The sequence below is a fragment of the Apium graveolens genome, chromosome 8, assembly GCF_009905375.1.
Source record: "Apium graveolens cultivar Ventura chromosome 8, ASM990537v1, whole genome shotgun sequence".
Taxonomy (NCBI): domain Eukaryota; kingdom Viridiplantae; phylum Streptophyta; class Magnoliopsida; order Apiales; family Apiaceae; genus Apium; species Apium graveolens.
The window spans coordinates 183,246,295-183,318,383 of NC_133654.1; the positions used below are offsets into that span (position 1 = coordinate 183,246,295).

The 72,089-nt window shown below is 34.0% G+C and overlaps 1 protein-coding gene across 2 annotated transcripts; it reads right to left on the minus strand.

The window, feature by feature from the left end:
• Positions 1–16,197: 16,197 nt before the first annotated feature.
• On the minus strand, positions 16,198–32,791 carry LOC141677140 (DNA-directed RNA polymerases IV and V subunit 2-like). Of its 2 annotated transcripts, none has more exons than XM_074482904.1 (8): positions 32,518–32,791; positions 30,487–30,929; positions 29,978–30,190; positions 27,515–28,392; positions 24,996–25,287; positions 19,074–20,012; positions 17,546–17,817; positions 16,198–17,029 (listed from the first exon to the last, which is right to left on the minus strand). In XM_074482904.1, the coding sequence occupies exons 2-8, from the start codon at positions 30,898–30,900 to the stop codon at positions 16,531–16,533; spliced, it is 3,507 nt and encodes a 1,168-aa protein (XP_074339005.1). In that variant the 5' UTR covers positions 30,901–30,929; positions 32,518–32,791; the 3' UTR covers positions 16,198–16,530. The 2 variants fall into 2 exon arrangements, with proteins under 2 accessions (XP_074339005.1, XP_074339006.1); XM_074482905.1 differs by lacking the exon at positions 32,518–32,791 and adding an exon at positions 31,769–31,915.
• Between the last annotated feature and the right edge of the window lie 39,298 nt (positions 32,792–72,089).

Consider the following 72,089-nt stretch of genomic DNA (forward strand, 5'->3'; position numbering starts at 1 on the left):
TAGAAGTTTTAAAACTTATACTTTCAATGAATATTAAATAACCAAAGATATACTTATACGAAAGTACTATCTTTATTTGAATAATCAAAAGTGAGTATGATTATCGACACATTATTCCTTAATAAAATAAAGAATAATAATTAGTAAATAATCGGAGTCATAAGTCCTCGAATGAATATTCAAATAATAATATTTATTAATAAAATAAACGGAGTCATAAGCCCTCGAATGAATATTCAAAATAATATTCAATAATAAAATAAACGAGGTCATAAGCCCTCGAATGAATATTCAAAATAATGTTCAATAATAAAATAAACGGGGTCATAAGCCCTCGAATGAATATTCAAAATAATATTCATTAATAAAATAAGGTTATCGAATAAACCTTATTTGATTCATAGTTTTAAAAACTATTCATATATATATAAATATATATATATTATACTCGGAAGCATAGACTCCTGGTTTTAGAAAAATGTTCACATTTGGGTCCCTTATACTAAGGGTATATGCAAATTACCGCTTATCTCTAGCATAGGTATTATCAACTGAATCAACAGATATATGTATCAAGAATACGAAACAGGCATGCATATATACCATATCACATGCTACAATATATCGCAAGAATTTGCTAATTAACCATCATGCATCTATCACAAGATAATGCATATACATATGTATACATCACAACAACAGTATAACGGATAGAAAACTTGCCTGAGTGCTCCCGGATAGACTTAAGCTTAGAGTGGGTCCGATAACCTATGAACAACAACATAAGTCGGAATTAAACCCCGGTCGCTTAAGAAACTAGACTTTAACCATTTAGAGTCCTAACGTTCGCTTTCGCGCTTAACGATTCACTTAAGTCGCTAGAGTACCCTCGGCTCCACCATTTTTAATAAATTAACCATTAAGGGTTTTAAGGCGATTCTTTCGCGAGTGTCTTACCAACTGCCTAATACACTTTACATAAATGTTTCCTACTCCAATTAGCCCTTTTAGGTCTTTAACCTATGTTTCAAAGTAAGGAGAGGGGTAATGGTTCGTTCGCGAAACGACGTTACTTAAAATGGTCGTTTCTCCTAAACCGTACATCAGAATCAAACGAACCACATATCAAAACGAAGCTCGTAACATGAACTATCTAATCATGGCAAAAACCTAGCGGTGAGTTCACGGGTCCTAATGTTAAGAACAAAAATAGCCTAAAGTAAATCGGACATTACGACGGCTATGTTTACGCGATTTCCCAAAATTTTACCAAACCAATTCAACACCAAACCATCACCAATCAATCCCAATACAACCATATGACAATATCACTCATCAACCACTTTAAACCATTTAAACCAAGCCCAAATCATACCATGAATCATCAAGAACAACTAGTGCTACTCTTAACTCCCAAAATCAACAAAAACACTTAACAACTAAGATCTCAACATGACAAAATAACTACTACACTTAATCTATCATTCCATCATCATAATCATTTTATACCAAACAACTTAATGCTAATATAATTTAGAGTTATACCTTCCTTGAAGCTTTTAATCAATGAAAGATCCTTGGAATGTCCATGGAAGCCTTGATCTATGCTTAAGCTACCTTGAACTTTCATAAAAATCAAGAAAATCAAAGTTATTTCTTGAAGGTTACTATTCACCATCTTCTTCCGTGATTTATTGGAAGAGATTGTGAAGGAATTAGAAGCTTAAACTTATAGGATATCCATATCTATGTACAAGGAACCTTAGATAATTACCTCACTAATTAACAAGGCTTGGATCTTGAATTTTGAAATTTTCTTCTTTGAAAAAGAAGAAAAGCCGAGAGCTCTTCTTGAAAATGGAAGTGTTTTGTGTTTTTTGATTTGTTTGCTTGGTTGCTAGATTTTGTTTTTGATTAATTACCTTTTTACCCATGAAAAATTGTGTGGTTATTAATCAACCACACCTCCTTCCCTTATGTCATGCTTAGGTCATCATGTGATGTCACCTTGTTACACTTGTCTTCCTCTTGTTGGTGTGATGACATCATCATCCACTAACCCCTTGATTAACTCCTAATTACTTGGCTAATGACCGCTGATCTGTTATGCGGTTCGCTTAACTTTCGTTCTCATTTATCGTTTGAGGGATCATACCCGGGATCTTATTACTTGGGTTCCCTTAACCTTTCTCAATACATTATATTCCTTTTATGATCCTCTCTTATAATCCTTGAATTTAAATCTTTTTAATCATGTTACCTTATACTCAATTCTTTCGGTATCTGGTGGATTTCGGGGAAAAATTAAAGTGTTCGAATTTGGATTCTGACGATCTTTACATACACTTATATCCCATATAAAGTACTAATAAGATCTCAGAATAACAATAGAAGAACCCCTACATAGTGTGGCATGAAAAGTTTTCTTATTCAGCAAAATCACTATTCATAAGGGTTTCAAAAAATTTCCAAAAATTGGGGTTATTATAATATATATATATATATATCAGGTGGATACATTCAAATCCACCAGAAAGTTTTAAAGACTTGTGTTTTTATTACTTTGTGTTTTGATTCATTTTAATTTATCTTTCCACACTTTGCAAATCAAAACACTCACATATATATTTTGAGTTAGAACATTTTATAATTCAGAAAAAGTTTCAAGAATTCCATTCAACCCCCTTCTGTAATTCTTGTTGCATTGTTAGGGACTAACAATTGGCATCAGAGCAAGCTCTTGAAGAACAAAGAGTTTAAAGATCACAACAAACAGTAAGATGAACAAGAAGGATGTTGGAGTCAAGATTCCTTTTCTGGACAAAGATAATTACCATCACTGGAAGGTAAAGATGCATCTTCATTTACTTTCTCAAGATGAGGCCTATGTGGATTGCATAGAGAGAGGCCCACATGTACCAATGAGAGCTTCAACTGGAAATGAGCCATCAGTTCCCAAGACAAGGCATGAATGGTCAGATCCTGGTATTGAACAAGTCAGGAAAGACAAGAAGACCATGAATATTCTGTTCAATGGAGTTGATGGTGACATGTTTGACAACATCATTAGTTACAAAACTGCCAAGAAAGTTTGGGATACAATTCAGATTATCTATGATGGCACTGAACAAGTTAGAGAAAACAAGATGCAGTTACTAATTCAGCAATATGAGCATTTCCACTTTGAAAAAGGTGAAACTCTCACTGATATCTTTAGTAGATTTCAAAAGCTACTAAATGCTCTGAAGCTGCATGGAAGAGTCTACCAAACCAAGGATTCTAACCTCAAATTTCTGAGATCCCTCCCAAAAGAATGGAAACCAATGACAGTCTCCTTGAGAAATTCACAAGAATACAAGGAGTTTACACTAGAGAGACTATATGGAATTCTAAAGACTTATGAGCTTCAAATAAAGCAAGATGAAAGAATGGAGAAAGGGAGAAAGAAAGGAGGATCCATTGCACTGGTTGCTGAGTTAGAGAAAGAGAAGGAGATGAAGATAGAAGTTGTTGAGTCTACTTCAAAGGTCTGTGAAAACAAGGGCAAGGGGCTGGCAGCAGAAAATGAAGATTCTTTGAGCCAAAATGATATGGATAACATTGATGAACATCTAGCATTTCTTTCCAGAAGATTTGCCAAGCTCAAGTTCAAGAAGAACTTTGGAGCAGCTAAGCCAAATAGAAACATGGTGGATAAATCAAAATTCAAATGTTTCAAATATGGCTTGGTAGGGCACTTTGCCTGTGAGTGTAGAAAGTCAGATTCCAGCAAGAAGAAGTTTGAGCCTGTGGATTATAAACAGAAATATTTTGAGTTTCTCAAATAAAAGGAAAGGGCTTTCATTCCACAAGAAAATAACTGGGCAGCAGATGGTCTGGATGAGGATGAGGATGTCAGCTATGTCAATCTAGCCCTAATGGCCAAGTCTGATGAAACAGAGACAAGTTCTTCAAGTAATCAGGTAATCACCACTAACCTTACACATTTATCTAAAGCTGAGTGTAATGATGCAATAAATGACATGTCTACAGAATTATATCATTTGCGTGTTACACTTAAGTCCCTCACTAAGAAAAATGCTAAATAAAAAAAAACAATTTATTTTTAAGTGAGAGAAATAATGTGTTAGAGTCTCAGTTTATTGAATTTGAAAAAATGAGAATTGAGTGTAAGATTGCTAAGGATGAATTAACTGAGTCCTTGAAGAAAGAAGAGATTTTGAAGAAGCAGTTTAAACGAGAACAGGAGGTGATTAAGGCATGGAAAACATCTAGAGATGTTCATGCTCAAATCACCAAAGTTCAAGGTATTGAGTCCTTTTGTGATGCAGCTTGGAAGAAGAATAAGGAGAAGCTGGAATCCAATTTGGTTGAAGGATTGCTAACAGATGTGGACTCGACGGATGATGAGAGCCATCCGTCGGATAACCAAAAGGATTATCCGTCGAGTGACATAAATCCTCATCCGTCGGCTGTAAGCAAACCTGTGAGTAAAGCCAAACTTGCTAAGTTAAATGAAAAATATGGATCAGTTTCCAAAAACTTCATTTCAGGAGAATTTAATCAAGTGAAGAAGGAAAATAATGTAAATATTGGTCATCTGTCTATCAAGCAATTGAATGATAGACTAGAAAAGATTGAGGTTAAAACAGAGGATAAAAGGAAAAATAATAGAAATGGGAAAGTACGGATTAACAAACATAGCAACTACACACCTGATAAATATGCTCCTAGAAAAATCTGTGTTAAGTGTGGTAGTGCTAATCATTTATCTGTTAATTGCAAACTTGCCTTGCCTACTCCTATGTTTGTACCCTCCTCTTTTTTCAACATGAATGCCATGCCTTCTATGCCTATGAATTCTATGACTACACAGAATATGAATGCATAATTTGCTAATATGCCATTTGCACCTAATCCTTATTATGCTGCATTCAGTATGCCTCAAATTCCATTTAGCATGCCCTACTGGAATAACATGTTGCTAATTGCATGCCATATCCTGTTAATCAAAATGTGCATGACAATTCTGTTTTAATGAATGGTTTCAAAGGTCCAACTCAGATGACTAAGGATGAATCTGATATCCCCAAGTCAAATGAGATCAAACCTAAGAAACAGAAGAAGAAAGCTAACAAGGCAGGACCCAAGGAAACTTGGGTACCAAAATCAACTTGATTTAATTTTAATGTGTGCAGGGAAACAGAAAGAATCTATGGTACTTGGATAGTGGTTGTTCAAGATACATGAATGTAGATTCTACCCTGCTCACAGAGTTCAAGGAGAGAGCTGGCCCAAGTATCACTTTTGGAGATAACAGCAAGGGTTATACCGTTGGATATGGCTTGATTTCAAAATACAATGTCATCGTTGAGGAGGTTGCCTTGGTAGATGGTCTCAAGCACAATTTGTTGAGTATCAGCCAGCTTTGTGATAAAGGCAATTCAGTAACCTTCAACTCAGAAGCCTGTGTTGTGACAAACAAAAGGAGCAACAAAGTGGTTCTCACTGGAGTGAGAAAAGAAAATGTGTACCTAGCTGACTTCAACTCATCAAATGCAGAATCTGTTACTTGTCTTCTCAGTAAAGCAAGTCAAGATGAAAGTTAGCTATGGCACAAGAAGCTATCCCATCTAAACTTCAAGACCATGAATGAGCTTGTAAAGAAAGAACTGGTTAGAGGTTTTCCTCAAGTGGAGTTTTTTAAGGATGGACTGTGTGATGCCTGCCAAAAGGGTAAACAAATCAAAGCATCATTCAGAAAGAAGTTTGATTCAATAATTGAAAAACCCTTGCAACTGCTGCACATGGATTTGTTTGGACCAGTCAATATGTTGTCCATCTCTAGAAAAAGATTTTGCCTAGTAATTGTAGATGATTTCTCAAAGTTCTCTTGGACATATTTTCTTAAGTCTAAAGATGAGGCTAGTGAAATCATCATCAATCACATAAGGCAAGTCAACAATCATCCTGATTTCAAAGTTAGGAGAATCAGGAGTGACAATGGAACTGAGTTCAAGAATTCTATCATGAGAGCAATTTGTGAAGAAAATGGGATTCTGCATGAGTTTTCAGCAGCAAGAACTCCACAACAAAATGGAGTAGTAGAAATAAAGAACATATCACTTATTGAAGCTGCAAGGACGATGCTTAAAGAATCTAAGTTACCAACATATTTATAATATGAAGCTATAAATACTGTCTGCTACACTCAGAATATTTCTCTAGTTAATCAAGCAAAATGCATGACTCCTAACCAATTGTTCAAGAACAAGAAATCAACTCTAAATTTTCTTCATGTCTTTGGCTGCAAATTCTATATCTTGAGAAATCAAACTGTTCAGAATGGGAAGTTTGATGCTAAAGCAGATGAAGGAATTTTTGTTGGATATGTTGTTGGTAAAGCCTATAGAGTCTACAATTTGAGAACCAATATTGTTGTGGAATCAATTCATGTTGTGTTTGATGATAAAAAGATTGAAGGACAACAAGATAGAGATTACCATGAGAGCCTTAAATTTGACAATGTGGAGATGGTTAGTGATGACAGTGATGATGAAACTGATCAAGAAACTACAACTAAGGATAGTGCAGAAAAATCTACTACCAATGAAGCACAAAATTCAACATCTGTCGAGTTGCAAAATGCTTCATCCGTCGGGAGACAATCTGCTTTATCCGTCAGGAGACAATCAGCTTCATCCGTCGGTACTCAAAATTCACCATCCGTCGGGTCATCAAAAGAAGCTGAAAGTCAGAATATATCACTTACAGAAAGTTCTCCTTTCTCAAATCAAAGATCCATAAACTCAGGGGGAGTTTCTAATAATCAAAACTCAACCACACATCAAGACAACCATGAGGCCTCTTCATCTAAAGCTAATCTACCTCAACAAAGGAAATGGACAAAGGATCACCCCTTTGAGCTTATCATTGGTGATGTATCTTCTAGAGTTCAAACAAGGAGAGCAACTCAAGAAGAATGTCTATATAGCAGTTTCCTATCTAAGGAAGAACCAAAGAAGGTAGAAGAAGCTTTGTTGGATCCTGATTGGACTTTAGCTATGCAGGAGGAGCTAAATCAATTTGAAAGCAACAAAGTATGGAAACTGGTGCCCAAGCCTAAATGAAAGAATCCAATAGACACCAAATGGGTATTCAGAAACAAGATGGATGAAAATGGCATAATAGTTAGAAACAAAGCTAGATTGGTTGCTAAGGGCTATTGTCAACAAGAAGGAATAGATTTTGATGAAACCTTTGCTCCTGTTGCAAGACTTGAAGCCATCAGAATCTTCTTAGCCTATGCAGCCCATGCCAACTTCAAGGTCTATCAAATGGATGTCAAAAGTGCCTTTCGGAATGGAGATTTGGAGGGGAAGTCTATGTTAGTCAGCCTCCTGGTTTTGAAGATCCAAATTTTCCAGAATATGTCTACTATCTATTGAAAGCACTTTATGGACTGAAGTAAGCACCTAGAGCCTGGTATGATACTTTGTCAAGTTTCTTTTAGAGAATCACTTCACTAGAGGTACTGTAGACAAAACTTTATTCTTTAGAATTGTTAACGGCTCTAGCATACTTGTTCAAATTTATGTAGATGACATTATTTTTGGCTCTACAGATGAAAAACTTTGCAAAAAGTTTGCCAAATTGATGCAAAGTAAGTATGAAATGAGTATGATGGGAGTACTAACTTACTTTCTTGGTTTGCAAGTTAAGCAAGTTAGTGATGGGATATTCATTAGTCAAACTAAATACATTTATGATCTTTTAAAGAAGTTTGATCTAATGGATTGCACATCTGCAAAAACTCTCATGGCCACTGCAACTAAGCTTGAATTAAACACTACTGAAAAGTCTGTGGATATTTCAAATTATAGGGGCATGGTTGGCTCACTTCTATACTTAACAGCTAGTAGGCCAGATATGATGTTTGCTACTTGTCTTTGTGCTAGATTTCAGGCTGATCCTAGAGAATCTCACTTAGTAGCTATTAAGAGAATTTTCAGATATCTCAAGGGAACACCAAAACTTGGCATTTGGTTCCCTAGAGATTCTGGTTTTGATCTAACTGGTTATTCGGATGCAGATTATGCAGGTTGCAGAATTGATAGAAAAAGTACAACAGGAACCTGTCAATTTCTAGGAAACAAGCTTGTGTCCTGGTTCAGTAAAAAGCAAAATTCAGTTTCTACTTCTACAGCTGAAGCTGAATATATTGCTGCTGGCAGTTGCTGTGCACAGATTTTGTGGATGAAAAACCAATTGCTAGACTATGGTCTGCAAGTGGAAAGAATTCCTATTTTTTGTGATAACACAAGTGCAATTGCCATCACTGAAAATCCAGTACAGCATTCAAGAACAAAGCACATAGACATCAATTACCACTTCATAAGGGAACATGTAATGAATGGTACTGTGGAACTACATTTTGTTCCAAGTGAAAAGCAGCTTGCAGATATATTTACCAAGCCACTGGATGAATCCACCTTTTCAAGGTTGGTAAGTGAGTTAGGTATGCTTAATTACTCGTGAATCTTTTCAGATAATTTGCAAGTTGTGATGCAGCCAGAAATTTAATTGATTTTTTAGTCTTGGATGGAATTTTGGCTAAGTCAATATTTACATTTCGACGGATAATCATTATCCATCGAGTTTGATCATCCGTCGGTAAACAATTTGTTAATAAAATCAATTATTTTTCTGGAATATTTTATGTCTCGACGGATAACTGATTTATCCTCATCCGTTGAATCGTCTTATTCTTACAGTTTATAAGCATAACACGACGGTTAATTGATAGAATTTTTACAGTTTATTTTTAAAGCTATTTTGGGAAATTCTTATTGGTTACTTTATTATTTTTGACAGTTGTTTTTGAGATAGTATAAAAGCATAATTCATTTTCATTGCTTTTCTTTTATCATTCTCAAATCATCTGCTCTAACTTCTCTCTTTCTCAAAAGCAATTATCATCTCTCTCTCTGCAATTTTCACTCTCTAACAATGGCACCAGTCGTCAAGATCATGTCTCAAACTGAATTTATCTATGAGAAGAACAACTCCACGGCTCTAGTGAACAAGGGGATTCAGCAGTCTGGCGACTACCACAAAATGATGGATTTTGTGAAGAACTGCAAACTCAACTATGCATTACTGGAATCACCTACCATTTACTGTGAGGTTGTTGAAGAAATGTGGATGACTGCAACATACAACTCAACTGATAAGACTATCACTTTCACTATTAAAGGTAAAGAATTCTGTGTTAATAGTGATATTGTTAGAGCATGCTTCAAGTTTCCTATTAATACTGTCACTACTCCACACACAGAAAATGATATTGTTAATATGCTTAATTCCATGGGCTATGCACTCTCTACTTCCAAATTAAGTGAAATTAGGAGGTTGGGTCTTAGGAAGGAATGGAGTTATCTGTGTGATGTAGTTACAAAGCCATTTTCTGGTAAAATTAGAAATTTTGATTCAGTTAATATCTCTATGCTCAACATACTTTACATGCCAGTAACTGATAAATTTTTCAACTTTAGTGATCTTGTCATATTTGAGTTGGGGTTTAAGTTAGGGGAGCTAAATAAGAGGGGTAAAAATGTTTGCTATGCTAGATTTTTAATGATGCTTGCTAAGCACCTCTCTGAGGATATTGTGCTTGAGAACCCAACCAACAAATTAGATTGTTGGGTTCAAGAAAGGAGAATCATTGCAGATTTGATTAGGGAAAACCATCACAAAGAGGTGCCACTCTTCTACTTCCCAGTAATGGAAGCACCTCAGGTAAGTGAGATAATTTCCACTGTCTCTACTCTTCCAACCTCACAAACTTCTTTGCATTCTATTGTAGCTATGGCAACTGTGTCATTGACCCAACAGTTACTTACCCAAGCTACCAAATCCAAAATTTCAAAAACAAAGACAAAGAAATCCCCCTCTAGTGTCTCTCAAAAGATACCAGTTATAAAATCCACCAAACCTAAAGAGGGGAGTGTGAAGGTGGGTAAGAAAGGTGAGGGACAGGGTGAACATCAAAGAAACCCTAAGGATAAGGTTGGAGAGGTGAGTGTTTCTCAGCCTAGCCACACTGCAGTTTCCCAACAAATTGCAGTGCTTAATAAGGACATTAGCTCATTACTGGTTTCATCCTCCCAAAAGGATGTTACCATTGAAACAAGCTCTCAGCCAAGAGCACAGGCCAAAAGGGTAAGGGACACAAGATCACCTCAAACTTACACTAGAAACAAGAAATCAAAGACCCTTGGGGATGCACAGGGTTCACATACTGTGTAAACTGGTGCTAAAGACACAGTCCCTGCACCTTCTCAAAGTCAGGTTGATGTGGCTCTAATAAATATGGAGTCACAGCTAAAATCTCTAATAATTGAAGCACCTGAAACACCAAATTCTCCCACACACTCCTTGGATGTTGACATAATAAACACATCACTTCCAAATTCTCCATCTTTAACTCTCTTGGAGAAGCCAGAAATCCAAACAAGTGAGCATCATCTTCTAGATGATTTGTTGGCTCACTTGTCATTTCTTTCTGAGACTGTTGAGATATCTGTGCCAAAATTTTCATCAATCTGCACAGAGTCCACAATAGTCTCCAATCCAAACTCATTTATTTCTAATCTCTCGATGGATATTGTTCATCCGTCGAGTAGTGATTGTATCTCGATGGATGTGCCTAAAAGCAGTCATCCGTCGGTTAGCAAAATTACTACCCCGATGGATATTCCTTATCCGTCAAGTGTCTATGCATACCTTCAAACTTCATCAATTATTACAAGTGCAGAAGACTTAGTAGTAGTGCAATCACTCCTAGGACTGAGGGAAGGGATTAAAATGAGTGAGAGTCTGGGTTGCTCCCAGGAAAAAGGAGAGGAAAAGAGTGAATATATGCAGTCCATTTCTTCAGGACTGGCAAAAGTGAGTGTGAGGAGTCCGACCTTAGATGGTGAAGGTGAGGGTGTGAGGGTGGGAAGCCAAGGTGAGACCTTGATGCAACAAAAGAGAGATCATGAGAGAAATGCAGGTACATGAGTGATAAGGATGGAAAACATTACAAGTGAGTCAATGAATGTCAATGATACAGAAAGGGAAAGGCTATTTCAGCAAGAATATCAAGCTGTTATAGATTCTATTTCCCTGGATGCTGAGACATTTACTCACCCTGTAACAGCTTACCAAACTCTAGTTGTACATGGCAATGAGGATGCTGAAAGATTGCTGAACTTGGTGCATACTACACAATCTTTAAGAGAGCAAAAGATGCAATAACTACTATGCCTTCCAACATTGGCAGTGATTTTGAACTGGATGAAAACTCTTTTGGGGATGTTGGTGGGGATGATGAGGAAGATAGCATGAACATAGGGGGGGATGCAGATGTTCCTGCCTGGATGCTAACAAAAGAATGCTCCTACTCACATCTCCAATCAACACTATTCAAGCTAATTCATGACACCCAAGCAGCCATTCAGGCATCTTCAAATGCTAGCACAAAAAAGCTACTCACAACACATCTTGAAGCACTCCAACTGCATAAAATTCAAGCCCTCCAACACAGTCAGAGTGTGGATGCAATCAAGCAAGAAATTATTGAAGTAAAGCAGGATGTCATAGAAAGGTTGGATGCTAGACTTCATGCTACCACCATGATTGAAATAGTTCAAAAACTAAGGAAGGAGGCTGATCTCAATAGAAAAGTTGAGGCCATGGACTCAAGAATATCTGCTGTAGAGAAGTCAATGGCCAAGATACTTAACAATCAAGAAACTCAGACTGCACTACTCCAATAGTTGGTGGCTGCTCAACTCCCTCCCACACAACTTGATGATAACAAAAAGGGGGGGAAAGGCTCAAGTGAGGGGGAGATTCAACTTAATATTCAAGTTAGTAAAGTAATTGTGCCTACAATTGCTTTCACCAAGCCACCAACTAAGGACAGCATTGATCTGATTAATGAAGCAACAGCCACATTGAGAACAGCTGAAAAGAAGCAGTTGAGCACAATCAACTGGGAAAAAATTAATGAGGATATTCAAAAGAGGTTTGGGCTAGCAAAGAAGCCAGAAAAATCAGCCATTCATCACTCTCAAGTCAGTGAAATCTCTGTGAATGATATGAGCATGAATAATCTGGAAAGAGGACAGTCATCCTCCATCAAATCTCCAAAGGCTGAGCTAATTTTGAAGCCAAAGGTGAACTATCCAAAATCTTCATTAAAGAACCATTTGGACACAGTGTATGAGACACCAAAGCCTGAGGAGAAGAAGTTGTTGGCCAGGTCTATAGCATTCTACAAGGATCCTACAAATTCAGTTCTAAAAAGGAGAATAGCCAAGATTTTCAGAAATGGTAATGAAATTTGTGTGGTGGCTGGACACCCTCATTTTGCTGAAGCAAAAAGGGAAGAAAAGGCAAGACTCAAGCAAGAAAAGAAGGAAGCAAGTTGCACTAGATTCTAAAAAGCTCAAACAAAAGAAGGAGCAAGCTGCTATCTTGGCCAAGTTACAAGCTGTGAAACCCACACAACAAATTTCGGCACAACCATCTGCAATTGCTGAATCTCAAGATCAAGTAATGCAAAATGAACCTCCACGGACAAAGAAGCCAAGGTACAAGCAAAGAATCAAGAGAAAATTGGATTTCAGTGATGAGGAGATGGAAGGACACTTTCCCAAATAGTCTACTTCTACAACAACTCAAACATCTATGCCCTCTGTGGCACATGAAGAATTCAAGATAGATCCATCCAAGAATTTCCATGGTAAACCTATCATTCCAAAGGATGAGTCAATAGACTGGGATAGTCTACCAATTCATGAACTCAATCTACCTCACTTCATGAAGCCAAAGAAGATAAAGACCAGAGCAGTCAAGAAAGTGAAGCCCTCAACTCTTAGATCCAAGTCCCTAACCAAAGCTCAATCCAAAGTCAACAAGGGAGATATCATGTACATCTGTGACATCAAGGAATTCTCAGATCTAAACCTTTATCTAGATGAACTGGAAGAAGTTAGAGGGATTGATGCTTACAGGAATCTACCTGAAAGGTTAATATTCAAGTACAAGGGAGGAAAAGAGATACAATGGCCACTTCACAGGATCCTTCAAGAAAGTCAATATGTGCTGATAAAGGTTTATTCATCATTTAAGAAGAACTTTGGATTCAATGTGACAGCTAGAAGACTAGTTCTAAAGAAGATTGAAGAACTGAGGAGTATTAGAGCCAAAGATGCACTCTCAAAGACTCTAACTATTCCTTATACTGGAAGTAGAGTGCATCCAAGGCCCTACTGGCTGATGAAATTTATGGATGATAAGGGAGTTAGAAGATTCTTCAGATTAGAAGACCAGTTGAGCATCTCTAGCAATGAGACTCTTCTGAAAATGTAAGGAATGCTAAATCTCTCAGAATTTGATGAACTTGAGTTCCACAGACAACTCCAAAATCAGATAGATGAAAACAACAGGAAGCTTGGGAAGAGATCCAGATCATCAAGGAAATAGATCAATCTGCTCAGACTAGAGGAGCACCTTGAAAAAGACTATGAGCAAATCTTTGTACACTTTGCCTTGTAAATTTTTCGAGTGATTTTTGTAGCACTTTACAGTTTTATCTACTTCCATTTAAATTTTTATTTTTAGGGTGTTTTGTTATCATCAAGTTTCTCTTAATTTATGGCTACAATTCTAGTAGACATAAATTGGGGGAGATTGTTGGGAAGATGTTGTGAACTTGATGATTTCATTAACAAAATACCTTAGTAGATTTTACTTAGTGAAAAATATAGCACTTGACGGATGATCAAATATAGTCCCGACGGATGACTCAATATAGTCCTGACGGATGATGATTTGACATCCATCGAGTGAGTAGCTTATGTAACAATAAGTCATGTAGCACATTTCTACAAACAACTTTGTATATATTCTGTGGTAACTTAAGTCATGTTGACTTTAATTAGATATGCAGAATAGGTTGATTAATTGTAAATATATGATGTCTTTTAATTCTGCATAAATAAAATGAAGTCAAGTGTCAAATAGCTACCCGACGGATGATCAACAAAGCTACCCGACGGATGATCAACAAGGCAACCCGACGGATGATCATGTACCCGACGAATGATCCATTCAAACATCTGTTGACAGTCACAACACAGTCACATAGTCGAGTGTTTGCAAAAGGAATGTGGCAGCCTATTCAACTGGGTTTTGAGAACAAAGAAACATTTCCATTTCCATGCTATTATGAAGGTATTTAAAGATGCTGGAATAGAGTAGTGAAGAAGCATAATATTAGACTTGATAGGTTTTGTTTTATTATCTTGTCTGATTACTGTGTAATCTTGGTGATATATAAACCAAGAGTAGCAAGTAGAACAACAAAAAGAAGACTAAGCAATACATTTTCTCAGAGAAACAATTATAAGTTGTATCCTTAGCATTTCTCTGTAAGTTTAGTTGTTCTTATTTGTAAGCAGTTGTGAGCTATTCAAGCTTCACAGGGTTCTCTCGATATATATATATAGTAGATACATTCAAATCCACCAGAAAGTTTTAAAGACTTGTATTTTTATTACTTTGTGTTTTGATTCATTTTAATTTATCATTCTGCACTTTACAAATCAAAACACTCACATATATATTTTGAGTTAAAACATTTTATAATTCAGAAAAAGTTTCAAGAATTTCATTCAACCCCCCTTCTGTAATTGTTGTTGCATTGTTAGGGACTAACACCAACACCGAAAAAGTGTTGCAATAGACCCATTTTCGCCTATAGAAACATTGTAAGGGGTCTATAGCAACACATTTTTGGTGTTGGTTAAAGCCATCTATGACGTAGTGTATCCAAACTACTATGAAGCAGATGCCTCACCTTAGCATCTTTCAGAATTGATGTTAAATCTTCAGGAGTATAATTCTTCTTTTCTTTGTCAATCATATTGTTAGTCTCACCGGGAACAGCAACAACAGGTTTCTTGGGCCTATATGAACCATCATAAATCCTGTTCAGATATTCAGGATATGTGGCTGCCAAGCACATAGCCATCTTAACTTTCCAGATTGGGTACTCATTGAATTTCAGAATTGGAGAGCGAAGGGTACGAAATAAATCAGATTTCTTTTTCCCCTCTGATGGTTTCAAATATGCTCATGTTATTATTGATTTGGGTTGTGGCTAGTGGTGTTTGTTGTGTTTGAGTTTCTTTGTCTGTCATTTCTGATTGTTTCTGGATCTTAAACTGCTTGTGTATCAACATCAAACTCTACTACCAATTGTTAGGCCTTTAAGTATACAATGGGGGTGAATACAGTATAAACAATCAAATCGAACTGAAACTCAAAATTCAGGAACAGTTTTCATATTAATGAATAAAAATTGATTACAAAACTCTCTCTAAGGATGAACAGATATCCGAGCTGCTAGGTTACACACAATGATAAAAATAATAATCAACATTTTAAGTGTTAACCTAATCCGTGCTTATACTACATAGTTACACAGATAAGCCTAGTTGATATGATATACATGAATAAGGAATCTTAATACAGATCCAACTATTGATTGCTATATATAAGTAAAGCCCTACACCGAAATATCTCTACAAATATATCCTTCTGTGTATTTCCAGATTGACAAATACTGATATAAATAAATACTGATAACAAGTACTGATCAGCAAATACCGATGACAAATGCCGATAACATCACCCTTTGTCAAACCATGATATCACAAATTCTAATGACAAACTGATAGTATATATACTGATATAATTAAATATATCTAACAAATCCTGTCACAATATATAACACCATTGGACATACAAATAAGTATATGTCTAACTCTGTCCTAATAAATTTCACAATGAATGAGAAAATTTTGTATTTCAACTTAAAATCATAATTTAGATGGATAATTAATAAAATTTATCACCTCTTATCATGCAAGAGGCGCAATATTTTTTGACAGAAAATCTAAGTTATAATCTCAGCTCAGCTCAGTTAGGAGGTCATTTAGGGAGACTGTTAGACTTGCTCCAAATAGATTTATCCAGATAAAAAAACAATTTTTTCAAGTTTATTCAAACGTGTTCTCAGTTTGCGGGGTAAACTACTCGCCATAGGATGTGCATATTTAGTTATTTATCCATCCATCTAGATTAAAACAAAAACTTCCACTTCACTTGTTTACTGGAACAGAAACAACCAACAAAACATTCTCTAAAAGCAAATTCATCATCCACATGACCACACTGTTACATCTTGGATGCATAAACATTTCTACAAGCTACTAGTCGGCATAAAAGCCATCAACTCTTTTGTGAAACTGACGCATTGCAATGATTCTAATCCAGTCACAATGTTAAACCAAGCCCAGTCTATTTTGGTATTATTCCCAAACAAGCCACCTCACTGGATTGTTCTATAACAAGCCATGGACACATAGCATTCAGTTTTCTAAGCCAATAAACTGATGGAACATAGTTGATTTATCAAAGCTGGGTTTCAAACTTCATTGATATGCCCATGCTGAAAAGCTCTTGGCATAGTAGCTTTGCTCCAAAAGGCACATCTACCTTAACAATGTTTTCAGCAGACTCACAATAACGGCAATATGGTCCCCTTATTTTGTGTTTACCCCTCATTGTGCGCTGTATTACATTTGCTGTGTGCTTGCATGTTCGACATATATGCATCTGTGAGTAGTCGCTACATAAGAAGAGTCGCTCCTGCAGATTTGCTGATGCACCATGGGCTATAAGACAATCCCGCTCCATCTCGCCAAACTTTACTCCACCAAACCGTTTACGATCAGCAACCGGTTGCCTGGTGAGAGGATGAACTGGGCCTGTGTTCCGGAATTTGACTTTGTCTTCAGCCATATGGGTTAACCGCTGGTAGCATGTCGGGCCCATGAACACAAGCGAGCGTATCATCTCACCAGTACGGCCATCATAAACCCTCTCACTTCCCCATCTAGATAATCCAGCCCTGCCAGACATGTACAATAGTGATCAGACTCCAGGTTATTAGAGGTGTAGCTATCAAAATATACAAGACACGATGAAATATGAGTAGTGATTTGACAAGTTGATACACATGCCATTCTGCATGTTGATCCCAAGAAAATTCACGAACTTTATCTATAATCTAATTAATATTATCTTGCTTCAAAATGATGAATAACTTAAACTTATACTTTATATGGTTAAATAAACCTGCTAAGTTTTGCCAATGAATGGAATATATCTATAATCTAATTAATATTATCTTGCTTCAAAATGATGAATAACTTAAACTTATACTTTATATGGTTAAATAAACCTGCTAAGTTTTGCCAATGAATGGAATATATATCTGGTGACAAGAAAACATACAAGAACAAAATGTTTCCCTTCTTTTATTTGTATCAACATATCCGAACTAAGCATAATCATATAAATAAATGATGGACCAATCCAGCAATTATCTATAGTCAGAGAAGAAGAGTATAAATAAATATATTACTTGTGGAGTTGGTCTGCTATGCCATCAACGGAGAGAGTGGAAAAAGGGGTGGCATATTTTTCAATACCATTGAGGGCAATCCCTTTACCCAGAGCGGCCTCTAAAAGCTGACCAGGAGTCTGACGTGAAGGAAATGCATGTGGGTTGATCACGATATCTGGAACTATCCCTTGTGAGGTGAAAGGAAAATTCTCCTGCGACTCCAAAAAGCCAAGGACGCCCTTCTGCCCATGCATGCTAGAAAATTTATCCCCTAAAGATGGAGATCGAACCTACACCATTCAATCCAAAATATTAATTTTACATACACACCATGGATCCTAGTCAGAGATCACTTCATCTTATTAAACAAAACTAACTAAACGGCCTTGCCAATACGATGGGGAAATAAATTGCCATCTTCATGATCTTCTTTCATCAATATTTGTAGTAATTTATCTTACACATCCTCAATCCTCATTGTTTATTAATATGTTATATGCACGAATGTGATTTTCAAAAAATATAATGTGGCACCAGGGGTAAACTAATAGCATTTTCCCCGTTTGATTGGGTGAATAGAATGGAATGAGATTTGAAGTATAAAATGGCATAATGTTCAAAATTTTCATTCTTTGGCCAATTACATTGCTAACCACCAAAACTATAATTTAAGCACCCCAATTTGATAGGTAATACCCCATTCCTTACTACATCCATTTTGTTCACAATTCTTATCATAACAGTTCTGCCCTGCCTCATCTTTTCAAATATTCCCTCCAATTCTCACAAATTCCCTAGAATTTCATCCATTCTATTCCCCCAACCACACACAACATAAGGGTTGATGGTTCTCAAATGGGGTCAGTGTCTCCAGTTTAAGATACGATCTAAAGGTATATATAAGGGATCACTACTCTCCCTATAGCTCTTAAATATGTATCCCGAAATTAGGCTACTCTATGTGTCAATGCTGGAAATAGCATGCAAGTTTTGCACATAAAGATCTACAACACTTTCCTTTTACCAAAAGACATCGTCAACCAATAAGTGGGAAACTGTTCAGTATTTTGTGCAATTTCTTTAGTTCTGGAACTGTAAGGTTCAATGTGACAGAAAAAAACTTAAATGATCAACATACATTTATGCTAATTAGGGTTTAAATTGTCATATAGCCGATATAAAAGATGGACCGATTACAACCTATTCTTTTACCTATAAATTCCCCTCACATCCCTCGACATATAGAAACTACAGAAAACATATATCTAGTTGCGATTGGCCATCTCTCACCCATCACCTCATCGTTCGCTACTAATAGATTATTTTATATTTGACACTGTAATTACAGAGTTAAAAAGTTTATCACTCACAAAAGATGGTAGTTTGAGTTCAAGATTTCTTATGTCCTAGTTATGACTTCTAGACACCGAAGAAAGTAGAAAAAGAAGTAAATTAGAAAGTTTCCTACAGATGTTCTGTCAAGGTCGCTTCTGCTTTATAAGACATCAGATACTGCATCAAATGCAACAAATTACACAAAAATTACCTGTCTCAAAGATACTAAACCGAAGTTTTTTCCTTCATCATTAGCAGAGAGTACTACTCTGTGAACCGTGCCTCTTTCAGTGTGCTTCAGTTTTAGACTCTGGTCAGCCCCAGATTCAGCATGTTTCCCAATAATAATATCACCAGCTCGCAGACTTGCACCAATATATGGGAAACCATCTTCTTCCAAGCTGTCAACACGTCCAACTCTGCTTTGGATCTTCCCAAATTTCATTAAGTCTTCTACTTTCGGTGGCTTGGAAAATGCCTCCTCGTTGTAGATATCAGTTTTGTAGCTTCTGATGTGCTCTGATCGAAACATACCACGTTCTGCTGAAGCACGATTCATGACTAAAGAATCTTCCTGGTTATAACCAAAGTGAACGTTAACTGCCACAATAGCACATTGCCCATTATAAAATTCGGGCCTTGACGGCATTACATTGCAATCAGGTCTTCCAAGACAATCAAAAACCATCGTTCGGAAAAGAGGTTTTTGGGGATAATATAACTGATGAGTAAGAGTATCAACTCGAATGTGCGGATTTGTAGTAGAATAACCTATCGCCTGATGGGAGTGTTTCTGAGACTGGTAGAGAACCCTTTTTGCATGATTATGATTCGCAAATGGGATAAGTCCACAGCTTAAGCCTAAGAGAAATGACATGTCAAGTTCGCAGTGTGTATACTTCACTGGTAAATCTTCTTTATTTTTGGTCCCCAGATACTCAATTCCCCATGCAGTACAACAGTCTTCCTCCTCCTCAGCTCCGATAAGCTCAATAATGCCATTGTCCAAAAGGGATTGAAAGCCATAGTCTCCCTTGTTGATTGATTTGATTTTCACTATATTTCTGACAACTAAAAGAGGCCGTAGAACCCTCCCAGCATCACAAAATATGCGGACTTCTCCCTGCTGCGCATCTCTTTTGATTTCCACCTGAAATGGAACCACACTACAATTTTAGTCCACGACTCCACATTCTACCTAAAACAGTCTTATTGCACACCGCACTAACACAGTGAAAATGTAGATAAAGCGAGAGATACACAAACAACTACGAACCTGCTATTACATTAATTGATATTCAGACATAAAAACAGAAACTTTATTTCAGTGTTATACTACTGGTTCGAGCATAACTCAGTAGAGAAAGGTAACTTTATTTAGTATATTAGACGGTGCCACTACAAATGGACAAGAATGACAGCCAATTTCTGTCATATAATTAAAAAGGAAACAAAAATAGCTTATGAGAACAGGATGCAATTCAGTTCTTTGCTTTGCTGAAAAGGTTTATTTATTAGATGACAAGTGCAAAAGGCTTCTTGGAGCTTAAATGCAAAGCGAAGTGCAGAAAATCCACAACCTTTTGAAATGCGCTTGGCTTTTTGAAGCAAAAACCAAAGTTTTTTTCTGAAATAGGGAACCTGACTAACAAGTCCTAGACTCCGAAATGAGTCAACCCCTATCAGCCCCTCCCTGCGTCTGGGAGTCATGTAGGGAAGAGAATGTATATAGGCATAATGCCTTCACCTGCGGGTATAGAAGCTTACATAATACTAGCGGAAATAGCAAGCATAGATATGTATCTGTAAAACTTATTTGACAAAGCACGAATGTGGGTAATGTTATCGGTATAGTACTTGTAGGAAATAGTTTCGCACAGGTACATACAAATTTATGAAACAAGGAATATAAATGACATAAGATTGTGGTTGGCAATACCCCTTTTATTGAAACCATCTTTGCAAAGAAACTTCTAATTGCAAAACCTACTGTAACTGATTCCTAATACTGTGAAAATTGTGGACAAAATTACGATACTAGCAATCTACTGCTCAACTAATGAAAATAGACTATCGTCAAGTCGTCAACCTTCAATGAAATTAACTAAAAGAATGCTCACAAAATGAAGAGGAGACTACTACACAAAGTAACCATGGTAGATTAGCATTTTGGTCAAACCACTGATACAAGGAACGTGGAACGTTGCCAGTATGGCTACCCAGTTCGTTCGTTCTCGATTCCGGTACAATCGCGACCGGAAACGTCGGGGTTCGCAACCGGAAACGCTGGCAGCGACGACCCATAAGAACACACTTGATTCTTGACTTCTAGTTTCAGAAGATGATCAGATTAAAGAAAGGAGCTGATCTTTGTCTCTATAGTTGTTGTGTAGGAGAGCTTTAATGGTGTTCGAAGACGAAGAAGAAGAGATGCACAGTAGAGAACAGAGATTCGCGGCTTTCAAGAAACATACAAGAGACCAGTTGTATAACTTATGTATCTAAACTTCCACTTATTTACTTCGATATATGTGCCTAATTAAATAGGAGGCCATTTGTTAGGAGGCCCGCTTTACATTTTCATTATTTTATTTATCGAAACAATTTTATCACTGATTCCTTTCACAAAGTTCTTTCAAAGATAATTAACCGATGTTGATATTTTGACCGATGGCAATACCCATATATTAACTACTTGATATTACTTATATCTCTTGGAGCAATTATAATAAATTACAGTCAACACGATATAATTTGTCAAGGGACATTATGTCCTTTATTGATTCTCAAATAAATTATGAGTTAATTGCATTTTGCAACCCCTACCTTTCATTCATTAACAAAACTATATACTTATTTTCAAAAATGCAGTTAGCGACCTCTAACTTTCGACATCAAATACAATATGCATCCCTTTAACCATTTTGTAAAAAATATTTATATTTTGAAGGGTAAAATTGAAATTCAGCAAATTATATAAATATTAATTTTTATTTTTTTAAATTAAACTTAAAGTTAGAATTTCAAATTATAAAAATAATATTAATATCAATTATTTTATATTTTACTCGGTATACTTTTTAAAAATTTTAAAATATAAATATATTTAAAAACTTTATGATTATATATAAAAACATATATTTTGCTTGATAAATATATTTTAAATATTTAGCATTATGATTAATTTAGAGCATTACTAATGGAAAATAGCTACTCTTTGCTTTTTTACTTACTTTTTCCTCGTGCCAACACGCATTAAGACTACTATAAAATATAGTTCTATAATTTATTTTTAGAATTTTCTTTTCTATATAAAATTTTAAATATTATATTTTTATTTACCAAAAGTATTTAAAATTATTTAGAGAATCATACTTTACGGAAATTTTAAAATGCGTGTCGATCTTCCGTCACCAATGTAAAGAATCCAGTGAGACGGAGGGGGTATAATTTTTTTCATGCAAAATATGCATAAAAATAAATATTTTTATTGATTTGAAATTTTAGTTATTAATATTAACATCTCAATTTTAATTTTATAATCGAAAGTGATGCATGTTTAAGTTAATATTGAAAGTTAAGGGTTGCAAACTGTGTTTTACAAAGTAGGTTTACTATTTTGATTTTAAATCAAAGATGGGATTGCAAAGTGCAATTAACTCATAAATTATTCAATAACTATATTATCATCCCTCTGTACCCATGCATCCCTCCGTACCCATACATTCCTCCGTACCGGGTTCACCTTATGTCACCTTCCACGTATCCGTTTCCGTACCCCGTTTCGCATTGCACCCCGTTCTATGTTACACTGGGTCCAACCCACTTCATCCTCAAAAACAAAAACCCATAATAATTCTAATTGTTTATAGGGGTCGATTGGTTAGAGTTTGTCTGGAATCATGTATGTGTTTTGTTCATTCTAACCTCATACCTAATGTTTGGTTGAGAATTTTAATAACGAAACCCATTTCTCACACCTCCAATTTATGGTTTTTCTCATAACCAATGGTTTTTCTCATAACCAAGGGGGAGGTGGGTATAGGAGAGGGGTAGGTAATCAACTTTATTTCTACTATTTCATATTTTTATCTCTATTTAAACAATTAAATATAAAAGTTTAGTATAAAAATAAATCTAGTAACCAAAATATATTAAAATAATAATAAATTAATAATTCAAATTAACGACTCAAAAATATTTTACTCAAAAATATGCATTTCAATCCTCAACCAAACACATGATATCATAAACGATACCTCAACCCCGTACCAAGTTAACCTACCAAGTTAACCTGATTCCTGATTCTAAATCCATACCATTCCTTGAACCAAACAACCTCTAAATACACTCAAAGATATGTAACCAAGGGAAAAACTAAAAAGTTATATGCACTAGATAACATAGATGATGAAAACCTTTTTCAGTCAGAGGAAGGTCCTCTCCCTTGGTAGTAGGTGACAATCTAGATAATAAAAGGAATTAAAAGAATCTCTCAATCTAAAGCCCCTATTGAACAAAACGGGAGACAAATAAAAGCAGAAGGTCAGAATAAAAAATTTAGCAAGATAATATATTAAAGTGAACGATCTAGGTTTTCAGGATCAACCAAGCATAAACTCAACAACTGCAATCCAAACACAATGAAAAAATACGCACAATTTGCTGTCAAAACTGCCTAATGGGTTCGTTCAAGAGCTCCAGAAAAGCATCCCAATAAACCATACTGATCAGAAGTAAGTTCCTAAAAGCAAATGTGCTTAAAGAAATTGAATAAGTGTAATTAAGAAATAAAGCTAGAAATTCTAAACTCACATTTTTTACTGAGGTTTTAAAAAAATCAGGTTTAAACCCCTTAGAAAACTGGAGTACTTTATACAACAAAAGAAATTTACGGATATCTTAATGTTAGACATTTAGAAAGAAAAATAATGGTTAAATACCACTCGACACATTCATTTAATCTCTGATGCCTTCAATATAAACATCTACATTGTTATAGTGGTGGTTCACATTTACGAAATTGGCAGCGGAATGGATGATGAAACTGAAGTATGAAATCAGTAAATTGAGGGGGCGGAATAAATATAGGATTGGTCTAAATTAGTCTTTACCCAGCCAAGGGACATCATATTATATCTTAAAATGCCGCATTACTTCTTACATCAGTATTTTATCCAAGTTCACACTTCAAGTACATTCTCCGGAGGAGGTTAAGGGTTCGACACCTGGGTGTGTATGAGTTTACATAGAAAAAAACACTTCAAGTACAAATAGAGTCGGAGGCAGGGATACTACCTTCAGGGGACGGAACCAGAATTGTTTTCCGGAGGGGGAAAACTTTGAATGACCATTTAAAATACCGAAGTATACGAGAAATCGTAGGTTATAAGAACAAAATAATAAAAATTATGAATATTTTTATAAAAAAAACTATTGATATTTGAGATTTTGGGATTCGTTTTGGGTGGACACTGGACCCTGACAAAATATTAAATTGTGGGGGGGGGACTAAATACATCACATTATGATTTTAAACATAACAATGAAAGACGTATGAAGTTTTAGGAGAGGTTTTTTTTGGAGGGGGAGAGGGGGCCTCATGTCTCCCCTAATGACTACCTTATTTAGTAGAACATGGATAGGGAAAAATAAATAGTATGCTGTTCATCCTTATAACAAGAAAAAATAGGACTCGAAAAATCTTCCTTAATTATAAATTAAAGACGTTTAGATTATTATTTTTCAGCGCTGAGTACTACTAGCAATATCTGAAATGATATGCATGTGATGTAACATATTTTTAATGACTATAACAGAAAACTATACAAAAGATGCCTATACAGGATGCCTAATTTACAACTGCCATAACTACGCAAAAGAAATTCATAGCAGATTGCAAAAGACCATGATGCACATGAAGCTCAAAGCAGCACACACAAATCTATTTACCTTGATATTCCTTATTTATGGTAAAAAAAACTTAATGCTCCACTTGTTTCATAAAACATGCAAATCAGTTTCAAAAAGTGATGCTTCATGCTTATCACAGAACCAATAGTGGGAATGAATCTAAAACCATTTTGTAATATATGCTAAAGGAATCCTTTTTGCATGTGAAATTTTAAGGTACCTGGCTCGGTACTTTCTTTTTGCGTCGCATACTTCTCAATTTTGAAACAAATGAGGCCGAATCATGACAAACTCCAACTAGTTCTCCATCAAGAAAAATAAAATTCTTTCCATGAAGTGAAGTCGAAGTATCATCGACCAACTCTTCCATCCCACAGTCTAGCAATTTGTCAAAAAATGGTTCCAAAATGCTCGTACTGACAAGTCCAGTGCTGGCTAAATTTTTTATCAAACCACAATTTTCTCCATCTGGAGTAGAGACAAAACATATCTTTCCCCAATAGGAAGGGTGGCTGCATCCAAAAATAAGGCACATGATTAATATAAGTACAGGAATGGAATTTAAATTGATGTGCAACTGTACAGAGATGCAAGCTTAAATTTAGAAAGCCCGGTCACTAATTCATCAGCTCGTCCAAACAATTCTTGAAGAGCCAGACGACCCTGACTTGGTTAAAAATCTTAACATGTTTAAAAGAATTACGACATATCTGACTAAACATCAATACTTTTCACATTCTATCTGCCTGCATTACTAGAGTATTCCATTTTCCAGTCATTCTGTAACCAGTGGCTATATGGAAATATGTTCATGATACATGAACGTTAAATAAAAAATATCATCTATTCAGCTTTCCTGCGAATTAAGCCTCGTTAGCTCTCATTCTAGTTTTGACCCTTTTGGGCACAATTTCAAGTTGAAATGAACAAAATAATACATTTAAAAAAGTTGGCCCCTTTTGGCAACAGCTAACGCATTTATAAAATGAGTAACACTTTCTTTAATTTTTATTTTTTTTGTAATTCTAGTACATGTACACAATCTTTACATGTGCTATGTGCAATTATTTTTTATCTATCAAGTATCAACGTGATTCAAATACAAGTTAGCATTAGTCAAGTACCCAAGCCAGAAGAAAAATGTGCTACACCTATTTAATGCACTAAACTCCTAACACTTTCGTAGTTGACTTTTTAGCTAATAAAATATATTTAACAGCAAGAAGCAAACCCAGTCTTCACCTTCAAAGCTTGTTTTCTAAATCACGTGGGCAAACAAATTAATTGTCAATTGTTTGATATATCAGGCATATTATAGGCACGAGAGGGTGCTAAAAAGGGCCACCTTTCAATACAGTACTTTTTGAGCATATTCCTATATTTACATGCTACTTCTGGCCTTCTATCATTTTGCTGTTGTGTTTGAAGCCAGTACAGAATAAATTAGCTTAAACGATGACAGCTAAATTAGTTAATTTTAAAGCAACAATGTATAGAATGGGGTAGTCACATCTAATGCACCACAACACGCTTCATAATTTTTGCATCAGGATTGTACATTCCAAGGCAATGTACCCGATCTACAAGAGCCATCTATCTGTGCCACAGTTGTATTTAGGATAATAGACAGAGAAATACAGAAAGCTCTGATGAGTTATTTTCAATAGTAATCAAGTTTATTCTGACGTTAGTGCAGATTTCCTTTTAATAAATTTCTGCAATTGTGGTGTAGATGATTATATCTGGTTTCACTGTTGACTACAGATGAGTATGCGATCCTATGTATTCATCTTCTTCAAGTGTTCTTCTAAAGACAAATATATGTAGCTGACTTGACTCTTTGACAGTTTTACTATTCAGACCTGGCATAGATGATTAAATTCTTATACAGATTAAAGTTGTCCTTCCCTATCAAATCTTATATGATATATATACAACACACTTACTCCTTGGGAGAATTAATGATCCCCTTATCCGGATATAAAACAAAATTCAAGAAGTTATTTCTATGCACTAAATATTATTAATCACTGGAATTACAACCCGTGGAATGTAGATATTTTGTTCTGATTTTACCATGCTTAGTGCCTGTTGCATTAAACTGACTTGTAAGTTGAAACCAAATACTTAATTTAGGCACTTACTCGATTTTTTTAATAATAAATTTGCAGTTTAACTTAAAAAAGATTACAATTACTCTTTTTGTACCTTCTAGTACTAAAATAAATAGATCACAATAATTCATGGATTATGTTTCCAATAGAACAAGAATAAATAGTCATATAACCCCATATAATTCATGTACACATATCCGAAGCATACCCCACAAGCACTAAGTCCAGTAGATGGGCACGGTACAAATACAATTTTTTGTGTGAACTTTATTTTTTAGTTTTTGCTATGAACTTTAATATAATATACTTAATTTATCAGTAAATTATGATGTGGGCCCGTACCCATGTCCAAAAATAGGACAGAGTCCTTGTGTCCCTGCTTTCAGAAATTCTAAATGGAAGATTCACCTGAGTCTGAATGACCTAGATTATAACGACATAGCTCAGAACACAACTATACCGACTTTTGGAAAGAAGCATCACCCTATTATTTTTTTCACAAGATAAGACAACAAAGCAGCAGCTACCACAGATAAAACGAATGTCATGCAACAACATAGCTACGAACGAGAAGAAAGTATATAAGCATGTGCATGTAAGTGATTAGCAATAGTATGTTACTTACGGATATCGAGCCCCGCCAATTTTTCCCGTGTATTCAACACGCTGACGTGTTCTTCTCATCTCAGATATTGATTGGAGCGGATTAGTTCGGCTCAAATTAGCCACTACACCAGATATCTTTTCTGCTTTCTTGTATGGATGAGACCATGCCCCAGTGGAGAATGCCCTAGAAAGCCCATTTGTTATAATTGAGCAGTCTAGATAGTGTTCAATTCGATTCATAGTACGATCTCCATCAAGATCTCTTTGCATATTCTTGATCATTTTCCGCTTAGCATGATTAATATGAACTTTAAGTTCACGATCTAAAAGCTCATAGGCCAGCTCCAACCTTTTGTTTCTAAAATCATCCCTGCAATCTAATTTTCTGCGGCCAGTATAGGCCTTTAAGAGACACTTCACCATATAGGCTAAAAAACGAGCCTTTTGCTTGATACCAATGAGTTTGGGGAACAGAAGCTTGTCAATGCACTCTTCAACAGACTCTTCTGGTGGATATTCACAAGTCTTAAATTGTTGTTCTAGATACCTAAGTGCCATTCCTCTTCTACGAAAATTTTCACATTGCTTGTCAGCTTCACGCATTGAAGCTCTTAGAATATTGACAATAGTATCATCTTCAGCATCAACATCAATAAGGTTAACAACATCTCTATCGGAGGACACACCAAGCGCAAAAAACAATATCCAGATTGGCATCTCACTTAGGAAAGAGACAATTAGAACCTTCCTTCCTACAATTTGTTGAATTTTAGAAGTATCCACTAGTTTCACATGCACCCTTTTCCTTATGAATGTATGACGGTATGAAGCAATCCAATTGGGATTACAAGCCAAATATAGTCTCTTCAAGCAGCTTTGCTCCTGAGCAACAAAGATCTGGAGCAACAAGGGGTATTAGTTACCGTTTAATATACACAACTTACAAAAATACATGTTAACTAGCACATCATCAGACAGGATTCTTAATGATAATGCGTGTAACTAGTATACTTGGACAATACTTGGACAAGCTTATGGCCTTACTCAACTGAGCATACTTGGACAATATAGAAGGGGAGAAACAGTTCTGTCAAAAACAAGTCAGATGACCTGAAGAATGATAACCTAATTAAAAACGAGAGGCAATACAAATCAGATATTTCATACCCACAGATTTGAATTGTCATTATATACAAAGAAAATAAAATGGTATGTGCTTCAAGACTCAAGCATTTTTGTCTGGCTAATTGAAAAGGATATTATCCGCAACTATCAAACTAGATCAATATCAAACAGCCAATCATGAATCTTCCCTGTATAAAAGAACAATAAATTTTGTTATACACACTCAAAAAAATACTAACACACATTGAGTTACATTTATCTAATTGTTTTGGAGTTCTTTGGTTGTTACTGTGTCATGACTTCGGCATGACTTCGGCCTTTTCCTTATAGCCTGCTTCATAGTCACATATGTCTTTCATTGTTCTAGTCCAAGAACTCAACTAAATAATCATGGATGACAATTCACGCAAGTAAAGTAAGTAATACTATACCACAAAAGAATGAAGTTAAGATCACAGAGTGGTTTTACAATATTTAATACACTACACGAATTATAAGTGGATTATTATTAGCCTAAGAAATTTTAGGCCTAAATTAAAGGGTAAACATATATAAAATTACTTGATAACACACATAGGCCCTGTTTGACAATTAGTTGTAAGTTGTTAGCTGTAGCAGTTTGCAATAGCTGTTTTGACTAGCTAATTAAGTTAGTTGTTTTGACTAGCTGATAGAATTTAGTTGTTTCGAATAAAACTGTTTGGCAAATAAATGTTTCAATTAGCTTTTTGTACTATTTACTTAGAAAATCTGCTCCAAGTAGCTTTTTCAAAATTAGTTTTTTGGGACCAAAAAGATATTTCAAAAAGCTAACTACCAAACACTAATATTAGAGGTTTCATTTGGTCAAACCTCTAATTTGATTCAAAAAGCTATTTTTGTGCCAAAACGCTAACTTCCAAACACGGCCATAATATTTTTTTTTACAAAATGGATAAATAAATAGTGTAAAATAGTGTTTAATACTGTAATGTTTTGTAAGATAGCTTTTTCACCGTGTATTAGCTTCAATCAATGCCAATATTGTAAAAAAATTCAATTAAAAAATTTATTTTATATAAAAAAATTATATTAACTAGAAAAAATAGGTATATAGATACAATATATAATAATTACAAAATAAAAAATATTTATAAAGTTAACATCATAATTTATACCGTATTTATTAAATATACATTATGTTGTTATGAAAACCATAAAACATATTTTGTTGTCCATGCATATTCAATGAATATCAATTGCATTGATAAAAAAAGATTGTTCAATTGTTCCTAAAAAAGCTATTGTGTTTTAGTAGTACTTAGGGTGTATGCTAAGATTTATTATATGAAAGAAACAAAGAATAAAAGACCGTCACCTTCTCAGCTCCATTGATTATGAAATAACCTCCATGGTCAAAATCACAATCACCTTTGTTAACTCCTTTCATCCAGCATAAATCAGATTTCACCATAACCGGAAGCTTCCCTATAATCATTTCCGTGCAACTTTCGCTAGAAAGAACCTTCTCTATATATTGATGTTCATCATTTCCAAAGTTGTCGCTTCTGACCATCTTTTCGTTGTATACCTAAGGTTTGCAACACATCAGTAACGAAACATAGTAATGTTTGGGTAGTTAGCAGGTAGAATATTTGAGGTACACGATTGTTGGGACCTTTACATAGGCTAAGGTTCAATACAGAAGAGGAAAGATAAGATAAGCTAAAGTCAAACTACAGTCATATACATCTAATATCAAGTCATCACAAAATTCTATAAAAATGTATTCTCACATGCTTATGAAGAACATTAATAAAGCACGAACCCAGAAGTGTGTGTGGGTGCGTGGTTGTATCCGTGCGTGCTTACTCCAGACATTAGTACCTTAAAGTTGACCTGAACTTGCATCCTGGCTGCATATGTCATATTCTGAAGCCTTGCATGTCTGGGCAACATATCCACAAAACAATCACCATCATCAGTTGGAAATTTTTCGCCTCCATAGAATTTTGGTTGTTCAAAGGTGACCTTTCCAAACTTTACTGATGCAGATCTCCATTCACCATCACCATATTGAGATGAATCATGCAAAGGCTTTACTATAATCTCGCCAACTGAATCAAAAACTTCTTGGATCCCATTTCTTATGAAATCGTTATAAGAGTTCAGTTGATGACTTATCAAGCCATATTGTTTGAAAAAGGATTGAGCAGCTGTTTTCAAAAACCTTTTCAGTTCAACTTCATTTAGACCTCTTAGAACATCGTTACTCTCCTTCGAAACATAATCCACGTCCATAGCTTCTATACCCAATACTCCTAAAATGTCTGACAGGCAAAAAAAGACATAATTAACTCACAAAGTCAACAAATTAAACTTTCCCAATAGAGTTGGTAGCAACATAAAACTACAAAAGCTATACAATAGTGCCTCGTCAGATATTCATGAAAACATAGAATGAAACACAGAAACAAAGAGCATTATGAGAGAAAAAAAAAATGTATCTCATACTACTTCTTTCATCCATAATGTCAAATTTTTAACATAGCATACTTTAGCAATCACATCCCTCTAATTTTTCGATTATTGCTAATCCCCGAAACAATTTGAAGCTTATACCACAAACATAGTTTAAAATACCCACAACCACAAGCAGAAGACATACAACAATCTTTAAATTCCCATGTACATACATAACCGGTGTCCATATAATGTGTGTGTGTGTGTGTGTGTCTACTAGAGCTGGCCAGTCGTGCGGGTTCCAACCGCCTGTTCGGGACCGGCTCGTACAGAAGCCCGATTAATTCGTCCCGAAGCAGGCCGCTTCGAAACCCGCACGATTCATTACAGTACAACGAGCCGAATACGATTCAAAAAAGTTCAACCCGAGCCCAAACCAGCCCGCACAGCCCGGCACGGTCCACGGTTTAGGATCTTTTTTTCTACATCCTTTGCAGCCTAGTCATATTTGTAGCCTCCATTTTTTAGTTTCTAATGTGATAAAGTAGATTATAGTAGGGTGGAACTTAGTAAATGGAGGATTAATACACATTGATAACTACAATAACAACAAGAGGAAGAGGAAGCATTTAATACATGAGCACAATAGATTGAATAAACAAATTAGAGAGGACAGTAGGTAGAATAGAGCATTTAATTGGCCGACCTTTGAACCGCAAACCCGCCCAGGCTCGCGGGCTCACGAGCTCAGTAACGACTCGCGAGTCGAATCCGGTTCTCCTTTTCAACCCGGCCTGAGCAGTGCCGGTTCAGTGCCTGGGATCAGTGAACCGAACCCGCCGGCGGCCCGGCCCGAACCGCCCGGACCGCCCAACTGGCCACCACTAGTGTCTACACATATTTACTTCAAAATTCTTAGATTTGTACTAATAGTAATTATAATACATGAAGAAGGGTGAATGACCCTATTATCACAATTCTTCAATAATATAGCCAAAATTTAACTTGTCAAGAACAGAGAGTTATACAAGAAACCAAATGCATCTATCTAATACCACTTGATGCACCAATTCTTTTGGATTATTAATGTAGCCTACTTCATAGCACTAACGTCCCACTAATACTTGGATTACTGTTAACCCGGAAGACAATTCGAACATTATATGACAAATATGAATTGAATACCCACAGCCACACGCAGTAAACAAGCAGCAAATCATCTTTAAATTGAGGTACATAAAAATGACATATTTGACATTATACTTTAAACATAATTGAAGAAAATCAAGTTTATATTTGCAAATAAGAATCTACATAAAAAGGCCTTAATCTTTACCCACAAGTCAAGAAATTTTGACAAGCAAAATAATGAAGAAGAAAGCAAGAATTGCAATCATACATGATACAAATATATAAATATATAGGTACAGAAGAGAGATACATAGAGAGACTTACACAAGTGAAAAAGTTTCTAGGGTTTTGCACATAAGAAAATCACAAGTGATGAGTGTGAAGCAGGCAGTGCTGGTGTCATATATTTTATTTTTCTGATATTGTTTGTTGGTGTCATTATTGTACTACTAGACCCAACTTCAGAATGTTTTGTTTGCAAAATCAACACAACTCAACTTGTTTGTTTTTCAATGTCTTCAACTTGTATTCTGATGTGGGGGTTTAATTTATCAATTATTGCACCAGCAGCATATCTCACAACTTCAAAAGTCAGCAGTGCTATGCCCTACCCTAGTTTATGATATTATATCTCGCCAGTTTTAAACATGGTTTTCCATTAGTTTTTGTTATGCTCGCGTTCTCTCTCACCAATATTTCTATTTTATTTGCTTACAAAAATAATACTCAAAATAAAACCTACAAATCACTCCTTATATAAAACTACTTTAAATCCGGTATAATATAGGGGTTCGGGTTAATATTTAAAAATTTTATTTATTATGTTTATTACAGTTTTAAAATATGTTTATAAATATAAAATAATTATAAATTTATAATAAAAATAATAGGATAACATGTAGTCGTAGTTTAGTACAATAAATATATTATATCTATTAGTTTAACAATTTAATAGTTCAGCGGATATATGATACTATTTATTTATTTTTTTCAAATAATAGAATAAGTTCGACTTGTAGTTTAGTAGGATAAATAGTCTATAGTACTTTAATAATTTAGTATATTAACGGATATATAATAATTTATTTATTTTTATAATAATCAATATTAGAGGATAACGGTTGAATCAAACTATATTCTATTTTGATTATTATAATATTGATTACTATAATATAGATAGTATAAATATAAAAAAATCATTTCAAATTCGTAAGGTTTTGTTACTACTCAATTAAAAGCTTCACGATCGAGTTTGGAGTTAACTACAGAAAATATAAAAAAGATTGACCGATTAAATGTTACCTCCAGGCTCCAGATATAAGAAGGCTTAATGTAAGGGGCAAATTGTCTTGGTGTTTATGCAAGTCTAACTAGAGTAAAAACCCGAGTCACGGATGTATATGTATTAAAATATTATTTCCACCAATTTGCATCTATACAAAAAAATTGAATATAATAAAAAAAAATGCTCAAAATACACCATTTTCCAGCTTCAACTGCCAAAATGCTGATTGGCGGTACGTTCCGCCCAAAAAACCGCTGATTACGCATCTGGGGAATACGTATACAGGTTTTTAAAATTTTGTGGCAGTTAAAGCTGGAAAATAGTGTATTTTGGGCATTTTTTCATAGGAATATACATCGGGTCACTTTAAAGTCAGGGAGTATTATTCCCGCCCATAATCCCCGAACACACCTTAAATCCTAAACGGAGAATTTTTTTCATTACAGATTCCCGCGGGGATCTGGGAAATATTTAAAAATATTAATTTTTTTTTATTTTTAGTGTATTTTTTAAATAAAAAATAATCTACTAATTCGTAATGTATAAAAATATTGATAATATCTCATATTTTTAATATCAAATTATATTAAAATTGATTTATAATGTAAATGAATGATAAATTAAATATATATTATAACGTAAAAAATTTGATCAATAAAATTATAGATTATTTTAAAATTATTATAATTTTTTAAATTCAGTTTTTTATAAAAAATTATTTAATAAAATATATAAAAAAATATATAACTCGTCTTGATATATATATATATATAAATCGGGGTTGATTAAGAGAATTTGTAAATGTGAAATGAGTTAAGCAAATTGAAAATGATTATGAGGTAAGTGAAATAAATATGAGGTGGTGGCATTTTTAAAATTTTATAATAAAATTACAATAACTAAATAAAAAGGAGGCACGTAAATAATATAAATTAATATTTTATTTACTCAAAAATTAAAGTAATAAAAAAAAGAGTTGGATAAAAAATGAGGATGTGGCTTATCTAGTCATAATTTTAAAGCAAACTCAAAAAGTTATGTAGCATAATGATAGTGATATGAAATTTTTGAGTAGAAAGTTTGGGGTTCGATTCTTAGTACATACAACAATACACCTATTTTTAACAAAAAATGTGTGAGGATGACATTTTTATAATTTTTCAACATAAAAGGGCAAAATTATAATTTGACAGCAATTAAAATGGCTAAATTTGCCCATAATCCTATTTTAATATATATATATATAAGGAGATTATAAATACTGAGTTTATAAAAAGAATTTTATTTAAATATAAAGTATTAAAATGTGTAGAAATGATTTTGAGTGAGTTATTTTCCTCGATATAAACTTGTGTTACATAAAATTTGTTTCATGAGACTAGTATACTTTATTATGTTTTACGTGCCTGACCATGAAAAAAATTGTGGAGAATTCTACTTAGTTGGATATCATATTAAAGAGAACTTTAAATGTTAGAAGGCTTAGATTCAGTGACCTATAATGGAGGAGGTAGGCTTAGATTTGGTAACCTATAACGGAGGTTGGTGATTCTGCCTATCGGTTCAGGTGGATTGGATGTGTATACTGCGGGTGACTCTAGATTATTTGCACTTTTGACTTCTCGGATCAAATCTATTGACTTGTATAGTCATATTTTACAATAAGATTATTTTATTTTAGCACAGTACAACTGGTACTCTCAGGTTAGATTTCGCAAAATTATCCACTAAAGAGTTTGGACATCCAAAACCAATGCATTACTTTGCAAACCTTACTTTAATGACATTTGCGGGAATTTACGTAATAAACTTGATTTTTCAATGAGACAAACAGTAGTTTTTCGGTGCTTGGGAGTCAAATATTCTAAATAATAATTATTGGTTGTTTTCAAAGAGGGATAAGAACAACATATGATGCCAATGAAATATCAGATGATTTTACATAATGGACTTATTATTGCTTTTTTTCAAATGGAGCACAATGTCTCTTGTACACAACTACATAAGTCGTATGAATGTATTTGGAGAGCACACTATCTATTGTAAAAAACAAGAAAGATTCAAATATCAAAATGACGTAGTAAAAGGTGTGTTATTGAATGTCTTGTAGAGAGCTGATATTCCGGTTAAAAGGAGGCATCTATTAACATTCTTACCAATGCAGGTGAAATTGTGAAATCAGATCAACCATTAGGCCAGCTTCAAATTGAGGAAAATATATTTGTATTGATCTTGCTAGAGTTTCTCCATTTGATGAATTTGACAATGGGGTCCTTATGGTTAGTTAGGCAGTTTCAGAGGTAACTGAGGCAAAGATGTGTCTCAACGCGTAAACATGACCAAACATGTAAAAACAATCAATACATATTTATGCCATTTGCTTTTGACACATTGGGGTGCCTAACTTCTAACGATGTAGAGTTTCTTATAATAATACAGAAGATCATTAAAAAGTATGTAACGGTTGTAGACTCTGCGAAATATGATTTTTTTATACTAGGGTTTCTATTTAACGAGGTATTGCGATGTAATTTACTGCTCGATACCTTATACCATTGGAAGCTCTTCATACCATGTCACCACGCTTTCTTCCAACTTAGTATAAAAGGGTACCTCATAACTTCATTAACAACTTGGGCCTGACATTGCTTTAAGGGAGGTAGACCGTACTGAAATCCATTTTTATTCCTATATCTTCAGACTAACCTCGAAACTCCTTATTATCAAATTATTATTGATTATTTGGAACCAACATGTGAGGAATAGAAACCTACATACAATAATCCATTACAACCATGACATACTTGACCCTGTAATTTCACAGGGTTCCCTAGTAAAGTCGACATCCCATATATGAAATGGCCAAGAACTCATCTTGGATATTAAATATGTAAATAAAATTGTAGAATAATTAGTAAAGAGCTAAAATCTACCACATGTACTTGTGAATTTTAAAGATATTCAACATAGTGGGATAGTGATATCTTGTTTAGAATTTTTAAGGAAAAAGAACTATTCCCTGAGTCACTGCCAAAAATCCTTTCATAGATTATCCTCATAATATGTTAACATTCTCTCTATCTATGCATTTGAATAATGGCTAATTAAAGCACCGACATATTCTATATATCTAGCTTCTTTATACAAAAGATGTCTATACTTTGCCTTATCATTAGCAAGGCCCATATTTTTAATATATATCCAAGATCAAATTATTCAAGTAATAACCTTTGAGCCAATAACCTTCGTAACTTTTTTCTTGGGAACACTCAGCTTCCCTTAAATTTCTAGAGAAATCGCCCTTAACAATGTTTTTTAACTTTGCCAATTCGTTGACATTACCATTTATCTCCCTCCTTATTTACTTTAGCTTAACTTCATTAATCTTCTGAAAGAGACGTTGAGCACACCTCAACTACAACTTTGTATTTTGATCAAATTCATAGTATGATCCCACTTTGTATTGATCCTCATAACTAATCACACAATCCACCAAGGTTGCAACACCTCCTTCTCCTTAGAGCGTCACCTCCTATGACTGCGAGGTCGGTTCAACTAAAATAATATATTTTTTCATCACGTTTAATGTTATGATTTAAATTCTAAATAAAACCTTTCAAGGCTTTTTATCAAGTTTTTTTCCTTGGTTTATATTTCAAATTAAATTGCCTTAACTCAATAGCCCACTTAAGTATCATGCTTGAAGCTTCAGGTTTATGTTGTAGTGGATAAGCCGTTTGAACATCTATTTTGTGAGCTTAGGAGTAAAGCTTCAATCAATAATAGTGCATACACCAATTTATCTATGCCATTATATCGAGGTTCTGCATTAAACAACCTTTGAATTACATAATAGATATAAATATTATACACCGTCTCTTTCCGTTTCTAAAACCTCACGAATTGAATATTCGGATATTATCAAGTACGATATCTAAGTCATTCTTTCCATGAGCTTAGCCAATAGTGGTGGTTCTTTTAGTTGTTCCTCTATCTCTTGGATTGCTTTATTACATTCAGAAGACCATACAAAGTCTTCCCCCCTCTTTTTTGATTATCTTAAGCATTCATTCAACTTATCAAATGACTTTGAAATAAAGCGATTCGAAACGTTATCCACCCTTAAATTTTGAATGATTCACACTAGTAAGATACTTCATATTAAGGAGGAAATTAATTTTCATGTAATTAACTTTTTGTCATTCTATTATTCTTGATGAAGCCTAAAAATTTTACTGGCTCAAAATTGAACATAATTTTATGATGATTCAACTTCATCTGGTACCCTCTCAAAATATTTCTTTCAAATGCTTCATTTGATCATCACTCTTCTTGGACTTAATCAACATGTCATCGACATAAGACTTAATGATCTTTCCAGTATGCTCCTCAAATATCACATTCACTAACCTCTTATAATTGTTAAAGGGCATTATAATATAACAATGCGACCTCTTTCTAAGGATGAAAGAAGTACGCTCACGATCTCAGCCATATATCAATATTTAGTTGTACCCTAAATATGCATTTATAAACTTATGAGAGCATGCTCAACTGTTGCATCCACCAACTGCTCAATCCGAGGAAGAGAAATGTTATCTTCAGGGCATGCCTTGTTAAGATCGATAAAATCTACACAAGTTCTACACTTCCCAATAAGATTCTTTATAAGAACTTGATTTGCCAATCAATTCAGATAAAAAGACTCAGTTATTAACTTGACATCTAACAACTTATGAATTTCATCCTTCAAGGCTTCAACTCTTTTTCCACTTACAGGTTGGCATTTCTACCTAGCACCTTTTTAATCAGATTAATATTCAAGTGATCGCATATTATATTTGGATCAATACCCACCATATCATCACGACTCTATATAAATAAAACTAATTTTTCCATTTGAAAGAAATTTTCCCTACGGACAAAGGCATCCTCGGATCAAGGTTGAAGTCAAAATTTCTTGGATCTTCAACCTTATTTTCCTCTCAATAGAGGAAGCGTCTTCTTGAATCATTTCATAAAACAATCTTCAGGTGAAAACAACAATTTCTCAATTGAAGTGCACATAATTGCCCAATTTTTTCTTTTGAGAATAACCTTGACACCCTAAGAAATAGTCCCACCAAGTAAGCACCCTCTATATTTCCACTACACCTCCACAAATTTCAGCCTCTTCGTGTATCCTACTAATAAAACACGATATGTCTAGACCCATTCCATAATTTCCCATCTCATATATTGGGCAAAATAGATAATCAATAAGTATATGACATATAATCAAGAAATCATATTCCGTAAACATATGCACATCCTTATATATTTCACTCAATTTTTGGTTATTGGTCAAACTTTCTTGTAATTCCAAAAAAAATATGAGAGCTGAATAAAGCCAAAGGTTTCCTCTATATCCCACTGTCATATTATATAAACATGAAATATTTTTGTATAATTGTGAATAATCAAGTATGCACGATCACAACGCAATTTTTTGTCCAATGCAAAATAATGGTACGCACACATAAAAAAATCTTTAAATCTATGATCATATATTTATGTATCTAATTGTACGATGAACATTTTATGTATAATCATATAGAAATCAACCAAAACTCATATCCAGATAAGTAACAGAATCATATAATTGAGCCATAGATATATATGTAATCACAAAATTAATCCAAATAAGTATCTCAATTAGTTATTTGAACAACGATCATATAATACCATTAGAATAGATATCCAGACTGTACTCACCGTGTACTGTTCTTATCAACCGATAGATCTACACGACTTTCGATACGATATCACTTTTGTTACCTGTATATATATCGACGAATAAATTAGAATTTGATAATTCTCCTCATATGAATTTTAACAATTATTGAGGTATAAATCTGGTTCTAGTTCCAAATCTTTTGAAGTTTAACAATATGTTTATATATTGTAGCTAATATCTAATATTAAAATTTGCATGTAAACATTTTTTATAAATTAGTCAAGTAATCTTCTTACCCAATAAGTAGAAATTTGATGGCCTCAATCTATACAACCAGGATTAGATCAAAAATCAGTTGTCTATGTATCTTGTTCTAATATATGTCTTCTTATTTTTTATGATTCATGTTTTAATTGATGTCTCAATTGCTATTTTTTTAACTTCTGGACCAAAGAGTGAAACTAATATTGATTACAACATCCCACGTATATGAGACGAATTAAAAGCTACCACGTTTCTTTTAATTTTTCTTTCTATGCATATTTTTCAATGTTTAAGTCTAAAGAAATATAAAACCATGAGATATGTGTCCGATTAATTCATTTAGTGAATCAAGTGACTTGTACGTTAAATTTGTGCCTTCATCTACAAATCAATTTATATTAATTTAATTTTTATTATTTATATTTATCTTTTTCACAAAAAATTAGTAAACCTATGCTACAAGGTTTATGTATATAATTAAAAAATAATATATTAAATACATTCGTTCATTTTTTCATTTTTCTTTTCATTCTCAACCCACACATGTAGTTTATGGTGTTAAATCAAAATATAAGGAGGATCATCTTATGCGATATCATTAAGGTGACACATTAAACTCTAATACGGAAGCGTACCTGATTCAATGACGGTGGATATGAATACGAATTGTGGGACTTGATATTTCACATACTTGATTTGACGTCTAGTTGTATCTCTCTCGAACTGATGAGAAGAGAGGAAGAGAGGTTGCGAATTATTCCGGGACCAAGACCCTGTGTTCTTTATATAGTAGTCCAATTAGAGCCCATTAACCCTAATCGGACTCCTATTGGGTATTACACATTACAAAGCTCATACTTAATAAGATATTATTGGACCCTTTATTTTAGACCACTTCATTAGTCCAAGTATAGAATAAATATTAAATATAATTAAGCTCATATTTTCTGAATATTATAGAATATTCTAATATATGGATCATATTGCAAAAGTCCATTTAATTATTTATCACTTTTAAGTCACCTATGTGACTTTCAAATTTTTTTATATGTATTTTTTATTTCTTTTTTACTTTTATCATTATATCTATTTTATGACTTGTTTTATAAAACACTTATCTTATGACTTTAATATTGTCAATTCACTAAACTAGTACATCACAATATACGCATGGCTTAGACCTTGTCATTCATTTTTAGCAACGTTGGTCCATTTTTCATAACAAACATTATATATATAATAACTATTTAATATTCTTTATTTATAATTTAGTTTTATCAAATTTTATAGAGATGTAATCTTACATAATGTGAGTTAAAAAAAGTATTCAAGTAGGAGTGAAAAATAACAAGTTAATGATGATATGAGTAGCACCGCAAACAAAACACAAGATCAATTATATGCGAAGGATGTTGCTCACACCACTCATGTTTAGTTTAATTCTGAAACTTCCGAAAGCGATTTGTTATCTTCAGCTCCAACTAATCTAGTGAAAGAATCGCTGAGTCGTGCGGACCCGTCTCGATATTTTAGGAGGTCATGTGCTAAATGTGAAAAATGATTAATTAGTATATTTTAAGTAAATAGAAGTAAAAAAATTGTAAAAATGAAAATGATGAAAATAATAGGCTGCATTAGTTTTAAACACAAAACTATATTAAAATTTATTTCAACATTTTGTCTGTTCAATATTAATGTGGTTATGAATGTGACATGATATCAACTATGAGGCTAGAATTCAGAAAGGCATATAAAATCGATCATGAACAGTCCTAAAACTAAGTAAATACTATGCATTTGATTGTCATATTACTATATAATAGGGCTGAATATTTTGGGGGCCCTTTGGATTTAGGGCCCTATGCTATTTGGATTCTTGCACTCCCTAGTAGCCGACCCTGAAGTCGTGCTTCAATTTAATTATAACAAAGCAAAAAAGTCACCTAAAATATTTCTCTAATAGTTACAACTGGTAGAGTAACTAGGATGAAAGGGAAATTGACATGTACTAGAATCCTAAAACTCATCTCACATTAGATCACATGTTAGTATTTGTGCCCTAAAGACAAAATTTTTATATTTTAGGAAAAACATTATATTGTATATATATTATGTTACACTAAAAATGATTTATTTATTTATTTTTCTTTATTTACTGCTTTATAAATATTAGCATAATAAACGTTCTTGGAATTATGAACATATTATATGTCTACAAGTATATATCTGACTTCTAAATGATATTACATGAATATTGTCTTTATCTTAAATTTTCCTAGTCAGGTGTTACTATTAAAGTATAATAGTAGTATATAAACACTAGTATGTTTGTTGACTGATGATCATGTCTTATTGGTCATAGATATTGGTGATACTAAAGTGAAATAAAAAGGTGCATGTAACGACTCATGATATTGGGATGACCTGCCATGAGATTTTACATGTTAAATGTGTCAAAGTGTAATTCTCATAATGATAATGGTGAAAGGATTTTTAGACAATTATGTATTTCTATACGAGAATTAATATACTTTGATTACATTAAAGTTACCTTTGACCGGGTGATGATAAAAGTGGAAATTAGGTATATTATGAATCATAAGCGAAATTTAAAATATCTAGATGTTATTTAACTATAGAAGAGCAAACCTCGGGCCGAATCTGTTTTTACGTAAAACCGGAACCGAAATTGGATGTCTTCAGTTTTAAAAACCCTAGTTCAATTTAAATCGGATCAATTTCGGTTACTAAGAATAATTAAAATAAAAATAAAAATGTATTATATATTGAATTCTCAAATGCCAGAGTAAAAGGATCAACTTATAATCGCGGAAAGAAGATTCTCAATGTTTTGAATTGCTCTTGCACTTTAAGCTCAGAATATAGTACTTCTTGTTAAGAAAAAATGCTCTAAGTTAGATGCAGGATTTGCTGGGAATCAGGATTTGCTAATCGTCAGGATTTGCATCAGGATGAAATAAGTTAGGATATGACTGGGTGTCAGGATTACAGAGTAAATTGAAATTTGCTGATTTATACAGTCCCAGTAATTGAGGAGTAGTTTAGTGTTGGTTCTTGATTTGTAGGAACATAGTTGTTGGTTGAGATATGTATAGAAACAGGATAAATATCTTTTTGACATATCCTGTAATTGATAGAGTAACTGTATATTATATAAACACAAAATAGGTTATCATTTTAGATAAGTTTTAACACGAGTATCATTAAAACCTAGCAGCTCTCAAGAACATCAGAATTTCCTGAGAGAGTTTTGTAATAGTTTATATCAGAATTAATAAACTGTTATTGATTTCATTGATCTTACATCCTCATTTCGATTTGTTGATATAACTGTATCCAACCCCCTTAAACAATTATATCTTTACTGGGTAATAAGTGGTATTAGTGCAGTCTAATTTATTTTTAATTAGAAAAAATAAAAAATGTTAGGAAGTAAGTATGAAAGCATAAAGATCCAAATTCTGAAGAAGGCTGACTACTTAACATGGAAAGTGAAAATGCCGATATTTCTTGAATCTATTGATGATAGCTATATTGATGTAATCAATGATGAACCACCCTATTCTGAGAAGGTTGTTCCTATGACATCAACTGTCCCTGAACAATATATAAGGAAGGAAAAATTAGAATGGTTGGATGTTGAAAAAGCTGCAATGGTTAAAGATGCCAAGGTCAGTAATATTCTTCATAATAGTTTGGATAATATTATGTCAAATAGGGTGATTGCTTGCAAAACTGCCAAAACTATATGGGATGCACTGAAAACTCAATGTCAAGGAACCTTAGCAATCAAGAAGAATAGAAGAGATGTTCTCATTAAAGAGTATGAACAGTTTGAAGCAAAGTCTGATAAAACCATTATTGACACTTATGACAAATTCCTGACACACTTGAATGATCTGTCATTAGTTGAAAAAGAATATGACAAGGAAGATTCTAATACTAAGTTTCTAAGGGCTCTTCCTGAGGAATGCGATAAAAATACATCATCATCAAGCACCAGTATGATTTCGATCAATATTCACTGGATGAAATCTATGGGATGTTGAAAACCCATGACTTGAAAATTTAACAGAGGAAGAATAGAAAATGACACAGGATGAAGTTTGTTGCACTGAATGATGAAACTCACAAGTTCAGGGAAAGGACTAGTGAAAACTCAAAGAGAAGGAATACTGTTGAGATGTTAGATACTGACGAGTCATCAGATCCTGACACCAATACTGATGAGGATTTTGAGATAGTGCTGGATGATCCTCAAGTAATTCAGATAGCTACAATGTTGGTGAAAGGATCTAGACAAATGAGATTCATAAAATCACAGAGAAAAGGTAATTTTAATATGAAGTATTCTGGTAATGATAAATGAAAGTTTAGGAAAAATGGAAGTTAGTATTTTAAGGGAATAAGTTTGACAAGACAAAAGTGACATGCTACAAGGCAAATAATTATAAGTATATTCATGATGCACCTAGAAAGACTTTCTTTAAATGTGATAATACTAGTCCTATTGCTATTGATTGCAAGAAGAGTAAAAAGAAAGCTGTTATTATTCCCGAGTCTGATGTTAGTGGTAGATAGTTTTTTATAAACCACCGAATCCTTGTTTTTACTGTGGTTGTGTTTGACATTCAATCTATACTTGTAATGAGTATTATAGTCTCTATCACAACTATTATGATCTTTTGCCCAAGTTTAATAAAATTACAAATTCTGCTAGAACTGCCAATTTGAATAATCATGCATCTTATATAGTTAAAATAGATAGGACAAATCCTGATGGAGCAAGTCTTCTGCTACACAAAAACATAAGATGTCAAAAAGAACCCAACAAGTGTGGGTTCTCAAAAATGCTAATTAATCTACTCAATTCTGATCACAGGGAAATAAAAAGGATGTGCTAGTAGTGGATAGTGGTTGTTCTGCATATATGACTGGAAATAAATCCCGGTTATCAGAATATGAGATGAAGGTTAGCCCAATGGTTTCCTATGGTGACGGAAATGTAGGAAAAATACTGGGATATGATAACATTATTATTGGAAATGTCATCATTCAAGATGTAGCTCTTGTAGATGGACTGAAGCATAACCTTTTGAGTATCATTCAAATTACTAACAGAGGATACCATGTTGTATTTTATGATACTCACTGTGAAGTGGTTTATAAGATAACAAAGAAAGTTGTTTTTATTAAATACAAACATGGAAACATTTATGAAGCTAAACTTCATGCAAATGTTGATGGACCTAAGACTTCCTGATAAGCAAAATATAAGTAAATGAAAGTTAGAACTGGCACAACCTAAATTTTAGTAATCTCAATGAATTGGTCAAAAAAGATTTGGTAAGAGGACTACCAAACATGTACTACTCTCCTAATGGTCTGTGTAATTCCTGTCACCAAGCCAAGCAAAGAAGGCCCTCTTTCAAAAGTAAGTCAGAATCATCCATTAAAAAACCATATCAAATGCTACACCTGGATCTTTTTGGTCTTGTGAACATCATGTCTATCAACAATAAAAGGTACACCCTAGTTGTTGTTGATGAATCTACCAGATTTATATGGGTATTTTTCTTGCACAGGAAAGATGAGACTCCAAATATTCTTCTGGATCACATGAGGTTAATTCAAAATGGCTCAAAATACAAAGTGCAAATACTCAAAAGTTATAATGGCACAGAATTCAAAAATTCAAAGATGGATGAATTATACAGATATAAAGGAATCTCTCAACAATTCTCAACTCCTGGAACTCCTCAACAAAATGGAGTAGTGGAAAGGAAAAACAGAACATTGATTGAAGCCGGAAGAACAATGCTTGTTGAAGCAAATTTACCAACTTATTTTTTGGCTGAAGCCGTCAATACTGTCTGTTATATTCAAAATTTAACTCTCATTAACAAGCATGGATTCCTTATCAGATGATCAAGGAAAAGAAACCAAGCCTAAAGCATCTTCACATTTTTGGATGTAAATACTTTGTACTGAGAACACATCCTGAGATGATTGGAAAATTTGACAGAAAAGTTGGTGATGGTATTTTTGTTGGATATCCATCTTCCAAAGCTTATAAAGTTTTTAATCTGAGAACAAGAACTATTGTTAAATATATTTATGTTTCTTTTGATAACAAGAAGATTCCTGTCTTTGAAGAAGACTCACATGAAAAACTATTATTTTCCAATCAAAAGGCCAAATCAGGAATTGACTCTAATCCTGCTGACTCATCAAATCATGAGGACATGTCAAATCCCGACGATGATGTTCCTGACCTAGAATTAGTTATTTAAAATGCACATATTGAGGGGGAGCAACATCAACACTCAGCAAGTCACATCTGTAGTGAATCAAATTATGATGATACATTAGGAGAACATGATGGATCAGGAAATACTGAATCAATTATAAATTATTCAAGTCATACAAATTCAAAAATGATAGTTCATTAGGAGGAGATCATTCCACTGAACATCAATATCAATTTGGTGAATAGTCCTTAAATGAAAGATCTACACAGTCGGGAACTGAGAGCAATGACATAGAAGGAGCTTCAAATAATAACAACTTTAATGATGCATCTAATTCAAGGGGAGCATCAGGATGCAGGACTGAACTTCCAAGAGAAAATAAATGGACAAAAGATCATACAACTGATCTTATAATTGGAGATCCTAATGCTGGTGTTCAAACTAGAAGTGCAACTGAGCATGAATGCTTGTATCACAATTTTCTATTTAAGGAGGAGCCAAAGTAAGTAGAAGATGCACTCCAAGATGTTGGTTGGATTACAGCTATGCAAGAAGAGTTGAATGAATTTAAAAGAGATGAAGGATGGAAGCTTGTACCAAGACCAAAGAACAAGTCAATAGTTGGTGCAAAATGGATTTTCAGGACCAACACTGATTCAGATGGCACCATAATCAGGAACAAAGCTAGACTTGTTACAAAAGGATATTCATAACAAGAGGGCATTGACTATGATAAAACATTTTCTCCTGTTGCAAGACTGGAAGCTATCAGAATTTTCTTAGCTTATGTTGCTCACAAGAAATTCAAAATCTTTCAGATGGATGTCAAAAGTGCTTTTCTGAATGGAGAACTGGAAGAGAAATTATATGTTGAGCAACCACCTGGATTCATTGATCCAAAATTTCCCAATCATGTCTACAGACTTGATAAAGCACTATATGGACTCAAACAAGTACCAAGAGCCTGGTATGAACACTTGCCAAATTTCTGATTGAAAGTGGTTTAAAGAGAGGTACAATTGTTAAAATCTTATTTTATATTAATAAGGGTAAAGATCTACTTTTAGTACAAATTTATGTTGATGATATAATATTTGGGTCTAGTAACAACAAATTGTGCAAAAAAAATTTTGATCTTATAAAGTCAAGTTATCAAATGAGCATGATGGGAGAATTAAGCTACTTTCAGAGATTACAAGTTACACAGACTGATGAGAGTATCTTTATAAATCAGTCTAAATATATAAAGAATCTATTGACTAGGTTCAGCATGCAAGAAAGTACTACAACTACAACTCCCATGGCCACAACTACTAAGTTGGATCCTGATCAAGGTAATGAGATTAATATAACTGCTTACAGAGGTATGATTGGTTCATTATTATATCTAATTACAAGTAGGCCAAATATTATGTATGCAACCTGTTTGTGTACAAGATTTCAGGCAAAGCCCAGAGAACCTCATTTGGTTGCTATCAAAAGAATTCTGAGATATTTGAAAGGGACTCAATCTCTTGGTTTTTGGTATGCCAGAGAATCAGACTTTAATCTGATTGGTTTTTCAGATGTTGATTTTGCATGATGCAAAATAGAAAGAAAAAGTACTTCAGGTGGATGTCAGTATTTAAGTGGAAGACATGTTATATGGCAAATCAAGAAACATAAATTTATTTTCACCTCTACAATTGAAGCTGTGTATATTGTTGCATGCAGCTGTTGTGCTCAGATTCTTTGGATGAGAAATCAGCTTTTGGACTAAGGTCTGTCTTATTCAAAAATTCTTATCTATTGTGACTGTTAGGTCACACACACTATAGAGGGGGGTGAATACAGTGTATAGCACAATCAAATCGAACTTTAATACCTCAAGTAACAGAAAACAAACTTTATTGAAACAATAAACTCTGTTACAGTATGGAACTGTTCTCTCTCAGTGATGAACAAATATCACGAGAGCTGCTAGGGTTACAATGAATAATCTTCTCGATTGTGATAACACTTATAGTGTAAACCCTCTGTCTGTGTTTATATACTACACAGTTACAAGATAATCGCTAATTGATATGGAACTTAATTCTGCTTCCTGAAATATATCAATCAGATATCTTTTCTTCCAAGTATTCTATTTTTCATAGAATTCCTTCTTCATGCATATCTCTTCTTATGTTTATCTCGATCTTCTTTCCTTTAACCAGCTGCCTTCCTTATCTGAGCGTCCTTCAGTACTTAAGTTCTGATATCCATCTTCTGATAATTATCTCCTGATAATATAAGTACTGATATCCTTAAGTCCTGACTTCCAGTAAGTACTGATTTATCCTGTTTAAGTAAGATCTGAAAACTAAACATAAATCACATTAGCCATGACATTATCAAATATATCTAACAATCTCCCCCAACTTGTAAATTAGCATAATATACAAGTTTAACAGATATTTGATGATGTCAAAAACATTAAGTACAAATGCATGAGAATTTGACTAGATAACTACAACTTACAGTCCTTAAAGCTTTACTAATCTTTAACTTCTGATAACAACTTCATTTGGTATCCATATCAGAATTTAAGTAGTTGTAGATCTTGAATTGGCTTCATCTTCTGATCTCTCTGATGTCAGGAGTTGTTCTGAGATAGTTCTTTAACAGACATCTCTCAGCATATCTGAGTTCATCAATCATCCTCCTTTTAGCATCTTTAAGTTCTGCAGAATCTTCACCAGTTTGAAAGATTACAGCCCTGAGATCATTAATTCTAGATTTCCTTATGTCCTGATCCAGTCTGATCAAATATGCCTTCTCAGACTCAAGACTGAATTCCACAGCCCTGTAACCTAGAAAGGTAGTTATAATCTTAGCAGTGTTGGGCTTCATCTCAACAATATCACCTTTGTGATCTCTGTACTTTGGAAGATATGTGCTGTCAGACTTAACAGAATAAAGCTTTTTTTGTTTCTGAATTTGACTCTTCAAAAAGTTTACAGCACTTTCTGTTATTTTGTCATTCACTTGAAGTAAGAATAATACATGTTCCAGCTCTTCAAAATACTTCAATGGAATGGCATTTTCCCTTATATGATAAACCCTACCATCTGTCATGAAGTACAACAAGATGTGTTCTTTCAAGTAGGTATGGTAAACCATTTGTACAGATTCTAGTTGATTCAATCTCTCAGGAGTTGTCCAATACCTGGTTCACTTAAGGAAGTTGGATCATTGGTAGTGTTCTGTATTCTTCTCTCATCAGCACTTCCCAATCCAGTTTTATCTCTTGCTTCCTTTCTAGTAACCACTCTTGCTTCAAAACCACTTGCAGCAGTCTTCAAAGGTTGAGTCTGTTTGGCTTTGGTGAATCCTGGTAGGAGTATCTTTGAAAGTTTAACATGAGCAACGTCAGAGGTTTTCTTTGATTTATCTTTTGATATCAAGTTAACTTGAGCCATGTCAGAGATTACTTGCTTCTTTGAGATATCAGAACTAACTATCTCTTGACTCTGAACAACTTGAGCTATGTCAGAGGTTGTCTTAAAAACTTTTCTTGAAGTCAGAGCAAGATCAGCATCTTCATCAGTAATTTCTTCATTCACAGCAGGCACATAAACCTTGATAGGTTCACCAACTTTCTCTTTGCCCTTGGACCTTGGATCTATCTGCAGTTGTGATTACAGCATTTGCAAAATCAAAATGAGTTTGGTTAATGATAGCATACCCGATGTGCTGACTCATTATAGGAATGGCATCAAAGTTGGAACACTTATTCCTGAAAGCTTTAGTGATGCAGTCGAAGAAGAAGCTCATTTCCTTTCTGATATGAGCCCGTTTCAACTGTCCAAGCTTAGCCAAACTCTGCTCATACCCCAAACTTGCCATTAACTCTTGTAGAGCTGATTCCTCCGGTGTTGAGAAAATACAGCCTTTTGGTAAATGTAAGGCCTTGCGAATTGTACCAGGAGTTACCACATGTTCAGTATCATCTACTTCAAAAACAATGTTGGGAGTACCATTAGCACCACCATTGTCAAAATGCCCAGTTCGCCAAAACGTCAGAACTTGTTGGCTTGAAAAGACTGAAGGCTGGGTCAATGCATACCCAATTTCACTGTGTGCAAGAAGATCTTGCACAAAATGCAACTCAGACGGAGCTTCAGCATGATCGAGAATTGCAGCATAGTTATTTGGAACGAACTTAGCTCCATCAATGATCAAATCCTTAGGTGCCATGAGAATAATTGAATTTTAAGATTTGCCTGTTAGGTGTTTGATAAAATGTCTGTATGAAAAACCAACGTCAGGAGATAAGAGAGAGTAAAAGCAAAGAAAGAGAGATAAAGTGTAAAAGTAAATAAAAGATTGTATAATCTTCTCTTTCTCTTACTTATACTTGGTAAAAAAATATAACCGTTGGACACCTGTCAGACATGCAGCAATAATGAATAGTTAATGGGCACGGGAAAACAGTAATCATTACTTACCCACTTGCAGTTTTTCAAGGAAAAACCGTTCCACTTACCTAGTAATTCCATTAATTGAGGTAAATCAGTCTTAATTCAAAATTTAAACTGTTCCCACTTATTCAATTATTATCACTACAAGACCAATATTCTGAAAAAAAATCGAGTGTGAGAATGACCAAAATAAATCAAATAAACAAGTACTGATATTGTAAAATCAGAACTTAATTTAAATCAATGATTAAAATGATCATCAGAACATGGATATATCAGGATTTATCAGTGTAATGAAATTACAAACATCTCAGAGATAAAAACTTGCAAAAAGTAGAAATTCCATTAATATATTAAGAGAATACATTCATGAAATTTAAATTACATCAGAGCATTACAAGATTGTCCTAAGCTTCTAAACCTAACATCAACAGCCTTTGTCCTAGCTCAAGAAGCAGGGCAAGGCTGACGATGAAGAAAAACAGGAAGAAGAAAATAAGTTATTTCTTCTTCCTACTCTCTATAAAAAGAATAGCGAGTCTGATGATTCGCTCTTGCTGGCGGAGAGCTTCCAGCCTTTCTTCCTCCAATCGCTCCAGATGGCGATGGTAGTCCATGTAAAAGAACAGGAGGTGGGTGAGAACCTCCTGGGGAACCGAGTCCCTAATCACATCAGGAATGACAGTCACGTGTCATTCCTGTTGCCATGCCTCATAGCTCAGCTCCATGTTGAAGGTCTCATAGTTCAAAAACATATTGTAATTGACCATGATTGTGTTGTTATGAAGAAAAGGATAGTGAGTTTGTGAGAAAAGAATTGATGTATAGGCTGATGTGAAGTGTTGGTTTATATAGGCAAGAGAATGCCAGGAGACGCAAGGAAATTTAATGTTAACAGGTAGAAATAATTCTACCTCATCTCCCTAGACTTGGAAGAAGAAAAACAGTCATTAGAAAGGTAAAACAGGGTTTAATGCGCACGAGAAATAAGTAAAAATTACTGTGCATGTACGTGTACCACTATCCCTAATTATATTGACTTTAATATTCCGCCCAAATATATTCTGATTTAAAATGAGACTGTTTTTAGATTTTATCCACAAATAAGTCAAGTAAATGATCAGAATTTTAATATCAGAACTTAGACTTATATTAGAACTTAACAGTCATCAGAACATGATTTCTTAACTCGAAAAATGAATGCCTATCTTTGTAATTCTTCACACAAATTCTGATATCGATTCTTCAAAACTTAATCATCAGAACGTTCAACAGAACTTGTCCTCAGAATTTATGCAATCTGACACATAAACTATTCATCTAAAATAACATAGATCACCACAGTAATTTTCATCATTCATATGGAGTGTTAGTGTGTGCATTAAGCTCAATATCAGACAAAGAGTAAAGTCTGATTCACTTCAGTACATCTTAGAAATAAGGCATAACTAAAACTTTACTAAAAATCTGTCATTATTCTGAAGCCGACTATTGAATGAGTTCATACTTGAGTCCACCTCAACTGTTTTGTGCTAATTTTGTGCATCTTTTTAAATTCCATTTTACAGTGGCTTCTCAGTGTAAGTGAGTCACGACTGCTTATCAGAATTTGTGATATTATCAGAGTATTTCTCCACTAATCATAGAGTGTGAAAAGTCACCAAGAAAAATATTTATTTGCTTTTCTGATGCATATTACTTAATACCAGCAATGCACTTGGGTCGTCTCTTCCACATTTTTACTCTAGACCTCAAAGGAGTACCTGATTTTTATTTTTATTTTCTTTTGATAAGTGAGGTTTATCAGCACTTAGTACATTCAACAGATTTACTAGCATCAAAACTTAACAGAAGAGAGGCATCATTCTTGTTTTTGACTTAGTAATAAGATATACTAAGTAAACTCAATTAAGCTCAATATCAGAATTTGCTTGTGTCATTAGATTTCCACAGAAATAATTACTTCTAACGTGGGATCTCTAGTGTATTGAAGATTACTAGGTCATCTAGCACAGGTATCCTCATAGGAGTGAATAGTTACATAAATAGTCATATCACTATCAGAGTTTAGAAAGTCACATCAGACAACAGTCAGTACTTAAGCAATTTTCAATTAAGCACAGAGTACACAAAGAGAGTATTTTCTGTAAATACTGAGCATAAAGTCTGATGCATCAGAACAAAACTAAGCAAATTTAGAGAAAGAACCTGAAACCATTCCAAGTTCATTTACTAATCTTGTAAAAGTAGCTTCACACAGTGGTTTTGTGAAGATATCTGCTAGTTGTTGATCTGTTGGAACAAAGTGTAATTCCACTGTACCTTCATTCACATGTTCCCTTATGAAGTGGTACATGATGCTGATGTGCTTTGTCATTGAGTGTTGAATTGGATTACCTGTCATAGCAATAGCACTTTGATTATCACAGTAAATAGGGATTTTAAAATATGTTAACCCATAATCCAGTAACTGATTCTTCATCCAAAGAATCTGTGCACAACAGCTTCCAGCAGCAATGTACTCTGCTTCTGCAGTTGATGTGGAAATTGACTTTTGTTTCTTGCTAAACCAAGAAACCAATCTGCCTCCAAGAAACTGGCAGCTTCCACTTGTGCTTTTCCTGTCAATTTTGCAACCTGCAAAATCTGCATCTGAGTAACCTATTAGTTTAAAATCTGATTCTCTGGGATACCACAATCCCAGATTAGCTGTTCCCTTAAGGTACTTGAAAATTCTTTTCACAGCTGTTAAGTGAGGTTCTCTTGGATCTACTTGAAATCTTGCACAAAGACAGGTAGCATACATGATATCAGGTCTACTAGCAGTTAGATAGAGTAGTGAGCCAATCATACCTTTGTAATCGGTAATATCTACTGCTTTACCAGTATCCTTATCCAGTTTTGTTGCAGTGGCCATGGGAGTGGATGCACTTGAACAATCTTGCATTCCAAATTTCTTCAGCAAATTTCTGGTGTACTTAGTTTGACCAATAAAAGTGCCTTCTTCATTCTGCTTGACTTAAAGGCCCAGAAAATAGCTAAGTTTCCCCATCATACTCATTTGATATCTTGACTGCATCAGTTTGGAAAACTTCTTGCAAAGTCTGTCATTTGTAGAACCAAAAATGATATCATCAACATAAATCTGGACCAGAAGTAAGTCCTTTCCATGGTTGAGGTAGAACAGTGTTTTGTCTATTGTTCCTCTGTTAAATCCACTTTCCAGAAGAAACTGAGCTAATGTCTCATACCATGCTCTTGGAGCTTGCTTAAGTCTATAAAGTGCTTTATCAAGCCTGTAGACATAATCTGGATATTTGGAATCTAGAAAGCCTGGAGGTTGTTCAACATATACTTCTTCCTCCAATTCTCCATTGAGAAAAGCACTTTTCACATCCATTTGAAAGACAGTAAACTTTTTGTGAGCAGCATAAGCCAAAAATATCCTTATGGATTCCAATCTAGCAACTGGTGCAAATGTTTCATCATAATCAATTCCCTCCTGTTGAGAATATCCTTTTGCAACCAGCCTTGCCTTATTCCTTGTAATTATGCCATCACTATCAGTTTTGTTTCTGAATACCCACTTTGTACCAACAACAGATCTGTTCTTTGGTCTTGGCACTAGGGTCCAGACTTTGTTTCTTTCAAATTAATTTAACTCTTCCTGCATTGCTTGCACCCAATCAGCATCTTGAAGAGCTACTTCCACTTTCTTTGGTTCAGTCTGAGAAAGAAAAGAATTGTAAAGACATTCACTTGAAGTAGCTGTTCTAGTTCTGACACCTGCATCAGGATTTCCAATTATCAAATCAGGTGTATGTAATTTAGTCCACTTCCTTGCAGATGGAAGGTTTTCTCTAGAACCGGATGCTCCTCCATGATCCATGCTGTCTTCATTTACATTTTCTGATGCTCCCCCTGAAACTATGCTCTCTGAGTTGGATTCTTCAGAATTTAGATTTTCAGAACTATCAGAACTTGGCTTATCAGAACTTGACGAATCAGAACTTGCAGAGCCAGATGTATGTTCTGATGCTTCTTGAGATGTGGTTATATCTTGAGTATGCTCCCCCTGCATAGGTACATCTTCCTTTGACGTAGTCACCACAGTTTCAATAACATCAAAGTTTAATCCATCAGAGTTTGTAGTATCAGGATTTAGATTGTCAGGATTTTCAGTATCAGAATTTGAATCTTCATTTTCAAATCTCAGCTGATCATGATCAATAAAATCTTCAAGTCCAGTAATCTTCTTATCATCAAAAGAGACATCGATAGATTCCATGACCACTCTTGTTCTCAAGTTATAGATTCTGAAGGCTTTTGTGGAAAGTGGATATCCAACAAAGATTCCTTCATCAACTTTTAGATCAAATTTGGATAGCTGTTCTGGATGAGTCTTAAGAACAAAACACTTACATCCAAATACATGAAAATACTTCAGATTTGGCTTCTTTTTCTTCACCATCTCGTATGGTGTCTTTCCTTGCTTGTTAATGAGTGTTGCATTCTGAGTAAAACAAGCAGTCTGCACAGCTTCAGCCCAGAAATAGGTTGGAAGCTTTGCTTCATCAAGCATTGTACGTGCAGCTTCAATGAAAGTTCTATTCTTCCTTTCAACAACTCCATTTTGCTGCGGAGTTCCAGGAGCAGAGAATTCCTGCTTGATTCCATGTTTTTTGCAGAACTCTTCCATTATCAAATTCTTGAACTCAGTACCATTATCACTCCTTATTATTTTCACAGAATCTTTGACCAATTTATCCAGTTGCCTGACATGATCAATCAAGATAGATGCAGTTTCACTTTTTGTGTGCAAGAAATACACCCATGTGTATCTGGTGAACTCATCCACTATGACCATAACATATTTCTTCTTTGCAATAGACATGACATTTACTGGACCAAATAGATCAACATGTAGTAGGTGATAAGTCTCAAGAATTTATGATTCAGTCTTGCTCTCGAATGAAGATTTTCTTTGTTTGGCCTTCTGACAAGAATCACAAAGGCCATCAGGAGCAAATACTGACTTTGGCAGTCCTCTCACAAGATCTTTCTTGACCAACTCATTTATATTGTTGAAATTTAAATGAGAGAGTTTCTTGTGCCAATTCCAGCTTTCTTCAATTGATGCTCTACTCATCAGACAGATTGCAGAACCATCAGTACTTGTTGAAAGCTTGGCTTCATAAATGTTACCACATCTGTATCCTTTCAGAACAACTTTGCCTGTAGATTTACTTACAACTTCACAGTGTTCTTCAAAGAAATCCACATGATAACCTCTGTCACTGATTTGACTGACACTCAGCAGATTGTGTTTAAGTCCTGAGACCAGAGCTACTTCTTTAATGATGACATTCCCAAGATTGATATTGCCATATCTCAATATTTTTCCAATGTTTCCATCTCCATAAGAAACACTTGGACCATCCTTCTCCATAAAGTCTGATAGCAGGACTTTATTTCCAGTCATATGTCCTGAACATCCACTGTCCAGAACTAGGATGTTTTTCCTGTTGCCCTGCAATCACAAAGACCATTAATGATTAGTTTTAAGGACCCAGACATGCTTGGATCCTTTGGCCTTATTAAGTCTGTTAACATTTGCAGCGGATTTAGCATCAGAGTTTATGTTAACATTTTTCTTATCAGAATTTACACTATCAGACTTTAAATCAGAACTTACACTGGAAGGAACAATGGTAACATTCTTTAAAGAAGGTTTTATTTGATAATAATCATAGTACAAACTATGATATTCCTTACAAGTATAAATGGAATGCCATAAACTACCACAATGAAAACAAGGATTTTGTGGCTTATATCTAACAGACTAACTCTTAACTCCTGACTTTGAAGGTAAGGAGTTTATGTTCTTATTCTTCCTGCAAAAAGAAGCCAGATGGTTAGAACTTCCACAGTTATGACACGTTTTCCTAGGAGCATTAGGAACAGGCTTATAATCATTGCTTTTATTCACACCTTCCTTTCCATTCCTATTTTTCCTAGGTGATTTTACCTTGTTTGCATTATTAACATCTTTCAACTTATGCTTAAGCTGCTTCTTTGTCATTAAGCCTACGTTTACTTCAGTTGTCTTTTCCTGTTTTAGTTTGTCAGAAGTTAATTCCTTTTTAACTTCTGATTTCTCATTATCAGACTTTACAGCTACAAACTTAACAGGTTTTAACTTTGGCTTTTGTTTAACAACTACAGGCTTAATATCTACAGTTCCTTTATCATTCTTATCCTTTCCATAACCTAAGCCCTCTTTCCAGTTTTCACTACTTAACAAATTCTGAGTTGTTCTGCCAGAGTTAGTCCAAGTCCTGATAATCTCTCTTTCCTTTTCTAACTCAGCTTTTAGAGATTCATTCATTTTAAGTACTTCATCACATGACTAACTCTTTTTCTAAATAATCATTCCTCTTTTTGCAAGCAAGATTTTCAGAAGTTAATCTTTCATATGTTAAAGTTTGATCTCTATAACTAATGAACATGGTTTTAAGATATCTTCTCAACTCATTAATATCATCAGTATGAAAGGCATAAGTAGTTTGAGGTACCTTTAATTCAGCAGCTTCAGAACTGCTTTCAGCACTTGCCTTATCAGCATTTGCCATCAAGGCATAATTCTCCTCACTTTCAGAATCTGAGGTGTCTGTCCAGCTTTTCTTCTTTGTGACAAGAGCCTTGCCTTTGTCACTCTTCACTTTCTTGCAATCAGGAGATATGTGTCATTTCTCACCACAGTTGTAGCATTTGACATTTGTATAATCTCCTCTGTCAGACTTTCCTCCTCTGCCCTCAGATTTTCTGAAATTCTTCTTATCAGAACTTGTGCCTTTCCTGGAAAACTTCTTTCCCTTCCTGAACTTCCTGTATGCAATCTTTGTGATCCCTTTCACCATAAGAGCATACAGCTTCATCATCTCTTCATCAGCATCCGTCTCAGGAAAGCTTTCAGATTCTGAGTCATCATCACTTTCAGAACTTGATGACTCAGTATCAGACTTTGTGAAGAGAGCTTTACCCTTGTCTTTCCTTAAGGTAGGTGCCTTGGGGGATTCTTCTTCAGCCTTAAGAGCAACTGTCCTTGACTTTCCTCCTTTCCTCTTGCTTCTTTGTTCCATCTCAAGTTCATGAGTCTTGAGCATTCCATAAATTTTATCAAGAGTTGTTTCATTAAGATTATAGTTGTCTCTTATTGTTGTTGCCTTCAAATCCCAGCATTTAGGAAGAGCTAACAGGAATTTAAGGTTTGAATCTTCAAGATCTTACTCCTTATTAACCAGTGACAAATCATTCAAGAGTTTGACAAATCTATCATATAAATCAGTCAATGACTCATTAGCCTTTGAGTCAAAGTGTTCATACTCTTGAGTGAGTATTGTCTTCCTGTTCTTCTTAATCGTATATGTTCCCTAACATCTTATTTCCAAGGCATCCCATATCTCCTTTGCAGTCTTGCAGTTTATTACCATGTTTGACATTACATTATCAATAGCACTATGCAGTAAGTGTCGTACCTTAGCATCCTTAGCAATTGATGCGATATCTTCAGCAGTGTAATCACTCTTCTCTTTTGGTACAGACTTTGCTGCTTCACCTGCAACTGCAACAGTGAGCTTGGTTGGTTTGTGAGGTCCTTCCTTGATTCTATCAAGATATCTTGGATCTGTAGCTTCCAGAAACATGGTCATCCTCACCTTCCATATGGTATATTCAGATGGTCTCAATATGGGAACTCTAATAGTCTCATATCGACTTTGAATTTGTGTCTTTGGAGGTTCTTCAGCTTTGGTGGGCTTAGTTGGAGTTTCTGCTTCAGACATGATTGTGTTTGGATCTTAAACTATTTGTGTGTTAATAGATAGGCTCTGATACCACTTGTTAGGTCACACACACTGTAGAGGGGGTGAATACAGTGTATAGCACAATCAAATCGAACTTTAATAACTCAAGTAACAGAAAACAAACTTTATTGAAACAATAAACTCTGTTACAGTATGGAACTGTTCTCTCTCAGTGATGAACAAATATCACGAGAGCTGCTAGGGTTACAATGAATAATCTTCTCGATTGTGATAACACTTATAGTTTAAACCCTATGTCTGTGTTTATATACTACACAGTTACAAGATAATCGCTAATTGATATGGAACTTAATTCTGCTTCCTAAAATATATCAATCAGATATCTTTTCTTCCAAGTATTCTATTCTTCATAGAATTCCTTCTTCATGCATATCTCTTCTTATGTTTGTCTCGATCTTCTTTCCTTTAACCAGCTGCCTTCCTTATCTGAACGTCCTTTAGTACTTAAGTTATGATATCCATCTTCTGATAATTATCTCCTGATAATATAAGTACTGATATCCTTAAGTCCTGACTTCCAGTAAGTACTGATTTATCCTGTTTAAGTAAGATCTGAAAACTAAACATAAATCACATTAGCCATGACATTATCAAATATATCTAACAGTGACAATTAAAGTGCCACTATTATGATATAAATCATGTTCAATATTCTCTCACAAAACACATTAGTATCAGATATCATTTCATCAGAGAACATGTCATGGAAAGAACAATTGAGCTTCATTTTGTTCCCATTGATCAACAAGTAGCTGATATCTTCACAAAGCCATTACCGGAAGCAATTTTGCTAAGCTCATACATGAACGATGATCAGTTATGAGAAGAAATGACTAGTCAATACCTAACCGGACCGGTCAGACTCTGATGAGATAAGTCATATCCCGACACCGTATATCATGCCAAGGGTAGTCAAATCCTGACAAAGATAATCAGATCCTAATAAGGTAAGATAAATCTTGACAAGTTGTATCCTAGTGAGGTAATCAAGTCCTGACCAGTTCCATTACTGATTGTTAGTAATTTCTGATTCTATAAAATTATTTTTCTAATCCATACTTGATTTAATTAGTATATTTAAGAGAAATTCTTGTGCTTGAATTAAGAGTCGTTTATTATTCAAGGTAATGTGTTAAGGTATATGCTATTTTATAGGTGTAGTAACACACTAATGCTTCTTAAAAGTCGTGCACTAATAACTATTTTAACACGTTATCTGTTCCACAGTTACTCTCATCAAATTAACTGTTTCCATGTATAAAATTTGTATTAATGTATGGTTATACCAATATCAGTTTTCTCAAAACTACTCATATTCATAATACAAAAAATATACGCAACTTATTCACCTTCTACTCTCTCTCTGTGCAAACCTTACACACTTGATTTCTCTATGAAACCCTAATTCTCATCAGTGGCAAATACTGATCCCATCTCCAAACTTGTTTCTACCAAGTATATTCTTCATGACCGCACTTTTTGTAATGCCCCCAAATCCGGGGTCAGAGGATTTGGTCGTCATGATGAAACCTTAATCCAAAATAACCTGTTTAATCAATAAATAAATGCCAACAGTTGAAATATAACACTTGTGATCCCAAACTATGCCAAGATCTTTTTAGGTTACTGTTCTAGAAATAAGATATCCAAATTCTACAAATATATTTTCCCTTTCTTTTCAAACTCTTTTCAATAATTTTAAAATTCAATACTAAACCCGCTAGTATAACTTCGAAAATAAGTATACTAGGCCCAAGTACACGATAATACAACTATAATATATATACAAAAAGCTTTACATAACAGAACTGACACTAGTTTCGCAAACCCGGACCAACCACCTTTCCAGAAGCTTCTTCATTTGCTCTCGAATTACGCAGCTAAACAACGCCAGTTAATCCTCACTGGAAGGTTAAATTTTAAAACAGGAAAGTATGAGCAAAAGAAATGCATAGCAAGTTCAGTATCACATAATATATGGTCTTTTGACATTAAAACCCACATTTGTAATAGAGCAGAACATTTAAAATCATAATTGCGGAATCAGAAAATTTGTTATAGAATCGGATAATTATTTTCTCTATTCAAAATCCTATTGATATTTTTGAGTGAAAATTCTTCAGCAATACTTTAAATCTTGACGAGAATAAAACTCGTAAAATAGTGTTTACATGAATATCGTACACAATAATATGAAACAGTGATTAGGGACTGAGTCATACACTTTATTCAAAACCGCAATCTTGATATTAATACTCATTTTGATGTCAATGTCAAAATAGATATTAATATTAACTTTGATGCTCACGATATCCCATACTGAAGTCAATAATAATCATATATATTAATACCACTTTTGATATTTAACAACAAATTAAATATCAACATCAACTTTTAATGTAAACCATGCAATGACAATTTATGATAAATCATCTATTTATGATTATCAATCACAGAATACGTACGAGAATAAAAGCTATCACAAGCTATCATAAGCTTAACGATTAAATGATAAGTTTTTAGATTGGAATCTTTATCCGACGGACGTACTATCACATGTTGATCAACCACTGTAATAGCACTAAATCATTATTCATAGAAATATGTCCCGTAACACGAGTGCTCAAATAACAAGGCAATATTTATGCATGTGGCAAAAGTTGTATTATAAATATGGTCATGTAATACATAGCCCTCCACTAGACCGTCCGTCTCGGTCACTTACACATTCATCCAATTAAAAAAAAATTATAAAGGAATCGAATCAATCGAAATCCTCAAATAACCGACTCGTTATTTCACATGGTCAGAAGTAACCGTATCAACTGATGGTGAAATAACTAGAATGATTAGTTATTCACTTAATATATAATCAAAATCTACTGTATAGAGTATGTCTGGATAGAGTAGTTATTCACTATCTATCTGAAATTGAATTATGTTCTAGCAAAAAAATTTCTAGAATAGCATGATTTCAGTAATCCAATGATTATATGTATAAGCAATGTCTCCAAAAATCTTTATAAAATAATCTAAATTATTGATTATGTAATCATTTATAAATTTTAGTAGTTTAATATGTAAAACAGATAACTATTCTGGAAATAGAATAGTATAGAAAAACTTGTCTTTGGTTTTTAGCAGTTAAGCACACCCGCAACAACACAATTATCTCGTTTTGATATCTCAAGATATCACCGTCTTCTATTTCAACAATTCATTGATATGTTGCTCCTGCAATGGCTAGAAGCCTGATATGCATTAGTGTTCCACTGTACTCTTGATCCATTCCGTTTGGTCCTGATTTTCGCGAATGATCCATATCTATAATTAAAAGATACGTCATTAATCATCTACACAACAATTACTCGACGAACTACGCGTCAAATTTCTGTCATCTACCCATATGATAACCCACAAATAACTAAAAAATTAAACACAAGACTCTTAAACCACATACGCACGTAATTCATATAGCATGTAACACATAATTTGCGTATCACATAATTCATATATCACATGACTCAATTCGTCAAAAGATTCAGCTCGGTATGTTTAAAACTGAAATCGGGTCAAAATATAATTTTTCGATAAATACGCGACTCAGAACCGACCTGCAAAATAAGTAATTTTTAGAAACAAACGGATTTGTGTCTCAAAAGTATTTTTAATAGAAACGGAATATTTTTCTGAGTCTATACGCGTTCATTTTGTATTAAACAGATGAACGATCTATTTATTAAGAATAAAATAAAAATAATTCAATTAATAATAATATTAATTAAATATTTCATACTTTAATATATTTTTGAAAGCTCAAAATAATTTAGGAATATTATTTAGCTTAATTATAAATAATTAAATTTCATTTAACTATTTATAGATAAAATTAATCGATTAAATGAATTAATCAAAAAAATAAATAAATAAATAAATAATTAAAATAAATTATAAATAATTAAATCAAATTAATATTTATCAAAATAATATAAGAAAATATTTTTTCTGGAATTAAAATAATTCAGTTAATTATTTAAAATAATTAACCAAAATTGAATTTTTAAAATATAAATCAATTTTTTGGAAATTAAAAATTAATTTTTAAATCATTTTTAAAAACAATTTTGCAGAAAAAAATGTGTAAATGAAGTTTGGGGGAAAGAGGAATTAAAACCGGGTTCGAAGTAAAATAAAACGGGTCGGGTTTCGGGTTGCCAGAAAAATCCAGGTTGCCAAGAACAACCCGCCGGATTTGTGGAAAGCCCGGAAACCGGCGAGGTTTTACGGCCTCCTCGGAAAATCCGGCGAGGCCTATACAGCTTCCAAACTTCTTTGTTCAGCCTGGTTTCTTAGCAAAATTGAATTAAAATCGATCCCCTTACTCTCCTCTCCAGGAACAACAACAACAACAACCAATATGTAGAATTCTAATTCCGGCCACAAAAGCCATTAAAACAAGCGAGAACAATCAAAATCCGGCAAGAAACTGATTATCCCTAATACTTAACCAAATATCACGATTCAGATACGAAAATGAAGATAGCAACATCTATAATCTAGTAATGGCATCAAAACTGATAACCAAACCAAGACCAAACCAGAAAATCACAAACAAAAACCTGAAAAAAATAAGAAAATTGACTATATACTCCATGTACTTGAACCATAACAATTTATGTATAATTCAATTATAATAATCATGTAGAAACTGTTTTTAACATCCAATACAATTAAAAATCAACAAAAATTGAAGAACCCAATTTTTAAGAAAACGATGAACATCGTTTTTGCAAATTATATAACCTCATTTAATGATTCTGCTCTCAAAAGAACCAGCTCGATTAGAGCTTCAATTTGATATAAAGAACGTCAAAAACAACAACCTACAACTCCTACAATCGATTGATTTATGTTCAAGAACGAATTTTTCACTCCAAGCTTATCTACTAATTTTTTATTTTTATATAAAAATAAAACTATTTACAAACTATTTATTTTAACGGTAATTTGTACCCGATAACTCATAAATTGGTACATTATCTCGTAATTTTAAGTAACAAGCCCGAAAATAATAATCTATAGGGATATACTATTAAAATATTATTTTTAAATAAATAAGATATTTATATCAAAATTTCCCGAAAATTACGAATAATCCAGAAATACAAAAATATAAAATATTTGAAAGTCCCACGATTTTATAAAAATTAAAATACGATTTTGTGGGCTTTGATGTCCCGGTAGGGGCTCGGTTCAATCTTTTTAAGAAACCGAAATATTTCCTAAATTAACAGTAATCCCCGAAAATACATATAATATATGCAAATGCACGCATTACGAGATAAAATAAGTATCACATAATAAATGCACTCTGACACGCGTACAAATTACGTATAAGTTCATATATACATTTTAAACACGTAACGATTGTTCGGAAAATACTCTGGTCCTTACAGGACCACACACAACTCTATCGCATGCTAGTTCATGGCGATACACAATTTAAACAATAATAATAAACACATAATAATTCAATTAACAAGTAACAAAATAGTCATTAAATTTTATTTTTAAATATTTTCACAATTCACTCGCTACAAGGGCGAATTGAATAAAATCAAATATCACGCGGATAAAACTATCAACTCGATCCCCAACTTGTAAAATGAACTAAATTTACCGATGTCGATAAAATGATCGGATTTTAAATCAAGCTTTTGAAAATAGTAAAAATAAGTAAATACATTCGTAGTACCAAAAAGGGATTGTATCAAACTACCAATTAGCATATTAAGCATTTAAAGACACGAACCCATTAAGCATGAATAATATATCCATAATTTTATTTCTTTCGAATCAGAAAAGCACATAAACATGTTCAAAGAATAATAATAATAATTGCTGAAAATCCGGGATATCACACTTTTGGTCCAAACAGTTTCAAAGCACCATTGTCTTATGATGATATTCACTCTGATTTTCATATGATTCAAGATTTTCTTGCTCAGAGTCACATAGGCTATGCTTTAACTGCTCCTTCAAAGTTCTGGTTTAAACAGATGCATATTTGTACTACTGCTTGCATAGATTCATAGAAAGGCACCATCTTCTATACTCATGCTGATAGGGAGTATGAAATCACGGCTTGAAGTGGTGCAAAAGGCTTTGGATCTTCCTGAATGGAGTGACAAGAATGCAATTCCTGAATGGAACTTTTACTTTGATTGTATCAGTCGCTGCTTTCTCAATAAGGTATCAAATTTTGATGCATTGTCATTGGTTTCCTTGCAATTAGGCTGTTCTTTAATTTTCAATCATGTGTTCGATTATGGGAATACTATATTGTAATTCCCGATAGCTAGGTTAGGTGACAAGGATGGTGTCATAGGCTATACTAGATTTTTGCAATTGATTTTCAAATATTTATTGCCTGATGTCACTTTTAAAACAGTGAATTAGTCTCCATTTTTCAAATCACCTCTAAATCTATGCATGATTTAGCAAAATGAAAGGAAAAGTTTGCAGGAAGGGCTGATCTACCCATTCAAATGTGGGAAATTCCTGCAAAGGGTAATGCCACATATATACTCACTGTCAAATCCTAATGTTGTGGAATAAGACACAACTCATCATGTTCCTGACCCAAGTATCTCACTTACTAAAAGATAATCCAAAAACTCAACCACCTCTGGTTATTCCCAAAATAATCAGTTATAAATCTCAACAACCAGTTAGAACTGATGCGTCAGGTGGACAGTCAGGTTAAAAGGTTGTTCCACATTCACCAAAATAAAATAAGGAACAAGGCGGAGAAAGGAGAGTGTCTGGCTCTAAGAAACACATTCCCAAAGGCAAAAGAGTAAGACAGGCACTTGCTGAGGAAAAAAAGAAAGAGAGGGCAGGAAGAAGTCATGTTATTAATGAACTATATACTGATGAGAGTGATGAGAGTCCACTTGTCTTCAAACTGAATATTATGCCAGTGGAGGCTATTGGCACTGTGGAAGGAATTAAGCTTGATGCGGCGAAGGCTGCTCCAAAGAAGAAAAGAAAGATAATCAAGCTGGATGGCAAACCTTAAGCACAATAAGACAAGGTCAAGGTGCAAACAAAACTCTATGCTACTCCTGCACATTCTAGTCTACATCCTGACAGTGAGAAAATTGATGTTCCTAAAACAGTGATATCTATTCCTGACATATCATCAGTTTCTGACTCTCCTCCAACCAAATTCATTGAAGTTTCTCCTGAAAGAATGAGATAGCTGGAAAAGGAGGTTGGTATTGACACCATGGGAAAGAGAAAAGCTAAAGACAAAGCTGTCTTTATGAGGAAGAAATCCAAGTTCGAGTCTCCATCTAAAGAGCACAACAAACAAGAACCTAATTCTCAAAAGGTTTCAGCAGATGTTTAAGCTCAAGTCCTACAAGAACCACTCTCTCAACGTTAGAGTGCAAACATACTCATTCAAAGGATAATTCCTAACATTGCTCAATGTGGTCCTGATCCTGTGGAAACGGAGGTTTAAGCCCATGTACAACGAAAGGAAGCTCATCAGGAGCATTTTGTAAAACTGGATGCAGTGATATATGATCCAATCTTTGAAGAAAGCCCACAAGAATCTTCAACTCAAAGGGTTGAAGAAGCTTCACAGCCTCAGGTCATACAAGAACCATCAGTTCAAAGTACTGATACAGACCAAGCTGTAGTTCCTGATTCCAGGTCAATTCCTAACACTGCTCATCATGATCTTGACGCAGCAAATCCTGGCACTTCAATTCCCGATCCTAATATTGACATGGTGGCTGCAAAGAAGGACCCTGGAGCTATACTGGTGACTCATCTTTCTGCTATACCTTTGGATCCAAGCACACAAGGTAAAATTTCTTCTCCAACTTCTACTTTATATATTTGTATGATTATAAATAGACCTTTGCATAAGGATACCCCTATTTATATGACTGCAGATCACTCCTCTCAGCCATCTCTTATTTCTTCTTTTGTGAGTGATTTGAGTCTTTCTAGTGAGACTGAGAGAAAACAATTAGTGAAAAATAAAATTTCTGAGAGGTAGTCTCCTGTACTGGAAAAAGGAGAGGTAGAATTGAGTGAAAAGAGTAAACAAGATATTATTATTGAAAGTAATATATATGTGTAAGAAGTGATGAGATCACTTTAAAATAATAGAGCGACTTAGGTGTTATTGGTTCTTTTATTTCAGGCTCTTTACAGGACTGGTCTCCCTAGTCTAAGATTGATGAAAAGCTTAAAGGCATAGTTGAAGAACCAGTTCCTAATGATCATGATATTCCTGAGGAGTTTAGCACTGGAAGTGATGATGATGATGATGATGATGATCCTGATGCAGCTCAACTTAAAGCTGTTTTGGAAGATTCTAAACATTCTACATATGGATCTTCATCTGGATATGCTACTTTTAATGCTCAGAGAGCTCATGAATGGAATCACTTATGGAGGCTTTCAAATGAAAGAATTTCTTATGATGTTGTTCACACTTTGGTGGACCATATTGTTAACTCTATCGCAAATCCTAAGTTAAAAACTGTTGTTAAAGCTACTACATTATTGGTTAAAAGAATGACCCCTCTATTTCTATTCTCAAAGATTCAAATACTGATTTGAAAAAAAGATATTGTTGATCTTTCTGTTGTCATTAAAAGAACCAATAAGCACAATGGACTACTCAAAAGGATGCTAAATATAGAGTTTATCAGGAATTGATGAATGACATGCTAAGTTCTATTGAGTCTAATCGGCAAGCTACAAATCACAAAATGGATGTTATTTTCTCCTTGTTACAGGATCTTGATGCCAAAAAGAGGGAGATAATAGCTCAGACAAAATTTGCACCTAAATCAGTATTCAGAAAAGATGATGCCAATCCTGATGATGGTAGAAATCAAGGCACAGGGACCTCTGATGCTGTTATGGTACAATACAGGGCTGGAATCAAGACTTAAACACATACCACACAGGCAACTCATGTCTCTACATATGGTGCAAAAACTATTAGAACTTAGAAAGTGACTCACTCTAAAATACTGATGGAAAAGCAAACTATAACTACAAATCCTGAGGAGGATGAAGTGATCACTGATAATCCTGAAGATGCTCAAAGGTTCTATAGGACTTACAAAATAGGGGTAGGTGAAATTATGACTCTTCATCACAAAGATTAAAGAGTTGAAGATATTTTTGATAGAAAAGCACTCACTCACTTAAGTGAAGAATTTCCTAATATGAAAGAGGAAGAAATGTTAAGGCATCAGGAAGAAATTCTAAAATAACTTTAAAGTGTTAGTGAAGGTCCCTCTAGAGGAAGAAGAAGGGCTAGAGGACCTAGAAGTTCTAAAAGAGGAAGAGGAAGGACTCCTAGATCTGATCAAGCCTTTGTTCCCTCTCAAAGAAGGACAAGGTCAAGTGGGATCAGGATTGAAGAAATTCCTGAGACATCTCAGTCTCAGGTTCCAAGAATTCTCATTGATATATAATTTCTATATCGTGAGCCAAGAATAAATGCAATAAGGCTAGTGACTTCTGAAATGGATGTACCTATTGAGGAACCTGAAATGTCATTGGTTGAAAGATCAGGGTAACTTCAAATTATTGCAGCTTCTGATAACACAAATCCTGACAGTGCTATTCCTGACACAGTCAATCTTGAAAGTTCAGTTTCTAATCCTGATATGAGGCCAAATGCTGCAAATCCTGATATTGATGAAGATGGAGATCAAGAGTGCCTTAATTCTCATAACTTTGAAGTTGATGAAGATGAAAGAGGAGAAGAAGCTAGAATCAGGAAAGCATTAAACAAGGCTAATGATGAGTTCAATAATATGCTTTAGAAATCTGGATTAGAAAGATGGCGTGTTTCAAATCTTGAAGATCTGAAAGAGAAGGAAAAGATAAGAACTTAGTTTCCTAATAGAAAAGAGGACTACAAGTGGAAGAAGATTGATGAGGTAAACTGTTCTGGTTAAGTGAATTTCATTCCTGGAGGAATCAGACATGAAAATTAAGTTAAATTTGATGTGGACAACACTTCAAACACACACTTGGTTGAGACAAGCACAAGGTCTCATATTTTGGGGCCACACATGAGAGCTGAAATTATGCATCATGAAGCTGAGTTTGTAAATTCAAGAATGGTAAATTTTACATTGGATGATAGACCTGGTCAGGAAGTTACTATTGATCATCTTAACAGGCTTGAAGCTTTAAAAATTATCATTGACAAGCATAATGGCTCAAAACCAAAGGAGAAGATTATGCTGATGCTGGAAGGAGATCAAGTTCAAGTACTTTCTTCTGATAAGCTACTGATGATGTCAACCAATGAGCTGAAATATATTCATTATCTGCTAATGGTTGAGAATCAATCATCTAAGGAATGGTCAGATTTAATTTTCTATGCAATCAGAAGAAGAATTCAAGATTGAGGTTTTGAGTATCTTGGGCATTACACTCCTATGTACATGGACTACAAACATCAAGAAGTGAACATGAAAAGAGGTGCAGTTATGTTTGAAATAATTCTTAATTCAAGACAGTTGACATTAAATCCTGATGGTTTGAGAACTTGTTATGTACTACTTGATGATCTAATGATAGAAAGACACCAATTGGGAATCTGAGAGCTGCTATATATCAATTGTCTGAAGAAACTGATTATGAAAGAAATTTGAAGATCAGGCTAAAGCAATTTCTTAGAAAGAAGATTGATGAGAGAGTCAAGGCTTTTGTGAAGAGATACTCAAAGGTTTATGAAGAACCAGGAAATTGATATCAACAGCAATAATTGAGTATGTTCTACAACTTTCTACTCAACATTTTGTCTTTCTGTTTTAGGCATCAAGCTGCGCATAGAATATATGCATATTCTACAAAGCATATATTAGGGGATATTTTTAAGAGAAAATACTCTAACTCAGAATCAGGATTTTCCGAGAATTAGGATTTGCATGGCGTCGGGATTTGCATCAGGATGAAGTCAATCATCAGGCTCTGACTAGGTGTCAAGATTACAGAGTAAATCAAAATCTATTGATTTATACAGTCTCAGTAATTGAGGAGTAGTTTAGTGTCAGTTCCTGATTTGTAGGAACATAGCTGTTGGTTGAGATATGTATAAAAATGGGATAAATATATTTTTGACATATCTTGTAATTGATAGAGCAGCTGTGGATTATATAAACACATAAATGAAACCATGAAAAGACAGAGAATGAAAATGCAAAAGCAACTATGTAATCCTGTATATATTACAACATACAAGAAACTGATAGAACTGAAATCCACTTTTAAAATCTTCCCCCAAAGCCTTCCTAGATTGTGCTCAGGAAAAATATGATGTAATCTGATATTTCCAGATTAAAAAGGATACAAAAAAATTGTATTTTTATTACTTAATATAGTAGACTAAGAATATAATTTGAATGTCCCCAAACAAGATTATCACATAACTATTATAAAAAGGTTGAAACTGGCCTAGTGCAAGCACAAGAAAATGCAATAGAAATGTTGGAGAATAATATTGTAGACCCTATACCAAAATATGTTCTGTATAACTTCCGTAACGTTGATTATTTATATAAAAATGTTTATCATTTCTAAAATTTTACAAAATTGTTTAAAATATTTATTTATTTAAACAAATAGTTAGATTCGGGTTTTTTTGTTTCAGTTTGAACCAAAAATTGGAACCGGAGAATTAGAGTCGAATTGGTTCTTCAACTTTTCGGTTTGGATCGGTTCGGGTTTTTATGATCTGGTTCTTGACGATTTTTGACGTTTTAGATCGATTTCGATTTTGGTTTTAGTTTGGATTTTCGCTTAGCGCTAGATTTTATCGACCTAATATTGTAGAAGTAATATTATCGACATATGGTTTTAGTTAGACTATGAAATGACGACTGTAGTCAAATGTTGATTATAATTTATTATAACTTACATACTTTAATAAAATCATACTGTGAGTCGAGCATTACAACCAAAAACCAAAATATTGCTTCTTCTTTCTACACCCTTAGCTCTCCTTCCCTTCCCCTACCTCTAACATCTCTCCTCTCGCAAAATATGCACTCGACCTCATTACTATATGAGAAAACATCTTTTTTTTCATCCTTAGACTAATGACACGAACTCGGCTCATCACTGAAACCCTCATATCAAGAGCTAATATAAAACTCAATAAAGTTCAAGATCTGTTGAAAGAAATTAAAGTTAAAAACAAAAAATAATATATAAAAATATATTAAACCAATCGAACTCTCATTTTAAGAAACGATATACCAGTCTTGCTCTGTTTGAAGAAACCAGGAAAAGAAATGAAGGGTTGAATTAACAACTTACAAAACTTCATATGTACTTAATTAAAATTAGGATTTATGCTGAGAGATAGAAATGAGAGATGAATGGTGTGTTTCAGTTGTATGGAGGAGTTTTATAATTAGGGTTAAAGCTCAGAGATGAAAAAGTTGGGTGAGAAAGAGAGGCTGTGGATTGAATGAGAGTGTATGGGGGAAAGGGGTAAAGAGGGAAAATATGGAATATACTTGGCTAAGAGGGAAAATTAAAATTTTGGGTAATACCGGGGAAATATACGTGTGAGAAGGAATGACACACATTTTTTTAATTTATTTAAAAAATAGGGATTAGACAATGGTGATTGTTTCAACTTATACATAAAAATCACTTTAATATTGGATTTAAAACTTTCGATGTTAGAAAGTCTTTTAACATCAGTGGCATTACTGAACGATGTTATAAAGGGTGATACCTTTTGATATTTTTTCAAATAGTGCATCAAGAAAATAAAGATTAATATAATATCATGATTAAAGAGATTATCTGTAATATCCGGGATATATCATGTAATTATCTTTATCAATAAATAATTATTATGTGATTATTTTGTGAATTTTGGTGAATCATCTGATGATTGGTTTTGATATTTACATGTTTATATGTGATAAAATTTGAGGATCATTTTGGTATTTTTCTGGTAATTTTTAGGTTGTTATATGATTTTATAATGATTTATGGATTTAATAATTTTTTTATGTATAATTACAAAACTATTTTATAAAATCGGGAATCGTCCAACTTCAACCGTTTTTACATTTTTACAACCCGAAACTCTTCGGAAAACTCCTTCTCAACCTAATCTGATTATTCTGAACATTTTCCAAGTTTTGACTTTATTGCCGGAGTATGGTTTGACCCGTACGAGTCCCGAAACAAAATTTTCGATTCGGTAATCATTTTGATAGATCAATAAAACCCGTATTCTCAAAAGATGGGATATTATTACATTATCTTCGCATAAAGTGTTTTATAAGAAGCCTGGTTTTGTTAATTATCCAAAACAGGTTTCAAATCGGATCATTTTTGTAGTTACTTAGCGGCTAAGTAACCTATTTTCCGATCCTATACAATCCAAAGGGTATTAATATTTCATAAATATAAATAACCTTTTTCTTATTTCATTTTATTCGTATAATCATAAACAAACAGTAAAAATATAGAATTTACTGAGAAAAACCGAAAATATATCGCGTTCTTTAGAATCGAACTAAAAAATGAAAGCGTTATCGAACTCGGAATCAAGCGTGCCATATACCGAATCGAAGCTCTCAAAAAGCTCTTTCAAAATCAAGCATCGGTTTCAGTGCAAAAATCAAGGTCATGTTCCTATTTATTTATTTTAATTTGAATTAATTAATGACTAAAATATGAATTTTTGATTTTAATATTGTTTGTGTGATTTGATGGCTGAATCTTTTAGATAATTTTTTTCAGGTCATTTTGGTATATTATATGATGAATTTGGAGTTCAATAACATATAAAAAATTGGGTTTAATTCTTGAAATAATAAAATTAGGGTTTATAGCTTTTAATATTCTTAATTGATTTTTATGCATTTTTGATTCCAGGGTATATAGTTAAAATTGATTGCACCAGTGGGTAGATCGTGGAAAGACGAATCGAATGATGTATATGTGGTTAAC

Coding starts and splice junctions, on each gene's coding strand:
- LOC141677140 (XM_074482904.1), bottom strand. CDS start 30,900: ATGGACGTGGATTATGTTTCGAAGGAGAGTAACGATGTTCTAAGAGGT. Junction 30,191..30,486: donor AAGTTCAGGTCAACTTTAAG/GTACTAATGTCT, acceptor TGCAAACCTTAG/GTATACAACGAAAAGATGGT. Junction 28,393..29,977: donor TAATCAATGGAGCTGAGAAG/GTGACGGTCTTT, acceptor TTGTTGCTCCAG/ATCTTTGTTGCTCAGGAGCA.